Genomic DNA, 72,089 nt, shown 5'->3' with positions numbered 1-72,089 from the left:
AAGTACAACAGCGTGTATTCTCATCCCTGAAAACATGTAAAAAGTGGGACTGTAAACTCACATTCGATAAAGCTCGAATTAAAAAGTAGACAAATAACTTGTGCGATTTAGTACCGAGAAGTGCAACCTAAGTATACGTATTTAGGTTGGTCAACATATATGTCTTTTATATTAGTGGTTTCATAGAGTAAGTTGTCTTATTGCTCGACTCCACGCGTTTTAAAGTAAAAGTCAACTAAATCATGCAAGTCAAACAAAGTCAACTAAAGTCAAACCAAAAGTCAAACATGGTCAAAGTAGTCAACTAAAGTCAACATTAGTAGGTTCATGCCAAAAGTTGGTCAACATGTCAAACCTAAGTCAAACAACACATTTTAGATCATAAATGGTCAAGTATACGACCACAGATTATCGTTATGCATAACATTCATGTACATGTTGCAAACAATGCATAATATCTCCTAGTACATAATTCATGTCAACATGGAAAACTCCAGATCACAAGTAGACTCAAAATCAATTCTAAAAAGTCCGGGCATGGTCTCATACGATGTCTACAAGTCAGAAATCAGAAGGGGTACATTTATGGTTTGCCAAATCAGTTTCTGACTGCGCACTGATCTCGTATTGGCTATAACCGGAGCTAGTGTAACGACCCTGGATTTTCCAACGTTTATTTATTAATAATTGTTATTATTAATACGTATGATTAAACGAATGTATGTTATTACATTTACATGTTGCCATGATTGCCCGAACTTGACTTTAATTGCCCGAAACGTCTTTGTGACACACGAAACTTACACGAAACTTACACGAATAATATTTTCACATATTATTTGCATTCATGATTAATTTTATTAATCATTTTAATTAACTAAAGTTATTAGTTAGTTACTTGGGCTTTAATTGGATTTATTTGTTAATATTTGGAACTTGGGCTTGGTTTTAGTTAATGGACTCATGAATAAAGACTCATAAGCCCACCCTACATCTACATGGACTAACTAGCCCACTCTTTCACATGTAAGTATTACTTAACTAGTTAGTTAAAGGATTGGAATCTAGTTTTCATGTAATCCCCATGTAATCACCTCTTTTACCCAACTTTTGTAAGACTTTTCATACTTGTAACCATTAAACAACACCCTCCCCTTTGTGGATGCTGCTGGCCGTGACTTGGGGAGGTGCACAAAGGGATTCAAATCTTTTTTTTTACTTACTACTTCACTCACATTCTGTCATTCACTACACACACTTACTTGCATACATTTTTCTCTCTTCCCTCTCTCATTTTTCTCTCTATCTTGTAAGAGTTTTGAACAACTTGTTCTTCTTTTCTTTCTTGATGAAAACCGAATTCAAACACCCCACAATCATCATCATCTTTTGTTATTTGTAGTTTGATTACTTGTTGTTAGTTTGTTACATGTAATTGTTAGTTATTCTTTACTAGTTACAAGATCAAACTTACTAGTTTGATTCTTTATAATATCTTGTATTTATCAAGAACACAAGAACATAAACTTACTAGTTTATGATTCTACTTTTATTGTTTCAAAGTTTGTAAGTTCATAGTTGTTAAATTCATACTTGAAGCTCATGAAGTAAACTTTAAAGTTTACTTTCTAAAGATCAAACTTTGGTTTGAATCTTTAAAGTATGAACAACCATGAATAATTTACTTGTTTACTTAGTTTACTTCTTCTTGCACTTTACTTTCATGTAATTAGTTTAAATGGTCAAGTACTACAAGTTAGTCTTGATCTCATATCTCTTGGAACTAAAAGTTAACTTAAAAGTCCAAGAACATATAAATAAGTTTTCTTTAAAAATAACTTTGTATACTTATGCTTGATCTAGACTTTTGGGTCTTGGATCTTCAAGATCTAACTAAAGAACTATGTTCTACATCTTAAGATCTTTATTAGTTAGTTTACTTTCAAGTTTGTAACTTGTTATTAGCTTTAAAGTTCATATAGGTGTTAGATCTAAGACTTTGATGTAACTTTGGTTCATCAAACTTCATACAACTCTTAAGTGAGTTGTGCTTCATGTCTTAGACTTGCACTAGGGTTATGATAGTCAAGACTTGGTTAAGATGATGTAGATACATCAATGAGTTGTACACTTGAAGCTATATGCATTAAGGACGAGAACCATGATGAACATCAAGCACCAAGACTACCGGAACTCACTTAAACTTACTGTTTCTGTCCAAAACCTAATGACCTGCTGTTTCTGTAATAGATAAGTAGACCTGGGCTGTTCTAACCATGATTTTTAGATAGAACTTTTCGAGTAGATAACTTTTCATATAGGACTCGTCTTAATCCGAGTTACGGTTTAGGATTTATGGCCCTCCGATCGTCACTATGTCCTTTAACGTTGTGCAGAAATTTCTGACCTACTCGCACTTAGACCGTCGCCACGGTCAAACCAAGACGAGTTTGCTTCTGTAAATTTTACCACACTTAAGGGACTCATAGACGGAGCCATGGACACTGGTCTCACCTTAATTCAGTAAGGGTAGAGGCCGTGGTGACTGACTGAAGTCAGCTTTTGTTTTAAACTACTTTCATGAACGAAACCTACTTTACACCTTTTGTTAAATGATGAATGATGATGACCCTTAAGACCTTATTTACATACTTTTAAACCTATTAAGACGATTTACTGACTTAGTACTATTTGCCTTAGGTTGAGGACCTTCGGACCGATTACTTGCACACCTTTTCCGAACCGACTTTACGACTACATTATCATTGTGAGTTATAGCATTCCCTTTTTACTTTAACTTATTTTGGGAACTGAGAATACATGCGGATTTTATGTTTTACATACTAGGCACGAGTACTTAAACTTATATATGTGTGGGTTATATAACGGCAGAAACATTCCCTTTAGCTCGGTAACGTTTAGTCATTGGTTTTTGAACCGGTGAACGCGAATCTTAGATATGGATCCATAGGGTTTGACATCCCCACTCGGGCTAGTCGCGCTAGCATTTAACGAGTGTTTAATACTTCGTAGACATACGCACTTGCCAAGTGTACTTTCAGGGGGTATAAACGTTAAGTTAGTTACCAAGTGCCCACGGTTAACATATACTTTATCATACTGTTTTGAAACGCTCTTTGTAGCACTGAAATCTCGTGGCCTACCTTACTTACTGTTATACTTAAACTATAGCTCACCAACCTTTGTGTTGACATTTTTAAGCATGTTTTTCTCAGGTGCTTGAGGTTAGCTTCCGCTGTGTACTAGTCGTGCTGTAGACACCCGCTGCTTAGAGTTGTCATCGCATGAACTACTTTACCTTGCATTCAAACTTTAGTACTTTTGAACTATGACTTGTAACAACCGTTGTGGCCACATACACTTATTATTTGCTTCTACTTAGTGAAGCATGCTTTTGAAATGTAAAACATTTGATGTCGGTTATGACATCACCTTTTTATCGTGAATGCAACTTCTTTAATTACAGCATATAGTACTTAACCTTATAATGATCCTGTTGTTGATGATTCGTACACGATGGTTTTGTACGGGGCATCACATTTGGTATCAGAGCATTGGTTGTAGGGAATTAGGTTGCATTAGTGAGTCTAAGACCGACCCGAGTAGGATTCACTAATAGGACGAATCTACAACTTGCTAGTTTACTTGTTTCTGCTGAACTTACTGCATGCTGCTGCTTACTTTTACTGCTATATGCTGTATGCTACTACATGATTTCACTACTGCATGATATTACTTGCTTTCGAATGCATGCTACTTCTGTATGATTCGTTATTATTGCCATGCTACTTATTGTTATACATGATTTAAACTGTTGGCCTAATACGTGCTTGCTTATGACTTACTGACATGGAAAATTTATTTTTCCTTGTTCAGATGTCGGATGTACCACCTGCTAGCGTTTTGGGCAGTTCAGACTCAGACTCCACCACACCACCTGCTACTGTTGCTGATACACCGGTCCCGTTACCCACTAGTGATCCCAGCGCTTCGTCTTCCGGAGCGAGTAGTAGTGCGCCGCACCTGTGACCACTTCTGACCCTACGGAGATTCCAGCTCCGTCTGCTCCCGGACCCTCGGGGTCACAGCCCCGTATCGGTGGGATTGAGATTCCCGCGGAGTTCTAGGAAGGGCCATTTCATAACCATATGCGCACGCCTTGCCGACGCACTCCCGACGGACGTTTAGTGCCGATTCCGCCAGGCAGACACAGACAGATGTTGGCCGCCTTCGGACTGCCAGTTGAGCCACCCGTGTCGCCACCACATGATTCAGACGACGGGTCTTCCACTGATGCTCCATCAGACGACACCTCTTCGGATGACTCTAGTGACGACGAGGACCCTGCCGATATACCTATACATGCACCCTCCACCCCGCCGAAGAAGCGGTACCGTCCTGACGGCACCGTCATTCTAGGGGTGAATGGAGGTCGTGCTTTCACTGACGCATTTGGTCGGCGTCGTAGGGTTACTGCTCATAAACGGCTTGTGCCGTACCCTGCCGACCCACTCATACGTAAGGCACTTCGTTACGTGCTGACTATTTCTGGAGCCGGGACATCTGCACCCCGCTTCGTGTGGTCTGCACCACCCGCTCCACCAGCACCATCCGCTCCACCAGCACCACCTGCACCACCAGCACCGCCTGCCCCACCAACACCCACTGTCGAGGAATTGACAAGGGAGGTGGGAATCCTCCGAGCTCGGGTTACTGAGCTCGAGGAGCAGTTGGCTCAGGTTTTAGACATCCTACACCCACCTTCACCGTAGGACTTTTGTATTAGATTTCATAATGTAATCTAGTTGTAGCTTCTTGTATTATTTATGTATTGTAAGAAGTTATGCGGATGTATGAAACTTATTATTTATTAATGGAACTTTACGTTATTTAATTCTTGCACGATGTTCTATTTGCAGTACTGTACGATGATTCTGTGGTATTTGTACCTAGATGCGTTATTTAATAACATGTGATGTTTTAATTCCATGTTGGTTACTATATACTATATTATTACTATTTGCATACTGGATTTTGACTTGAGTCAAAATGTTTGTTTAGAATACCATGGCCAACGGAAGAACCACACCTACCGCAGCCCAGATTGAGGACATGATCAACGAACGGGTCGCTGCAGCCCTAGCAGAAAGAAATCTCCAAGCTCCACCGCCACCACCACCACCAGTTATCCCACCCGTTCGAAATGGGTGTACTTACAAGGAATTCCAGAGCTGCAAACCGCATAACTTCAGCGGCACCGAGGGACCGGTTGGTCTCACCAGATGGTTCGAGAAACTTGAATCAGTATTCTGAGTTAGCAACTGTTCGTAGGACAACAAGACCAAGTTTGCTTCGTGCACGCTATCTGACGGCGCGCTAACGTGGTGGAACACGTTAGCTCAAGTGAAAGGCATTGATGAGGCGTATGCTACGCCATGGGAGGAATTTTAAGGCTGCTATGATTGATGAGTATTGTCTGAGAACCGAAATCCAGAAGATGGAAATCGAATTTATGTAGTTAAAGGCCTTTGGGAACGACCTTGATGGTTACAACAAGAGATTTTTGGAACTAGCTCTTATGTGTCCGACAATGGTCACCCCGGAATTCAAGCGTATGGAGAGATACTTCTGGGGACTCCCTAAGTCCATCAAAGGAAACGTCACATCGTCCAAACCACCGAATGTTCCCGAAGCAATGTTCATGGCGCATACCCTCATGAATCAAATTCTTGTTGATGAGCTGGAGAAGGCTAAGTTTGAGGCTGGTAGTAGCGAAAAGAGGAAATGGGACAACAACCACAACAACCACAACAACAACAACCACCACAACAACAGGGGGAGAACTTATGACCATACCCCCGCCAAGAGGCACAACAACGGTGGAAACCCCAACCCCAACAACAACACCAACTCTAACCCGAACTACAAGGGAACCTTACCACAATGCAAGAGGTGTTATAAACACCACACTGGGTATTGCAATGTTGTCTGCGAGAAGTGTCAACGGGCTGGGCATATTGGAAAAGACTGCAAGGTCACCACTTTGAATGGGAAGCCAAACACCAATGGGCCGAAGAAGTGCTACGAATGTGGACAGACGGGCCATTTCAGAAATGCATGCCCCAACAAGCGAAAAGATGGCAGGCCATCCCGTGGTAGAGCTTTTAATGTTAATGCAAGGGATGCACGCGATAACCCCGACTTGGTGATAGGTATATTCAAAATCAACAACCTTTTAGCTTCTGTCTTGTTTGATACTGGTGCGGATAGAAGTTATGTATGTAGACATTTTTACGATAAGATTAATTGGTCATTAGTCCCATTAAAAGAGAGTATGCTTGTCGAGGTCGCCAATGGAAAACTTGAAAAGGTTGACCATATTAGTCGTGGAGCTATTATCAACATAGCCGGTGCAGATTTCGAAATTGATTTGATACCAATCAAACTGGGAAGTTTTGACGTGATCGTCGGTATGGATTGGTTGAGCAAGATAAGGGCCGATATTATCTGCGGAGATAAAGCACTTCGTATACCACACGGAGACGGTGAGCCACTGATCATCTACGGAGAAAGATGTACCTCTAAGTTGAACCTCATTAGTTGCGTGAAAGCGCAAAAGATTATGAAGAAGGGACGTCTTGCTGTCCTAGCACATGTGAAAGCGGTAGAAACTGAGGTGAAGAGCGTGAACGACGTTCGAATTGTGAACGAATTTTCCGATGTCTTCCCAGAGGAATTGCCTGGATTGCCGCCGCAGAGAGCAGTAGAGTTTCAGATTGATTTAGTGCCAGGAGCTGCACCTGTAGCTCGCACACCTTATAGACTCACACCTTCCGAGATGCAAGAATTACAAAGTCAACTACAAGAACTACTTGATCGAGGATTTATCCAACCAAGCTTCTCGCCTTGGGGCGCACCTGTGTTGTTTGTGAAGAAGAAGGATGGATCCTTCCGTATGTGTATCGACTACCGTGAACTCAACAAATTGACTATCAAGAATCGGTATCCTCTTCCACGAATTAACGATCTTTTTGACCAACTACAAGGATCGAGCGTTTACTCAAAGATCGATTTGCGATCCGGATATCACCAGCTGAGGGTGAAGGAAAGTGATGTGATGAAAACTGCATTTAGAACTCGTTATGGTCATTATGAGTTTCTCGTGATGCCATTCGGATTAACCAATGCACCTGCCGTATTCATGAACTTAATGAATCGTGTCTGCAAGCCGTACTTGGATAAATTTGTTATCGTCTTCATAGATGATATCCTCGTCTACTCTAAGAGCGAAGAAGAACATGAGCAACACCTCCGACTAGTGCTCGAGCTCCTGAGACAAGAGCAACTTTACGCCAAATTCTCCAAGTGTGAATTTTGGTTGAAGGAAGTTCAATTTCTGGGTCATGTTATGAGTGACCAGGGTATCAAAGTTGATCCCACCAAGATTGAAGCCATCAGCAAGTGGGAGACCCCCACTACTCTGACGCATATTCGCCAATTCCTAGGTCTCGCCTATTATTATCGAAGGTTCATTGAAGGATTTTCTCTGATTGCCCGTCCTTTGACCGCGCTGACTCACAAGGGCAAGAAGTTCATTTGGGAACCCGCACACGAATCAGCATTTCAAACTTTGAAGAAGAAGTTAACCTCCGCACCTATCCTATCACTTCCCGAAGGCCGTGATGACTTTGTTGTTTATTGTGATGCATCGAAGAGTGGTTTTGGTTGTGTACTGATGCAACGATCAAAGGTTATTGCCTATGTCTCCCGCCAATTGAAGATTCACGAGCGGAACTACACTACTCACGATCTTGAACTTGGAGCCGTTGTCTTTGCGCTCAAATTGTGGAGACATTATTTGTATGGAACTAAGAGCACTATCTTCACCGATCACAAGTGTCTCCAGCACATCTTCGATCAGAAGCAACTGAATATGAGGCAGCATCGATGGATCAAGACGTTCAACGACTACGATTGTGAACTCCGTTATCACCCTGGCAAGGCCAATGTTGTAGCTGACGCTTTAAGCCGAAAGGAGAGGACGGCACCTCTTCGTGTTAGGGCTCTGAACATCACCATCCATTCGAACCTCAACAGTCAGATCCGAGTAGCCCAAGAAGAGGCTCTCAAGGAGGAGAATATATCTCACAAACATTTGAACATACTTGTCTCTCGATTCGAGGTTAGGGAGTCTGGACTCCGATCTTATGCCAGAAGAATTTGGGTACCTTATTATGGGGATCTACGAAACCTGATACTTGATGAAGCACACAAATCGAGATATTCGATTCATCCTGGAGCTGGCAAAATGTACCACGACCTTAAGGAACAGTATTGGTGGCCGAATCTTAAGAAGGACGTTGCGACTTATGTTGGTAAGTGTTTGACTTGCTCGAAGGTTAAAGCCGAGCATCAGAGACCTTCTGGTTTACTTCAATAGCCGGAGATCCCACAATGGAAGTGGGAAAGGATCACAAATGGATTTCATCACCAAGCTACCAAAGACGGTGGGCGGATACGATACTATTTGGGTTATTGTTGACCGCCTTACCAAATTTGCACACTTCCTAGCGATGAAGGAAACTGATACGATGGAAAGACTTGCTCAATTATACATTAAGGAGGTTGTATCACGACACGGTGTACCTTTATCGATCATCTCCGATCGCGATCCCCATTTTGCCTCTAGATTTTGGCGTTCTTTGCAAGAAGCCAAGGGAACTCGTCTTGACATGAGTACTGCTTATCATCCTCAGACAGACGGGAAAAGTGAACGCACGATTCAGACCCTGGAAGACATGTTGCGTGCATGTGTCATTGATTTCAGAAAAGCCTGGGAAAGGCATTTGCCACAAGCCGAATTTTCGTACAACAACAGTTACCACTCGAGCATTAATGCTGCACCTTTTGAAGCATTGTATGGCCGTAAGTGCCGATCTCCTATTTGTTGGGCCGAAGTAGGCGAAAAGCAAATCACCGGACCCGAGGTAGTCCACAAAACCACGGAGAAGATTGCTCAGATTCAAGCTAGACTTAAGACTGCCCGCGATCGCCAAAAGAGTTATGCTGATCTTAAACGTAAAGACTTTGAATTCAACGTTGGTGATCGTGTTATGTTGAAGGTTGCACCTTGGAAAGGTGTGATCCGTTTCGGAAAATGTGGAAAGTTGAACCCACGATACATTGGTCCTTTTGAAATCTTGGAACGTGTTGGACCCGTTGCTTACCGTTTGGACCTACCACCACAATTGAGCTCAGTTCATCCTACCTTCCACGTGTCGAACTTGAAAAAGTGTCTTGCTGCACCTGAACTTATCATACCACTTGAGGAACTTACGATTGACGACAAACTCCACTTTGTGGAAGAACCTGTTGAAATTATGGATCGTGAGATCAAAACTTTGAAACACAACAAGATTTCGATCGTCCGAGTACGATGGAATGCCAAACGAGGACCTGAGTTTACTTGGGAGTGAGAGGATCAAATGATACGGAAGTATCCTCACCTTTTCCCGACTCCTCCATCTACCTTAGCTTAAATTTCGGGACGAAATTTTCTTTAACAGGTGGGTAATGTAACGACCCTGGATTTTCAAACGTTTATTTATTAATAATTGTTATTATTAATACGTGTGATTAAACGAATGTATGTTATTACATTTACATGTTGCCATGATTGCCCGAACTTGACTTTAATTGCCCGAAAAGTCTTTGTGACACACGAAACTTACACGAATAATATTTTCACATATTATTTGCATTCATGATTAATTTTATTAATCATTTTAATTAACTAAAGTTATTAGTTAGTTACTTGGGCTTTAATTGGATTTATTTGTTAATATTTGGAACTTGGGCTTGGTTTAAGTTAATGGACTCATGAATAAAGACTCATAAGCCCACCCTACATCTACATGGACTAACTAGCCCACTCTTTCACATGTAAGTATTACTTAACTAGTTAGTTAAAGGATTGGAATCTAGTTTTCATGTAATCCCCATGTAATCACCTCTTTTACCCAACTTTTGTAAGACTTTTCATACTTGTAACCATTAAACAACACCCTCCCCTTTGTGGATGCTGCTGGCCGTGACTTGGGGAGGTGCACAAAGGGATTCAAATCTTTTTTTTTACTTACTACTTCACTCACATTCTGTCATTCACTACACACACTTACTTGCATACATTTTTCTCTCTTCCCTCTCTCATTTTTCTCTCTATCTTGTAAGTGTTTTGAACAACTTGTTCTTCTTTTCTTTCTTGATGAAAACCGAATTCAAACACCCCACAATCATCATCATCTTTTGTTATTTGTAGTTTGATTACTTGTTGTTAGTTTGTTACATGTAATTGTTAGTTATTCTTTACTAGTTACAAGATCAAACTTACTAGTTTGATTCTTCATAATATCTTGTATTTATCAAGAACACAAGAACATAAACTTACTAGTTTATGATTCTACTTTTATTGTTTCAAAGTTTGTAAGTTCATAGTTGTTAAATTCATACTTGAAGCTCATGAAGTAAACTTTAAAGTTTACTTTCTAAAGATCAAACTTTGGTTTGAATCTTTAAAGTATGAACAACCATGAATAATTTACTTGTTTACTTAGTTTACTTCTTCTTGCACTTTACTTTCATGTAATTAGTTTAAATGGTCAAGTACTACAAGTTAGTCTTGATCTCATATCTCTTGGAACTAAAAGTTAACTTAAAAGTCCAAGAACATATAAATAAGTTTTCTTTAAAAATAACTTTGTATACTTATGCTTGATCTAGACTTTTGGGTCTTGGATCTTCAAGATCTAACTAAAGAACTATGTTCTACATCTTAAGATCTTTATTAGTTAGTTTACTTTCAAGTTTGTAACTTGTTATTAGCTTTAAAGTTCATATAGGTGTTAGATCTAAGACTTTGATATAACTTTGGTTCATCAAACTTCATACAACTCTTAAGTGAGTTGTGCTTCATGTCTTAGACTTGCACTAGGGTTATGATAGTCAAGACTAGGTTAAGATGATGTAGATACATCAATGAGGTGTACACTTGAAGCTATATGCATCAAGGACGAGAACCATGATGAACATCAAGCACCAAGACCACCGGAACTCACTTAAACTTACTGTTTCTGTCCAAAACCTACTGACCTGCTGTTTCGGTAACATACCAGTAGACCTGGGCTGTTCTAACCATGATTTTTAGATAGAAATTTTTGAGTAGATAACTTTTCATATAGGACTCGTCTTAATCCGAGTTACGGTTTAGGATTTATGGCCCTCCGATCGTCACTATGTCCTTTAACGTTGTGCAGAAATTTCTGACCTACTCGTACTTAGACCGTCGCCACGGTCAAACCAAGACGAGTTTGCTTCTGTAAATTTTACCACACTTAAGGGACTCATAGACGGAGCCATGGACACTGGTCTCACCTTAATTCAGTAAGGGTAGAGGCCGTGGTGACTGACTGAAGTCAGCTTTTGTTTTAAACTACTTTCATGAACGAAACCTACTTTACACCTTTTGTTAAATGATGAATGATGATGACCCTTAAGACCTTATTTACATACTTTTAAATCTATTAAGATGATTTAATGACTTAGTACTATTTGCCTTAGGTTGAGGACCTTCAGACCGATTACTTGCACACCTTTTCCGAACCGACTTTACGACTACATTATCATTGTGAGTTATAGCATTCCCTTTTTACTTTAACTTATTTTGGGAACTAAGAATACATGCGGATTTTATGTTTTACATACTAGGCACGAGTACTTAAACTTATATATGTGTGGGTTATATAACGGCAGAAACATTCCCTTTAGCTCGGTAACGTTTAGTCATTGGTTTTTAAACCGGTGAACGCGAATCTTAGATATGGATCCATAGGGTTTGACATTCCCACTCGGGCTAGTCGCGCTTGCATTTAACGAGTGTTTAATACTTCGTAGACATACGCACTTGCCAAGTGTACTTTCAGGGGGTATAAACGTTAAGTTAGTTACCAAGTGCCCACGGTTAACATATACTTTATCATACTGTTTTGAAACGCTCTTTGTAGCACTTAAATCTCGTGGCCTACCTTACTTACTGTTATACTTAAACTATAGCTCACCAACCTTTGTGTTGACGTTTTTAAGCATTTTTTTCTCAGGTGCTTGAGGTCAGCTTCCGCTGTGTACTAGTTGTGCTGTAGACACCCGCTGCTTAGAGTTGTCATCACATGAACTACTTTACCTTGCATTCAAACTTTAGTACTTTTGAACTATGACTTGTAACGACCGTTGTGGTCACATACACTTATTATTTGCTTCTACTTAGTGAAGCATGCTTTTGAAATGTAAAACATTTGATGTCGGTTATGACATCACCTTTTTATCGTGAATGCAACTTCTTTAATTACAGCATATAGTACTTAACCTTGTAATGATCCTGTTGTTGATGATTCGTACACGATGGTTTTGTACGGGGCATCACAGCTAGGGACATGAAATTCATGCAAGGTCAGTGTCCATGGTTCAAGGACAAGCAAAATATCATATATTCTAAAATGAGTAACTTTGGTTTAGCCAATTGGTACAGTTTATTCAATCAATTTGGATGTTCTGTTTCAGCCCATTTCAGAAATTACCAAAACTATGGCCCTAATGTGCACAATGCATAAGGTTTTAGAGGTTTCAACAAACTAAACATATATCACATAACATATAAAGATTCATATTCCAGAAGCATTCATGTTAATTCACAAAACACAAACCACAGAGTACAAATCAGAGAACAAGTGGCAGATTCGATCCTAGTTTAGCTTGTCACATTCGCATGCAATTATCTGAAGATCTAGATACAATTAGACCATGATATCTACATGAAAAGTGAAGTAATTGTTTTTTAAATTTCAGATATGAAAAGCTCTAATCTCAGAAATCAATAAATTTTAGCATACAAGTCAATTTTCATGCATGTGCTGGAAAAATCTATGTTTTCATTCGATTAAGCATATCACGAGTTTTACTCAAGCAAATGACATGATATCCTAGTGTAACTTGAATATTTTTGAATTATATATCCAATGTTAATCAACACATAAGCCAATTCGTGACCCATCAATACCAGTTTTCTGATCAAGCATAAAAACACAACGATAATTCAAACGGTCATAACTTAAGCATACGAAAACGAAATCAAGCGAATCCAAAGCCTAAAATCAATAGTTTTTTGAAACCAATCTATCTAGATACATATAATTAACAGTAATTAAACCAATTTTATCAGAATCATCACAAAGCAATTCGACTTTTAATCAAAACAATCAATACGAACGATCTAACGATTAAACAAGCATACAACCACAACGAATCGAGCAATTGACCAACATAAACTATGAAACCTTATGAAATTCAGATTTTTAGAGTTAGGGTTTATGCAAATATACCTTAGATCAACAATCAAAGCACACCAATACGTAGAGGATGATGCGAATTGCAAGTTTCGTGTTCAATGTTTGTCATAACCCGACCTTAACCATAAGGACGAATACAATAACATATGATTTCATCGCGAGGTATTGACCTCTATATGCGACGTTTTTCAAAAACTGCATTTGTTTTTACAATACAAACCATAACTTTTATTACAAATACAAGATTTAAACAACATAATATTGATTATCGTTTAGCGATAATCTTAGCCTTACAAACTTTACATGTGATGATAACAACACGATTTCCAACGTATTTTACATTACAAATTCTCCGATATGCAGTTTTATTTTTGACACAAATATGCATACTCAAGATCTTGCTTAAATTCAACATGTTGCAGTGGAAGCTTTTAGTTATCACCTGAGAATAAACATGCTTAAAATGTCAACATAAAGTTGGTGAGATATAGGTTTAATGCCGGCAGCGTTATAAATATAGACCACAAGATTTCATATATAAACGTTTTAATAAAAATATTCTAAGTTGTTGAGCACTTGATAACCATACTTAACATTTAATCAACGTCGCATATTCCCTTTATTATGAAATCTTACTACACCGTACCAAGTGTAGTCACCGAAACGAAGTACTGTGCAACTGTTGAATACTGGTCGTCCAGTCCGGTTGGGGTTGTCAGGTCCGATAGATCTATCAACAGGATTCGCGTTTACAATACCGCATGTAAATAGTAGTTACCAAGTTACAGGGAAGTATGCCAGTGGTAAAACTCAACGTAGAATATATATTTTTAATCACTTGTGTCCATAACGTAAATCATAAAATGTATGTATTCTCATCCCGAAATATTTAGAGTTTAAAAGTGGGACTATATACTCATTTTTGCCTTGAAGGTATTTAACACAACTTGGTCTCCGATAGATATCACGAACCTAACCATATATATAATATATCAACATATTTTCTTTTTAAGTAATCGTTATATATATATATATATATATATATATATATATATATATATATATATATATATATATATATATACTTTTAATAATTTTAATATTTTCTTAGTCCGTAGTTAGCAGTCCGATGTTAGTGGTCCACAATTAGTTGCTCAATAAAATAAATAAAGACCCCATCGTATTCGTGTTGATCAGAATTAATCTCGACCCATGGTACCATGTTGTCAAATGACGTGTTGCGTACATAAAGTACCGTGTTGTCAAATGACGTGTTGCGTACAATCATGAGGTCTTATGGTTAATCTTCTCGTGTTGTTTACGAGTGGTCCTGAAATATATAAAATCAAATCATAAGTAATTATATATAAAATATCATATTAATTAGAAAAGATATGATTAATTTACTTTTTCTCCAAATATTTTCGTAGCTAAACTAGCTTCGGATACCCAATCTTGTTTTAGTCGTAGTTTCTTCATTACAACTCCGTTTTTGTTGGTTTAACTTGCCACTTCCTTGGATCGAGTCAAAATTTAAGAATATGAACTGAAAATACCTTAGTTTGTATTCGAAATCACAGGTTATAGGTCAAACTTTGGTGAAACTTATGAAAGTGATCATTTTCCATCATAAAAACAATATTTAACGATCATTTTTCTAAAAATACTTACACTTTGAGATAAACCATGAAATTTTTATGTGTTAACATATTCATAAGAAATATCATTTTTCCAGAACATGAACTTCCAATTCAAAGTTCAAGATGGTTTTTAATTATCCAACCCAAAACAGCCCCCGGTTGCACTCCAACGACGTAGATTCAGTTTTTAAGGTGTTCTTTGTAAAACCAAGTTATATCTTGTTAAGTTAGCATATCATTATGATATATTACAGGTATTGAAGTGTTTTAAAAATTAAGTTAGAAGGATCTATTTAATTTGCAAACAAGTTTAAAATCATTCAAACTATGTTCTTGTTGTTAAAATTTTACAACATAAAATAAGATAGCTATATAAATATGAATCGAATAAGGTTATGAATAAGGTTACTACCTCAAGTTACTTGGACAAAGTTACTGTAAAAGATAAGAAAAATCCTAGAACCAAAAGAGTGGTGGAGTTGGATCAAAAGGCTGGAAGTAAACTTGTATAGTTGGAAGGATTATTGAAGTGTTCTTGTAAGGAATTTCTTATGATGATTAAGTGTTGTTTTTGAAGCTAGATCTTCATGGTTATTTGCTGAGATGATTAAGGGGTTTAAGGCTTATGAGAGTGTGTGTGTTATCTAGGAAATGGAGGTAGAAAATTGAGCTAAAAATGAGGTACATGGTGGCCATATAAAATGTGTAAATGGGGAGACATGGACAAAAATTCTAGTTTGTTATTTTGTAAAATTTGTCATACTAACTTACAAAATTAGTTACCTCTCCTTGAGGGCATGAACAAGAGCTGATTAGGTGTTGATTAGATGTGTATATACCAATATTAAATACGTATAGAAGCTGGGTATGATACGGGTACATATACCCTTGATATACGTATAGAAATCTTGAGAAAACGGAACGAGAATTAAAATATAACTATCTTTTGTAAATATACTTATATTGTTTTATGTATAAAAGCCCTTTAAAAGTGATTAAATACATATCTATATGATACATGTATAAGCATTATAAGTTATATGTATTTATGTCAAAGAACGTTACGTATAGTTATCGTTTTGAAAACTTAAGTTAGTAGTTTCAAAATATACTTATAACTCATTGTTATTAGTATACAATGAGATGTTAAACTATCCTTAGATCATGTTAAATATATATAAATACATATATATACACAAACGTATAATTATCGTATGTTATATAGTTCGTGATATCATCGGTCAAATTGGACGGTCAAACGTTGTGTAAAACTCTTTTCAAAAATATAAGTCTCAACAATTTAGATTGCTTATCATGTTGGTAAGGTTTAATTTATGTAAATATTAATCTTATAAGTATAGAACGATCGGAAAAATCTGGGTCATTACAGTACCTACCCGTTAAATAAATTTCGTCCCGTAATTTTAAAATTGTACCTATTTTGCGTTGTCGGGAAATAAATGTGGGTACTTTTGTTTCATCTGATCCTCTCAATCCCACATAAACTCGGGACCCCTTCGAGCATTCCAACGAACCTTAACGATTGGTATGTTGCTCTGCTTGAGTCGTTTAACTTCACGGTCCATGACTTCGACTGGTTCTTCTATGAATTGTAGTTTCTCGTCAACTTGGATTTCTTCAAGAGGAATGGTGAGATCTTCATTTGCAAGACATTTCTTAAGGTTTGAGATGTGAAATGTATTATGTACTCCGGCAAGTTGTTGTGGTAACTCGAGTCGATAAGCTACCGGTCTGATGCGTTCGATGATCTTGAACGGGCCTACATACCTTGGGTTTAGTTTACCCCTTTTACCAAAACGTATTACACCTTTCCAAGGTGACACCTTTAGCATAGCCATGTCACCGATCTGAAACTCTAATGGTTTCCTTCGGACATCGGCGTAGCTCTTTTGGCGACTACGGGCCGTCCTCAATCTCTCCTTGATTTATACTATCTTCTCAGTCATTTCGTGTACGATCTCGGGACCAGTTAATTGTCGATCTCCTACTTCATTCTAACAGATAGGGGATCTACACTTCCTTCCATATAATGCTTCGAATGGTGCAGCTTTAATGCTCGCATGGTAACTATTATTATACGAGAATTCTGCTAATGGTAGATATTTATCCCATCCGTTTCCAAAATCAATCACACATGCCTTGAGCATGTCTTCAAGAGTCTGAATTGTTCTTTCACTCTGCCCGTCAGTTTGCGGATGATATGCGGTGCTCATATCCAAACGAGTTCCCAGGGCCTCCTGTAGTGATTGCCAAAACTTTGATGTAAATCTACTATCACGATCGGATATAATGGAAATAGGTATTCCATGCCTTGAAACAATTTCCTTTATGTATAATCATAATAGTTTCACCATTCAATCCGTTTCCTTTATAGGCAAGAAATGTGCAGATTTGGTAAGACGATCAACTATTACCCAAATGGTGTCATAACCCCAGGCAGTCTTAGGTAACTTCGTGATGAAATCCATGGTAATACCGTCCCATTTCCATTCTGGGATTTCTGGTTATTGAAGTAACCCTGACGGCTTCTGATGTTCTGCTTTAACTTTGGAACAAGTTAAACATTCCCCAACATATGTTGCCACGTCTATCTTTAAATTAGGCCACCAATAATGCGTCTTAAGATCTTGATACATCTTTCTAACTCCAGGATGTATCGAGTATCTTGTCTTATGTGCCTCGTTCAATATCAACTTCCTTAATCCACTCAACTTTGGTACCCAAATACGGTTTGCAAAATATCGAATTCCGTCTTCCCGTATAACGAGTTGTTTCCCATACTTCTTCATTATTTCATTTCCTATGTTTTCTTTAGTAAGAGCTTATCGTTGAGCCTCTTTGATTTGTGAGTTGAGATTCATGCGAATTTTTATGTTCATTGCTCGTACTCGAATTGGTTCCCGTTCCTTTCTGCTTAGAGCGTCAGCCACCACGTTCGCTTTCCCGGGATGATAGCAAATTTCACAATCATAGTCATTTATCAGCTCGACCCACTTACGTTGCCTCATGTTCAGCTGTTTCTGATCAAAAATATGTTGAAGGATTTTATGATCAGTAAACACGGTGCATTTAACCCCATATAAATAGTGTCTCCATATCTTCAATGCAAACACTACTGCTCCCAATTCTAAATCATGTGTCGTATAATTCCACTCGTGAATCTTCAATTGTCAGGATGCGTATGCTATAACTTTCTTCCGTTGCATAAGGACGCAACCAAAACCTTGTCGCGAAGCGTCACAATATATCTCAAAATCATCGTTCCCTTCAGGTAACGATAAAATAGGTGATGTAGTCAACTTCTTCTTCAGTAATTGAAATGCACTCTCCTGCTCAGAAGTCCATTCGTACTTCTTCCCTTTTTGCGTTAACGCTGTTAATGGTTTAGCTATTCGATAAAAATCTTGAATAAACCTTCTATAATAACCGGCTAAACCCAAAAATTGGCGTATCTGCGTTGGTGTCTTAGGAGTCTCCCATTTTTCAATGGCCTCAATTTTAGCTGGATCAACCTGAATTCCTTTGCTACTAACAACATGACCAAGAAATTGCACTTCTTCCAACCAAAATGCACACTTAGAAAATTTGGCGTATAACTGTTCCTTCCTTAACAATTCTAATACCAACCTTAAATGCTGCTCATGCTCTTGCTCACTCTTGGAATAGATAAGAATATCGTCAATGAAAACGATAACAAACTTATCTAGATACGGACTACAAACTCGATTCATGAGGTCCATGAATACAGCTGGCGCATTTGTCAACCCAAACGACATGACTAAAAATTCGTAATGACCGTAGCGTGTCCGGAAAGCAGTTTTCGGAATGTCTTCTTCTTTGACACGTAGTTGATGATAGCCCGATCTTAAGTCGATTTTCGAGTACACACATGATCCTTGCAGTTGATCAAATAAGTCATCAATTCTCGGTAGTGGATACCGATTCTTGATAGTTAACTTATTTAATTCACGATAATCTATACACATCCTAAAAGATCCATCCTTCTTTTTAACAAATAAAATTGGAGCTCCCCACGGTGAAGTACTTGGTCGTATGAATCCTCGGTCCAGTAATTCTTTTAACTGACTCTAAAGTTCTTTTAACTCGGACGGTGCAAGTCTATATGGAGCATGAGCAACCGGTGCAGCTCCTGGTACAAGATCTATTTGAAATTCTACAGACCTGAAAGGAGGTAGTCCCGGTAATTCTTCCGAAAATACATCGGGAAAGTCTCTTACTACATTTACATCGTTAATATTCTTCTCCTTTTCTTCAACTTTCTTTACATGTGCTAGGATGGCATAACATCCCTTTTCTAAACACTTTCGAGCTTTCAAACAGCTAATGAGATTTAGGTTTGGGTTACCTTTATCTCCGTAAATCATTATCATTGATTTATCCTTTCGAGGAATACGAATTGCCTTTTCAGCACACACCACTTCGACTCCTACTTTGGACATCCAGTCCATGCCGATAATTACGTCAAAACTTCCTAATTCCTTGGGTATCAAATCAATCATAAATGTTTCTCCGGCTAAATTTATTTTACAATCACGGCAAATTTTATCGGCTTTAATTAGTTTACCATTAGCTAACTCAATCATGTACTTAGCATCTAGAGGTAATGATGAACAATTCAATTTAGCGTAAAAGTCTCTACACACATAACTTCTATCGGCACCAGTATCAAATATAATAGATGCTGATAAGTTATTAATGATAAACGTACCCGTAACTAGCTCCGGGTCTTCATACGCCTCTCTAGCATTAATAATAAATGCTCTTCCACGTGCATATCCGTTATTCTTCTCTAGATTCGGGCACTGGCTATTATAATGACCATGTTTCCCACACCCATAGCAAGTAACAGTGGCCAAGGCAGTTCTATTTGCATTGGTGGCAGGAGTCTTTGTGCCATTGGTATTTGTAACAGGAATCCTACAATCTTCAGCAAGATGACCCCTTCGATTACAATTATCGCACACCACATTACAATAACCAGAGTGATGTTTGTGGCATCTGTTACATAAAGGATTTCGTCCCTTATAACCTGAGCTTGAACCACTACCCACACCTTGCGTGGTTTCTTGTTTCTTGTTGGATTGTTGATTACCTTCCCACTTTCTTTTGTTTTCTGATGTCTTGACATCGGTGTTCTTATCCAGAATAATCTGATCCATCAACTCGTTTGCCATGGTGATGGCTTCGTGAATAATCTTGGGTTTCGATGCTGTAACATTTGCTTTGACATTTTTAGGCAAACCATCTTTGTACAGTTCTATCTTCCGTTCTTCGTTTGGTACCAATTCGGGACATAGCAAAGCTAATTCCATGAATCGCTGATTGTAGTTGGTGAGTTCAGTACCAACAACTTTCAGGCTTCGTAATTCAGTTTCCAACTTCCTAACCTCGTTCCTTGGACAATACTCGTTGATTAGCATTGTTTTGAATTCTTCCCAGGGAGTATCATAAGCTACATCTCCTCCCCCGGCCTTCACATAGTTTTTCCACCACGTGAGTGCACTATCTTGTAAGGTGCACGATGCATACTTGGTCATGTCCTTCTCAATACAACCACTGATTTTAAACACAGACTCAATCTTTTCGATCCACCGGGTTAAACCGATCGGTCCTTCTGTTTCACTGAATGATGAGGGCTTGCAACCTTGAAAAGTTTTGTAAGTACATCCCACACGAGGATTTGGGTTAACTGCAGCACCTCTCGTAGCCTCGACCCATAACATTCTGTCGTCCACTCGCTGATTGATGAGTTCCTCGATTTCTTGTTCCGTCATTCGGTTCAATCGCGCCATAATCTTCAATAAGAATGAAAAAAATAATTATTCTCATGGAATATTATAGATGTAGTGTGTATTTACAGTACATCGTAGCTTATTAATAATATGAACCAGTTATTATTATAAAAGCCTTTTCTTTATTTTAGCATTTTATAATTATATCTAGGGTAGTACCTACCCGTTAAAGTTCATACTTAATAGCTTAGTACGAAAATCAATTACTACCATCCAAATAATACTCAACCATGGAAAATTATTGCATTTCACACTTCACTATTTTACATATGCTTATCTTACATTAAACATTAAACAAACCACACTAGTAATATTATACAAAACGTTATATGATCCCATGGTTTAAAACAACAGCGCATCATTTAACCTAAAACATTAGTGTTCAAAGAAATCGCTTAAAGGTTATCTTGACTGTCTCCCTGCGTTTTGGCTGAGGGGCTGAAGAACTGGATGCCGGGATAGAACTAATAGGAATAGCGGGAATAGGGGTGGAAGTGTCTGGTGGAGTTGGTGCCACAACATCCTTACTAAGCTCGGGATTTGGATTTTCCAATTCAGTAGCCTTTCGTTTCTTTCCTCTTTCGAACTTGTCTTTCGTAATTTCCTGTATTTCTTCCTCCTCAGGATCACTTTCCGGTTCCTCTTCAATTGATTCATCCGAAAATTGTGAGTCTTCCCTAAAGGTGTTTTTTTCATCATCGGATAGGTTAATGAATGGAACACCATCTGAAGATTCTGATTCGGAGTCGCTGAATATGATAACAAGTTCTAAGCCAGACATCTATCACATAACAACTAGCACGTTAGTACCACATAATATTTACATATTAATTTTTAACCAACAAGGATAAGCAATAGTTTTCTAAATCAAACACGGTCAAAGTCCAGACTCACTAATGCATCTTAACAAACTCGATAAGACACACTAATGCAAATTTTCTGGTTCTCTAAGACCAACGCTCTGATACCACATGTCATAACCCGACCTTAACCATAAGGACGAATACAATAACATATGATTTCATCACGAGGTATTGACCTCTATATGCGACGTTTTTCAAAAACTGCATTTGTTTTTACAATACAAACCATAACTTTTATTACAAATACAAGATTTAATCAACATAATATTGATTATCGTTTACCGATAATCTTAGCCTTACAAACTTTACATGTGATGATAACAACACGATTTCCAACGTATTTTACATTACAAATTCTCCGATATGCAGTTTTATTTTTGACACAAATATGCATACTCAAGATCTTGCTTAAATTCAACATGTTGCAGCGGAAGCTTTTAGTTATCACCTGAGAATAAACATGCTTAAAACGTTAACATAAAGTTGGTGAGATATAGGTTTAATGCCGGCAGTGTTATAAATATAGACCACAAGATTTCATATATAAACGTTTTAATAAAAATATTCTAAGTTGTTGAGCACTTGATAACCATACTTAACATTTAATCAACTTCGCATATTCCATTTATTATGAAATCTTACTACACCGTACCAAGTGTAGTCACTGAAACGAAGTACTGTGCAACCGTTGAATACTGGTTGTCCAGTCCGGTTGGGGTTGTCAGGCCCGATAGATCTAACAACAGAATTCGCGTTTACAATACCGCATGTAAATAGTAGTTACCAAGTTACAGGGAAGTATGCCAGTGGTACAACTCAACGTAGAATATATATTTTTAATCACTTGTGTCCATAACGTAAATCATAAAATGCATGTATTCTCATCCCGAAATATTTAGAGTTTAAAAGTGGGACTATATACTCACTTTTGCCTTGAAGGTATTTAACACAACTTGGTCTCCGATAGATATCACGAACCTAACCATATATATAATATATCAACATATTTTCTTTTTAAGTAATCATTACATATATATATATATATATATATATATATATATATATATATATATATATATATATATATATATATATATATATATATATATATATATATATATATATATATATATATACTTTTAATACTTTTAATATTTTCTTAGTCCGTAGTTAGCAGTCCGATGTTAGTGGTCCAAAATTAGTTGCTCAATAAAATAAATAAAGACCCCATCGTATTCGTGTTGATCAGAATTAATCTCGACCCATGGTACCATGTTGTCAAATGACGTGTTGCGTACATAAAGTACCGTGTTGTCAAATGACGTGTTGCGTACAATCATGAGGTCTTATGATTAATCTTCTCGTGTTGTTTACGAGTGGTCCTGAAATATATAAAATCAAATCATAAGTAATTATATATAAAATATCATATTAATTAGAAAAGATATGATTAATTTACTTTTTCTCCAAATATTTTCGAAGCTAAACTAGCTTCGGATACCCAATCTTGTTTTAGTCGTAGTTTCTTCATTACAACTCCGTTTTTGTTAGTTCAACTTGCCACTTCCTTGGATCGAGTCAAATTTTAAGAATATGAACTGAAAATACCTTAGTTTGTATTCGAAATCACAGGTTATAGGTCAAACTTTGGTGAAACTTATGAAAGTGATCATTTTCCATCATAAAAACAACATCTAATGATCATTTTTCTAAAAATACTTACACTTTGAGTTAAACCATGAAATTTTTATGTGTTAACATATTCATAAGAAATATCATTTTTCCAGAACATGAACTTCCAATTCAAAGTTCAAGATGGTTTTTAATTATCCAACCCAAAACAGCCCCCGGTTGCACTCCAACGACGTAGATTCAGTTTTTAAGGTGTTCTTTGTAAAATCAAGTTATATCTTGTTAAGTTAGCATATCATTATGATATATTACAGGTCTTGAAGTGTTTTAAAAATTAAGTTAGAAGGATCTATTTAATTTGCAAACAATTTGAAATCATTCAAACTATGTTCTTGTTAAAATTTTACAACATAAAATAAGATAGCTATATAAATATGAATCGAATAAGGTTATGAATAAGGTTACTACCTCAAGTTACTTGGACAAAGTTACTGTAAAAGATAAGAAAAATCCTAGAACCAAAAGAGTGGTGGAGTTGGATCAAAAGGTTGGAAGTAAACTTGTATAGTTGGAAGGATTATTGAAGTGTTCTTGTAAGGAATTTCTTATGATGATTAAGTGTTGTTTTCGAAGCTAGATCTTCATGGTTATTTGCTGAGATGATTAAGGGGTTTAAGCCTTATGAGAGTGTGTGTGTTTAGCTAGGAAATGGAGGTAGAAAATTGAACTAAAAATGAGGTACATGGTGGCCATATAAAACGTGTAAATGGGGAGACATGGACAAAAATTCTAGTTTGTTATTTTGTAAAATTTGTCATACTAACTTACAAAAGTAGTTACCTCTCCTTGAGGGCATGAACAAGAGCTGATTAGGTGTTGATTAGATGTGTATATACCAATAGTAAATACGTATAAAAGCTGGGTATGATACGGGTACATATACCCTTGATATACGTATAGAAATCTTGAGAAAACGGAACGATAATTAAAATATAACTATCTTTTGTAAATATACTTATATTGTTTTATGTATAAAAGCCCTTTAAAAGTGATTAAATACATATCTATATGATACATGTATAAGCATTATAAGTTATATGTATTTATGTCAAAGAAAGTTACATATAGTTATCGTTTTGAAAACTTAAGTTAGTAGTTTCAAAATATACTTATAACTCATTGTTATTAGTATACAATGAGATGTTAAACTATCCTTAGATCATGTTAAATATATATAAATACATATATATACACAAACGTATAATTATCGTATGTTATATAGTTCGTGATATCATCGGTCAAATTGGACGGTCAAACGTTGTGTAAAACTCTTTTCAAAAACATAAGTCTCAACAATTTAGATTGCTTATCATGTTGGTAAGGTTTAATTTATGTAAATATTAATCTTATAAGTATAGAACGATCGGAAAAATCCGGGTCATTATAATGTTCAAGCTAAAAAGCAAAAAATTGATGTGGTTGTGTGTGGGGTGATGATCGACGAGCAACAGAGGAAGGAGAAGAGAAAACACGGCTGTGTTTTTGCTAAGTGATTAGGTTATGAGCTTTTAGTGGTCTTTTATTTAAATTAGTTAGGGCCTAAATACACTTAATGGGTCATTTAACAATCCAAACAAGTCCATCAAGGGGAGGGGGGATGGGGTTCGGCCGAATGGCCCATGGGGTGAGTCCCCGGGCTCGTTTTTGCAAAAACGCGTACTCATGGCTCGTTTCAAGTGCCGTTTAGACGTACCGAAGGCCCGGAACGCTAAACCGATCTTTAAAACGCAACCAAACGTTTAATTCATTAAAAACCCAATAAATTAATATTTTTAAAAAGTTAATAATTATATAAATAATTATTAAAATAAACCCGAGCGTTTCGTTGCTCAAAAAGTAGTTATCCAAACCGTATCGTTTTTATTGTATTTCTTTATCCGAAATAAATTTTCAAATTAATATTAACCCATATTAATTATCATAACTCTCCAAGGATCAAGTACGTATTTAATACATATAAATACATAGAAAGTCAAGTAATCGCCGTTAAATAAACTAACAGAAAGTTAACGGAAGTGACGGAAAAAGCAGGGTTGTTACATTACCCACCTGTTATTGTAAATTTCGTCCCAAGATTTTAGTGAACGTCCGGTGAAGTAGTTTCCTCCGAAAACAGTTGCGGGTACTTTTGTCTCATTTGATCTTCATGCTCCCACGTGAATTCTGGTCCTCTTCTCGTGTTCCACTGAACCTTAACGATAGGAATTCTGCTTTGCTTTAACTGTTTGACCTCACAGCCCAAGACTTCGACAGGTTCTTCAATGAAATGAAGTTTGTCATCGATACGCAGTTCCTCTAAAGGAATAATCAAATTCTCGTCAGCTAAGCACTTTTTCAAGTTGGATACGTGAAAAGTATCGTGTATACCACTGAGTGCTTGTGGAAGTTTCAATCTGTAAGCCACTGGTCCAACCCTTTCAGTTATCTCAAACGATCCAACATATCTAGGACTCAACTTACCTCGTTTCCCGAATCGTATAACACCCTTCCAAGGTGATACTTTAATCATGACTTTATTGCCAACTTGAAATTCCAAATCCTTCCGTCTAACATCGGCGTAACTCTTTTGATGACTTCGATCCGTTCTCAATCGTTCTTCAATCTGTGGGACTTTCTCTGTTGTCTCCTGAATAATCTCAGGACCTGTCAACTAACTATCTCCCAATTCGCTCCAACACATGGGAGATCTACACTTCCTTCTGTACAACGCTTCGAAAGGTGCAGCTTTAATGCTCGTATGGTAGCTGTTATTGTATGAGAACTCAGCTAGTGGTAAGTACTTATCCCATTCATTTTCGAAATCAATGACACATGATCGCAACATTTCCTCTAAAGTTTGAATAGTCCGTTCGCTTTGTCCATCTGTCTGGGGGTGATATGTTGTACTCATATCCAAACGAGTCCCCATTGCTTGCTGTAGTGACTGCCAAAATCTGGAAGCGAATCTACTGTCGCGATCGGATATAATGGATATAGGTACTCCATGCCTAGAGAAGACTTCCTTAATTTAGACTTGAGCCAACTTCTCCATCTTATCAGTCTCTCTTATTGGTAAGAAGTATGTAGACTTAGTGAGACGATCCACAATAACCCAAATAGTATCGTAACCTCCCACCGTTCTCGGCAGTTTCGTGATGAAATCCATTGTAATACCTTCCCATTTCTACTGGAGAATCTCTAGTTGAGTTAATAACCTTGATGGCTTCTGATGCTCAGCCTTGACCTTAGCGCAAGTCAAGCACTTCCCGACATAGGTAGTAATGTGATCTTTCAAATTTGGCCACCAATAAAACGCCTTCAAATCTTGGTACATTTTATTTGATCCCGAATGAATGAGTACCTTGACTTGTGTGCTTCCTCCAACACTATTTCTCTCAATTAACCAAACTTTGGTACCCAGATTAGATTAGCAAAGTATCGTGTTCCGTCCTCCTTGATGTCAAATTTCTTATCCATCCCTTTGATAAATTCAACATCGATGTTCTCTTGCTTCACGGCCTCTCGTTGTGCCTCGCGGATCTGTGATGTGAGATTCGTACAGACAACTATGTTAAGCGCTTTAACCCTGAGGGGTTTCTCTCGCTCTTTTCTGCTTAAAGCATCCACCACAACATTCGCTTTGCCCGGATGGTATTGAAGTTCGCAGTTATAATCGTTAAGTAATTCCATCCAACGTCGTTGTCTCATGTTGAGCTGTTTCTGATCAAATATGTGTTGTAGGCTCTTATGTGTAGTGACCCGAACTTTTCCATGTTTATATATATTAAATGAGATTGATATTTACATGATTAAATGTTTCTAACATGATAAGCAATCAAACTTGTTAAGACTTGATTATTTGAAATGAGTTTCATACAGACAATTGACCACCCAAGTTGACCGGCGATTCACGAACGTTAAAAACTTGTAAAAACTACATGATGTTATATAAATGGATATATATATATATATATATGGTTAACATGAGATTATGATAAGTAAGTATCTCCATAAATATGTTAACAATGAGTTATATACAAACAAATGAGATTATTGATTTAAGAAACTCGAAAAGGATATATATAACGATTATCGTTATATAAACGTCTTACTAAATACATATGTATCATATTAAGATATTGTTACACTATATTTAACATGATAAAATGATAATTAAGTAAATCATTAAGTGTGTTAACAATGAACTACATATGTAAAAACAAGACTACTAAATTAAGGATTTCGAAAAGAGACATATATGTAACGATTATCGTTGTAATAGTATTTTAACAAATATATATGATGTTAAGATATATTTACACACCATGTTATTATGATAACATAACAATTTAACATCTTATGTAAGTATTATAACAATGGATTAATTACATTTAACAAGATCGTTAACTTAAAGGTTTCAAAACAACACTTACATGTAACGACTAACGGTGACTTAACAACTCAGTTAAAATGTATATACATGTAGTGTACTAATATGTATTAGTACACTTTTGAAAGACTTCAAGACACACATCAAAATACTTCTACTTAGCAAAAATGCTCACAATTACATTCTCATTCATTTTCATCAACAATTCTACTCGTATGTACCCGTATTCGTACTCGTACAATACACAGCTTCTAGATGTATTTACTATTGGTATATACACCTTTAATCATTCATTCTTAGCAGCCATATTAGAGTCAAAAACATATGGAACCATTATTTAACAACTTGTACGACTAATCAGCTAAAAACAAACTTAAGGATTTTTTTTTCTTTATAACAAGTAATATCGTTTTTATGATTTCACCCAATTTTTCCATTCCATTTTCTCATACTTACACTCCAAATTCTCGCTCAAAATACTCCTAACATCATACTTGATTATCTCCAATCATTTTCACCATCTTTTAGCTTCAATTACAAGCTTTAATCATCATAAAAACAACCATTCAAGAATACTTCAAGAAATCTTTCAAACTTGCTAGCTTACTTCCAATCTTGCAAATCCATTTCAAGTGATCATCCAATCTCAAGAAATCTTTCTTATTTACAGTAAGATATCTTTCTAATTCAAGGTAGTACTCATACTCAAACTTTAATTCAATTTCTATAACTATAACAATCTTATTTCGAGTGAAAATCTTACTTGAACTTGTTTTCGTGTCATGATTCTACTTCAAGAACTTTCAAGCCATCCAAGGATCCTTTAAAGCTAGATCTATTTTTCTCTTTTCCAGTAGGTTTATCCACAAAACTTGAGGTAGTAATGATGTTCATAACATCATTTGATTCATACATATAAAGCTATCTTATTCGAAGATTTAAACTTGTAATCACTAGAACATAGTTTAGTTAATTCTAAACTTGTTCGCAAACAAAGTTAATCCTTCTAACTTGACTTTTAAAATCAACTAAACACATGTTCTATATCTATATGATATGATAACTTAATGATTTAAAACCTGGAAACACGAATAACACCGTAAAACCGGACATACGCCGTCGTAGTGAAACCGGGGGCTGTTTTGGGTTAGAAAAATAAAAACTATCTTAATCTCTGAATTAGAAGTTTGTTTTCTGAAAAAATGATATTACATATGAACATGATACTATATCCAAAAATCATGGTTAAACACAAAGTGGAAGTATGTTTTTCAAAATGGTCATCAAGATGTCGTTCTTTCGACGGAAATGACTACCTCTTTAAAAAATGACTTGTGACCTGTATTTCCGACTATAAAATTATACTTTTTCTATTTAGTTTCATAAATTTCAGTACATTATGAAACTATAGCAACTTGAATCACTCAAAACGGATTTGAAACGAAAAAATGACGGGTAAAACAAAATTAGATAAATTTGCTAGTTTTAGCTACGGAAATTTTGTAACAGATCTAGACTAAACATATCCTAACTAATTTATATTGTATTATACATATTATGTAATCTTGGGATACCATAGACACCTATGCAATGTTTTGACATATCATATCGACCCATCTATATATATATTTCGGAACAACCATAGACACTCTATATGCAGTAATGTTTGAGTTAGCTATACAGGGTTGAGGTTGATTCTAAAATATTATATATACTTTGAGTTGTGATCTAGCCTGAGACTTGTATACACTGGTTCGTGGATTGATTCGAGATAATATATATTGATTTATTTCAGCACATCTAACTGTGGACAACTAGTTGTAGGTTACTAACGAGGATTGCTAACTTAACAAACTTAAATCATAAAAATGTAATAAAAAATGTTGTGAATATATTTAAATCATACTTTGATATATATGTACGTATTTGTTATAGGTTCGTGAATCGACCAGTGGCCAAGTCTTATTTCTAACAAAGGAAAAATCAGTGAAAGTGAGTTATAGTCCCACTTTTAAAATCTATTATTTTTGGGATGAGAATACATGCAGTTTTATAAATGTTTTACAAAATAGACATAAATGATCAAAATTACATTCTATGTGGAATTATCGAACCGAATATGCCCCTTTTTAGCTTGGTAGCCTAAGAATTGGTGTTTATTATAATTGCCACTAATTGACGCGAATCCTAAAGATAGATCTATTTGGCCCAACAAGCCTCATCCGAGTTACGGATGCTTTAGTACTTCGATTTATCATGTCCGATGAGAGTCCCGGAATGAAGGGGATATTATATATGCATCCTGTTAAGGTCGGTTACCAGGTGTTCATCATATGAATGATTTTTATGCAGATTGCATGTTGTTTATGAGAAATGGAAATATGAAATCTTGTGGTCTATTATTACGATTTGAGAAATATATAGGTTAAACCTATAACTCACCAACATTTTTGTTGACGTTTAAAGCATGTTTATTCTCAGGTGATTATTAAGAGCTTCCACTGTTGTATGCTAATTTATGGACAAGAGTTGGAGTCAGCATGCTTGTATAATATTGTTTAAAAACTGCATTCGAAGACTTAAATTGATGTGTAATATTATAGTAAACCATTATGTAACAATCGTGTGAAAACGCTATATTTTAGATTATCATTATTTGATAATCGTCGTAATATTTTTAAGCCTTTATCAATAAAATAAAGGTTATGGTTTATTTTAAAATCGAATGCAGTCTTTAAAAAACGTCTCATATAGATGTCAAAACCTCGCAACGAAATCAATTAATATGGAACGTTTATAAATCGATATGAACGGGACATTTCAGTTGGTATCCGAGCGTTGGTCTTACAGAACCAGAAATTTACATTAGTGTGTCTTATCGAGTATGTAGGATGCATTAGTGAGTCTGGACTTCGACCGTATATTTTTCTTTAAAAACGATTGCTTAATACTTTTTGTTGGAAACTATATATATTTAACATGTAAATATTATGTGATATATTAATCTCTTAACGTGTTTGATAATGTGTGATAGATGTCTACCTATAGGTCAAATACCATCGACTCACCTAATAATAATGAAGAGTCAAATATATTTTGGAAAGATTCACAAATTCCCGAAGAGGAACCGGAAGAAGAGGAACTGGAATAAGAGGAACCGGAAGAGGAGGAACCGGAAGAAGAGGAACCGGAAGAAGAGGTTCCGGAGGGGGAAATTTTAGGAACCACTGAAAAACAGAAAAATAAAAGAAAACCCTCAACTAATGGACCAAAATTAATAATGGTCAATGGTGTTTCCGCTGACGAAGCAAAATATTAGGAAGATTACCAATTTTCCGATGAATCGGATCCCAATGAGGATTCCGATGATGTTATAGAAATTACCTCGACCCAATTTGAAAAAGCAAAAGAAAATAATAAGGGAAAGGGCATCAAAATAGAGAAACCTGATTCCAACCCCGATGAACCTTATATGTATCGTCTACACCCGTATTTCTTAAATTGTAACAATAACCCGGGAACCTCAAAGCCACCAGGTTTTTCTAAACCATTTATGAAAACAACGGCTCGTATTAGAGGAACATCATATATCCCTAGAAAATTAGCAAAACGAAACAGGTCCGAAGAGGAAGAAACCAGTGAGTCGGAATAAAGAGTTGTAATCATTAATTGTAAAATATGTAAAATAAGTGTGCTTGTACTTTTCTTGTTGTATGTGAAAATTGCTTGTATTATTATCTTTTACGAATCTAATTCTCGTCTATTTTACAGTATAAAAACACAATGGACGTTAAGGATAGACAACCAAAAATTTTAGAAGACCTACCCGGGGACATGATTGATGAAATCTTGTCTAAAGTCGGTTAGAATTCGTCGGCACAATTATTTACGGCAAAAGTAGTTTGTAGAACATTTGAAGAACGTTCCAGGCATGCCTTAGTTTATAAAAGGATTTCATTTCAAAGATGGGGTATATCACATTATGGACACCGTAAGTTACGCCTGGTTTTCTTTAAAGCGTTAAATGCGGGAAACCCAAATTCAATTTTACTCTACGGGTTAAAAACCTATTTTGACTCAACATATCCCAACATAGGACTTCGAACTTTAGAATGAGCTGCTAACATGCAACATAAAGAAGCATGTTATGCTTACAGGTTAGTGATGTTCGCTTCTCACCAAAGTGAGAAAAAGAACATCGAATTTCAACTTTTAAATAAAACCTTCCCACAAGTGACGGATTCAGTAGTTGGGATAAGAAACAAGGTTTTTAGATTGTTACGGGACTGTTGGGCATTACGAAACCCTCGTCCCTTTGACGACGTTACAACATGTTGTCTTGTCAACGGCTACAACAGTTATGTTCCACAAGACCAAGGATGGGAAGTAGTCTTAGTAAAACCAGAATGCATGACTTGTTTCTGGACGTATGAATTACGTGTCTTTATTGCCTTTGTTGAACGACTTGCGTATTAACTAGAATTGTCTTCGCAACTGCTTTGTATCAAAGTTTTTATGTGCTATATTTCATGCTATATGTAATATAGCGGTATTGTAAGTTTGCAAAATATTGTATATAAGTTTAATGTGAAATATTATTGTAATCAGTTTTTCATATAGAATTGTATTAGTTGAATTGTATATTAGCTACTAAGTATGAACTTAACGGGTAGGTACTACTCGAATTAAAACTATAAACCGCTAATATGAAGAAAAAGCTTTTATAAATAAGTTCATATTATGCTACGAAATACTATTGACTACTCTTAATATTCTATATGATTAACTTAATTCTTTTGGCTATTTTTGAAGGAAATGACACCGATTACTCGTCAGAACTTGAACATGAGTGAGGAAGACTTCCATGTTTTCCTTGCTGTGAACATAGCTGTGGGGCAAGCTGCAATGCAAAATAATAACAATAACTCCGGTTCTAGCAGTGGAACAAATTCCACAAGAACTCGTGTAGGATGCTCCTACAAAGAATTCACTGCCTGCAAACCTTTGGAATTCGATGGAACCGAGGGTCCAATCGGATTGAAACGGTGGAACGAAAAGGTTGAATCAATGTTTTCCATAAGTAAATGTACTGAAGAAGACAAAGTAAAGTACGCTACGTATACCTTTACAGGTACTGCGTTAACATGGTGGAACACCTATCTCGAGCAGGTGGGACAAGATGCTGCTTACGCACTACCGTGGTCAGCATTCAAGCACTTGATGAATGAGCAGTATCGTCCCAGAAACGAGGTCAATAAGCTTAAGGTAGAGCTTAGAGGATTACGAACGCAAAGTTTCGACATCACCACGTACGAACGACGATTCACAGAGTTGAGCCTATTGTGTCTAAGAGCGTTCGAAGATGAAGAGGAGAAGATTGACGCATTTGTAAAAGGGTTACCAGAAAGGATTCAAGAAGATGTGAGTTCACACGATCCCGCCTCCATACAAAAGGCAAGTCGAATGGCTCACAAACTCATAAATCAGATTGAGGGAAGGATTAAAGAACAGGCGGTCGAAGAGGCTAACACGAAACAACTCAAGAGAAAGTGGGAGGAAAACAGTAACAAGAGTTACCAATACAACAACAACAACAATCACAACCACAATCGCAACAACTATCCCAACAACCGCAACATCAATCACAACAACAACAATCGCAATCCCAACAACAACTACAACAAGCGTCCCAACAACAATAACTTCACCATGAAATGTCCCGTTCATATTGATTATAAACGTTCCATATTAATTAATTTCGTTGCGAGGTTTTGACCTCTATATGAGACGTTTTTCAAAGACTGCATTCATTTTTAAAACAACCATAACCTTTATTTTATCAATAAAGGTTTCAAAAGCATTACGTAGATTATCAAATAATGATAATCTAAAATATACTGTTTACACACGACCATTTCATAATGGTTTACAATAGAAATATATTACATCGACATATGTTTCTTGAATGCAGTTTTTACATAATATCATACAAACATGGACTCCAAATCTTGTCCTTATTTTAGTATGCAACAGCGGAAGCTCTTAATATTCACCTGAGAATAAACATGCTTTAAACGTCAACAAAAATGTTGGTGAGTTATAGGTTTAACCTATATATATCAAATCGTAACAATAGACCACAAGATTTCATATTTCAATATACATCCCATATATAGAGATAAAAATCATTCATATGGTGAACACCTGGTAACCTACATTAACAAGATGCATATATAAGAATATCCCCATCATTCCGGGACACCCTTCGGATATGATATAAATTTCGAAGTACTAAAGCATCTGGTACTTTGGATGGGGTTTGTTAGGCCCAATAGATTTATCTTTAGGATTCGCGTCAATTAGGGTGTCTGTTCCCTAATTCTTAGATTACCAGACTTAATAAAAAGGGGCATATTCGATTTTGATAATTCAACCATAGAATGTAGTTTTACGTACTTGTGTCTATTTTGTAAATCATTTATAAAACCTGCATGTATTCTCATCCCAAAAATATTAGATTTTAAAAGTGGGACTATAACTCACTTTCACAGATTTTTACTTCGTCGGGAAGTAAGACTTGGCCACTGGTCGATTCACGAACCTATAACAAATATGTACATATATATCAAAGTATATTCAAAATATATTTACAACACTTTTAATAAATTTTGATGTTTTAAGTTTATTAAGTCAGCTGTCCTCGTTAGTAACCTACAACTAGTTGTCCAACGTTAGATGTACAGAAAAAAATTGATATATATTATCTTGAATCAATCCACGACCCAGTGTATACACGTCTCAGGCTAGATCACAACTCAAAGTATATATATTTTTGGAATTAACCTCAACCCTGTATAGCTAACTCCCACATTACTGCATATAGACTGTCTATAGTTGTTCCAAATAATATATACACATGGGTCGATATGATATGTCAAAACATTTGCATACGTGTCTATGGTATCCCAAGATTACATAATATATTAGAATACATGTATAATACAATATAAGTTAGCTAGGATATGATTAATATAGATTTGTTACCAATTTTCATGTTGCTACAACAAGAAAAATTATCCAATCTTGTTTTACCCATAACTTCTTCATTTTAAATCCGTTTTGAGTTAATCAAATTGCTATGGTTTCATATTGAACTCTATTTTATGAATCTAAATAGAAAAAGTATATGTTTATAGTTAGAAATATAAGTTACAAGTCATTTTTGTAAAGGTAGTCATTTCAGTCAAAAGAACGACGTCTAGATGACCATTTTAGAAAACATACTTCCACTTTGAGTTTAACCATGATTTTTGGATATAGTTTCATGTTCATAAGAAAAATCATTTTCCCAGAAGAACAAATTTTAAATCAAAGTTTATCATAGTTTTTAATTAACTAACCCAAAACAGCCCGCGGTGTTACTACGACGGCGTATGTCCGGTTTTACAGTGTTCTTCGTGTTTCCAGGTTTAAATCATTAAGTTAGAATATCATATAGATATAGAAAATGTGTTTAGTTTATTTTAAAAGTCAAGTTAGAAGGATTAACTTTTGTTTGCGAACAAGTTTAGAATTAACTAAACTATGTTCTAGTGATTACAAGTTTAAACCTTCGAATAAGATAGCTTTATCTGTATGAATTGAATGATGTTATGAACATCATTACTACCTCAAATTTTCTGGATAAAGCTATTGGAAATGAGAAAAATGGATCTAGCTTCAAAGGATCCTTGGATGGCTTGAAAGTTCTTGAAGCGGAATCATGACACGAAAACAAGTTCAAGTAAGATTTCCACTCGAAATAAGATTGTTATATTTATAGAAATTGAATCAAAGTTTGAATATAAGTATTACCTTTTATTAAAAAGATATCTTACTGTAAATAATAAAGATTTCTTGAGGTTGGATGATCACTCTACAAGATTGGAAGTAAGCTAGCAAACTTGGAAGTATTCTTGATTTTATGAAACTAGAACTTGTAGAATTTATGAAGAACACTTAGAACTTGAAGATAGAACTTGAGAGAGATTAATTAGATGAAGAAAATTGAAGAATGAAAGTGTTTGTAGGTGTTTTTGGTCGTTGGTATATGGATTAGATATAAAGAATGTGTAATTTTGTTTAAATGTAAATAAGTCATGAATGATTACTCATATTTTTGTAATTTTATGAGATATTTCATGCTAGTTGCCAAATGATGGTTCCCACATGTGTTAGGTGACTCACATGGGCGGCTAAGAGCTGATCATTGGAGTGTATATACCAATAGTACATACATCTAAAAGCTGTGCATTGTACGAGTATGAATACGGGTGCATACGAGTAGAATTGTTGATGAAACTGAACGAGGATGTAATTGTAAGCATTTTTGTTAAGTAGAAGTATTTTGATAAGTGTCTTGAAGTCTTTCAAAAGTGTATGAATACATATTAAAACACTACATGTATATACATTTTAACTGAGTCGTTAAGTCATCGTTAGTCGTTACATGTAAGTGTTGTTTTGAAACCTTTAGGTTAACGATCTTGTTAAATGTTGTTAACCCATTGTTTATTAAATCAAATGAGATGTTAAATTATTACATTATCATGATATCATGATGTATTAATATATCTTAATATGATATATATACATTAAATGTCGTTACAACGATAATCGTTACATATATGTCTCGTTTCAAAATCATTAAGTTAGTAGTCTTGTTTTTACATATATAGTTCATTGCTAATATACTTAATGATATGTTTACTTATCATAATATCATGTTAACTATATATATATCCATATATATGTCATCATATAGTTTTTACAAGTTTTAACGTTCGTGAATCGCCGGTCAACTTGGGTGGTCAATTGTCTATATGAAACCTATTTCAATTAATCAAGTCTTAACAAGTTTGATTGCTTAACATGTTGGAAACACTTAATCATGTAAATAACAATTTCATTTAATATATATATAAACATGGAAAAGTTCGGGTCACTACACACCAAACGCCCCAACAACAATAACAACCACATCAATCCCAATAGCAATCTCAATAACAACAATGACAACAACAATTAGAAAATTCCATGTTATAGGTGTGAAGGATATCATCCGGGTAAATTTTGTGAAGTAGTACGTACCAAATGTAATAGGAAAGGTCATGCTGCAACGAAGTGTGAAGCATTCGGACCAGTGACTAAAAGAACAAATACTGCCCACATTATTTGTTTCGGATGCGGAAAGAAGGGCCACTACAAAACTACGTGCCCAAACCAGGGAAATAATAATGGGCAAATCCGTGGGAGAGTTTTTAACATTAATGCGAAAGAAGCGCAGGAAGACCCGGAGCTTGTTACGGGTACGTTTCTTATCGATGAAAAACCTGCTTATGTTTTATTTGATTCGGGTGCGGATAGAAGCTATATGAGTAGAGATTTTTGTGCTAAATTGAGTGGTCCATTGACATCTATGAATAATAAATTTTTACTCGAATTAGCAAACGGTAAATTAATTTCGGCAGATAAAATATGTCGGAATCGAGAAATTAAACTGGTTAGCGAAACGTTTAAGATTGATTTGATACCAGTAGAGTTAGGGAGTTTTGATGTAATAATTGGCATGGACTGGTTGAAAAAGGAGAGAGCAGAGATCGTATGTTACAAAAATGCAATTCGCATTGTACGAGAAGAAGGAAAACCCTTAATGGTGTACGGAGAAAAGAGCAACGCGAAGCTAAACCTTATTAGTAACTTGAAGGCGCAAAAGCTAATAAGAAAAGGTTGCTATGCCATTCTAGCACACGTCGAGAAAATACAAACCGAAGAGAAGAACATCAATGATGTTCCCGTCGTAAAAGAATTTTCCGATGTATTTCCGAAAGAATTACCGGGACTACCTCCACACCGATCTGTGGAATTTCAAATAGTTCTTGTACCAGGAGCTGCACCAATAGCTTATGCTCCATACAGACTCGCACCCAGTGAAATGAAAGAACTCCAAAGCCAACTACAAGAACTTTTAGAACGTGGTTTCATACGACCATGTACATCACCATGGGGAGCTCCTGTTTTGTTTGTTAAAAAGAAGGATGGTACATTCAGGTTATGTATCGACTACCGAGAGTTGAACAAACTTACCATCAAGAACCGTTATCCACTATCGAGAATCTGATCAACTACAAGGCTCGTCAGTTTATTCGAAGATTGATTTACGTTCTGGGTATCATCAAATGCGGGTGAAGGAGGATGATATTCTGAAGAGTGCTTTCAGAACGCGTTACGGTCATTACGAGTTTATGGTTATGCCGTTTGGGTTGACTAACGCACCAGCTGTGTTCATGGACCTCATGAACCGAGTGTGTGGACCATACCTTGACAAGTTTGTCATTGTTTTCATCGATGACATACTTATTTACTCAAAGAATGATCAAGAGCACGAAGAACAATTGAGAAAAGTGCTAGAGTTGTTGAGGAAAGAAAAAATGTACGCTAAATTTTCAAAGTGTGCATTTTGGTTGGAAGAAGTTCAATTCCTCGGTCACATAGTGAACAAAGAAGGTATTCAGGTGGATCCGGCGAAGATTGAAACTGTTGAAAAATGGGAAACCCCGAAAACTCCAAAACATATACGCCAATTTTTAGGACTAGCTGGTTACTAGCAAAACCCTTGACTGCATTAACGCATAAAAGGAAGAAATTCGAATGGAAGGATGAGCAGGAGAAAGCGTTTTAATTGTTGAAGAAAAAGTTAACTACAACACCTATATTGTCATTGCCTGAAGGGAATGATGATTTTGTGATATATTGTGATGCCTCAAAGCAAGGTCTCGGTTGTGTATTAATGCAACGAATGAAGGTAATTGCTTATGCGTCTAGACAATTGAAGATTCATGAGCAGAATTATACGACACATGATTTGGAATTAGGGGCGGTTGTTTTTGCATTAAAGACTTGGAGACACTATTTATATGGGGTCAAAAGTATTATATATACCGACCACAAAAGTCTTCAACACATATCTAATCAGAAACAACTAAACATGAGGCAACGTAGATGGATTGAGTTATTGAATGATTACGATTTCGAGATTCGTTACCACCCGGGGAAGGCGAATGTGGTAGCCGACGCTTTGAGTAGAAAGGACAGAGAACCTATACAGGTAAAAGCTATGAATATAATTATTCGTACTAACCTTACTACTCAAATAAAGGAGGCGCAACAGGGAGTTGTAAAAGAAGGGAATTTGAAAAATGAAATACCCAAAGGGTCGGAGAAACACCTTAATATTCGGGAAGACGGAACTCGATATAGAGCTGAAAGAATTTGGGTACCAAGGTTTGGAGATGTGAGAGAAAAGATACTTAAGGAAGCACATAAAACCAGATATTCAATACATCCCAGAGCGGGAAAGATGTACAAAGATCTCAAGAAATACTTTTGGTGGTCGGGTATGAAATCCGATATTGCTAAATACGTAGGAGAATGTTTGACGTGTTCTAAGGTCAAAGCTGAACATCAGAAACCATCAGGTCTACTTTAGCAACCTGAAATCCCGGAATGGAAATGGGAAAATATTACCATGGATTTCATTACTAAATTGCCAAGGACTGCAAGTGGTTATGATACTATTTGGGTAATAGTCGATCGTCTCACCAAGTCAGCACACTTTCTGCCAATGAGAGAAGATGATAAAATGGAGAAGTTAGCACGACTATACTTGAAGGAAGTTGTCTCCGGACATGGAATACCAGTCTCTATTATCTCTGATAGGGATAGCAGATTTGTTTCAAGATTCTGGCAGACGTTGCAACAAGCATTAGGGACTCGTCTAGACATGAGTACTGCCTATCATCCACAAACTGATGGGCAGAGTGAAAGGACGATACAAATGCTTGAAGACATACTACGAGCATGTGTTATTGATTTTGGAAACAGTTGGGATCGACATCTACCATTAGCAGAGTTTTCCTACAACAACAGTTACCATTCGTGTATTGAGATGGCGCCGTTTGAAGCACTCTATGGTAGAAAGTGCAGGTCTCCAAATTGTTAGAGTGAAGTGGGGGATAGACAGATTACGGGTCCGGAGATAATTCAAGAAACTACTGAGAAGATCATTCAAATTCAACAACGGTTGAAAACCACCCAAAGTCGACAAAAGAGTTACGCGGACATTAAAAGAAACGACATAGAATTTGAAGTTGGAAAGATGGTCATGCTTAAGGTTTCACCTTGGAAAGGCGTTGTTCGATTTGGTAAACGGGGGAAATTAAACCCAAGGTACATTGGACCATTCAAGATTATTGATCGTGTCGGATCGGTAGCTTACCGACTTGAGTTACCACAACAACTCGCGGCTGTACATAACACTTTCCACGTCTCGAATTTGAAGAAATGTTTTACTAAAAAAGATCTCACTATTCCGGTAGGCGAAATTCAAATCAATGAAAAACTTCAATTCATCGAAGAACCCGTCGAAATAATGGATCGTGAGGTTAAAAGACTTAAGCAAAATAAAATACCAATCGTTAAGGTGCAATGGAATGCTCGTAGAGGACCCGAGTTCACCTGGGAATGTAAAGATCAGATGAAGAAGAAATACCCGCATCTATTTCCAGAAGATTCGTCAACACCTTCAACAGCTTAAAATTTCGGGACGAAATTTATTTAACGGGTAGGTACTGTAGTGACCCGAACTTTTCCATGTTTATATATATTAAATGAGATTGATATTTACATGATTAAATGTTTCCAACATGATAAGCAATCAAACTTGTTAAGACTTGATTATTTGAAATGAGTTTCATATAGACAATTGACCACCCAAGTTGACCGGCGATTCACGAACGTTAAAAACTTGTAAAAACTACATGATGTTATATAAATGGATATATATATATATGGTTAACATGAGATTATGATAAGTAAGTATCTCCATAAATATGTTAACAATGAGTTATATACAAACAAATGAGATTATTGATTTAAGAAACTCGAAAAGGATATATATAACGATTATCGTTATATAAACGTCTTACTAAATACATATGTATCATATTAAGATATTGTTACACTATATTTAACATGATAAAATGATAATTAAGTAAATCAATAAGTGTGTTAACAATGAACTACATATGTAAAAACAAGACTACTAAATTAAGGATTTCGAAAAGAGACATATATGTAACGATTATCGTTGTAATAGTATTTTAACAAATATATATGATGTTAAGATATATTTACACACAATGTTATTATGATAACATAACAATTTAACATCTTATTTAAGTATTATAACAATGGATTAATTACATTTAACAAGATCGTTAACTTAAAGGTTTCAAAACAACACTTACATGTAACGACTAACAGTGACTTAACAACTCAGTTAAAATGTATATACATGTAGTGTACTAATATGTATTAGTACACTTTTGAAAGACTTCAAGACACACATCAAAATACTTCTACTTAGCAAAAATGCTCACAATTACATTCTCATTCATTTTCATCAACAATTCTACTCGTATGTACCCGTATTCGTACTCGTACAATACACAGCTTCTAGATGTATTTACTATTGGTATATACACCTTTAATCATTCATTCTTAGCAGCCATCTTAGAGTCAAAAACATGTGGAACCATTATTTAACAACTTGTATGACTAATGAGCTAAAAACAAACTTAAGGATTTTTTTTTCTTTATAACAAGTAATCCCGTTTTTATGATTTCACCCAATTTTTCCATTCCATTTTCTCATACTTACACTCCAAATTCTATTTAAAAATACTCCTAACATCATACTTGATCATCTCCAAGCATTTTCACCATCTTTTAGCTTCAATTACAAGCTTTAATCGTCATAAAAACAACCATTCAAGAACACTTTAAGAAATCTTTCAAACTTGCTAGCTTACTTCCAATCTTGCAAATCCATTTCAAGTGATCATCCAATCTCAAGAAATCTTTCTTATTTACAGTAAGATATCTTTCTAATTTAAGGTAATACTCATACTCAAACTTTGATTCAATTTCTATAACTATAACAATCTTATTTCGAGTGGAAATCTTACTTGAACTTGTTTTCGTGTCATGATTCTACTTCAAGAACTTTCAAGCCATCCAAGGATCCTTTGAAGCTAGATCTATTTTTCTCTTCTCCAGTAGGTTTATCCACGAAACTTGAGGTAGTAATGATGTTCATAACATCATTCGATTCATACATATAAAGCTATCTTATTCGAAGATTTAAACTTGTAATCACTAGAACATAGTTTAGTTAATTCTAAACTTGTTCGCAAACAAAGTTAATCCTTCTAACTTGAATTTTAAAATCAACAAAACACATGTTCTATATCTATATGATATGCTAACTTAATGATTTAAAAATTGGAAACACAAAGAACACCGTAAAACCGGACATACGCCGTCGTAGTAAAACCGGGGGCTGTTTTGGGTTAGAAAAATAAAAACTATCTTAATCTTTGAATTGGAAGTTTGTTTTCTGGAAAAATGATATTACATATGAACATAATACTATATCCAAAAATCATAGTTAAACACAAAGTGGAAGTATGTTTTTCAAAATGGTCATCAAGATGTCGTTCTTTCGACGGAAATGACTACCTCTTTAAAAAATGACTTGTAACCTGTATTTCCTACTATAAACTTATACTTTTTCTATTTAGTTTCATAAATTTCAGTTCATTATGAAACCATAGCAACTTGAATCACTCAAAACAGATTTGAAACGAAGAAATGACGGGTAAAACAAAATTGGACAAATTTGCTAGTTTTAGCTACGAAAATTTTGTAACAAATCTAGACTAAACATATCCTAACTAATTTATATTGTATTATACATATTATGTAATCTTGGGATACCATAGACACGTATGCAATGTTTTGACATATCATATCGACCCATCTATATATATATATTTCGGAACAACCATAAACACTCTATATGCAGTAATGTTTGAGTTAGCTATACAGGGTTGAGGTTGATTCCAAAATATTATATTTACTTTGAGTTGTGATCTAGCCTGAGACTTGTATACACTGGGTCGTGGATTAATTTGAGATAATATATATTGATATATTTCAGCACATCTAACTGTGGACAACTAGTTGTAGGTTACTAACGAGGACTGCTAACTTAACAAACTTAAATCATAAAAACGTAATAAAAAATGTTGTGAATATATTTAAATCATACTTTGATATATATGTACATATTTGTTATAGGTTCGTGAATCGACTAGTGGCCAAGTCTTATTTCCAACAAAGGAAAAATCTGTGAAATTGAGTTATAGTTACACTTTTAAAATCTATTATTTTTGGGATGAGAATACATGCAGTTTTATAAATGTTTTACAAAATAGACACAAGTGATCAAAATTACATTCTATGTTGAATTATCGAACCGAATATGCCCCCTTTTAGCTTGGTAGCGTAAGAATTGGTGTTTATTATAATTGCCACCAATTGACGCGAATCCTAAAGATAGATCTATTTGGCCCAACAAGCCTCATCCGAGTTACGGATGCTTTAGTACTTCGATTTATCATATCCGATGAGAGTCCCGGAATGATGGAGATATTTTATATACATCCTGTTAAGGTCGGTTACCAGGTGTTCATTATATGAATGATTTTTATGCAGATTGCATGTTGTTTATGAGAAATGGAAATATGAAATCTTGTGGTCTATTATTACGATTTAATAAATATATACGTTAAACCTATAACTCATGTAACATCCCAACCCGTAATACAAACGATCACGCGGAAATATCAATTAATTTTTTTTTGCTGGAACAGCATATGGCGCGGCGCGTTTTATTAATGCGAAAATGTTTGACCACTTCCCGACATATTTAGACAAAACGCTTTTAACCATACATTAATATATGTAGAACTAACACGTTCCATTAATAAAATTAGTTTTACGAAGACCGGGCCCACATCGGCCGTTTTACGACTTTCGTACGAAAATACAAGTTTTCAACCAAATGATTTGTAATACAAAATAAAGGCCGAGCATGGCAATTGGGGATACGCTACCCAATCCTAATCAATCTAAAAGCAAGCCTTCTAAAGCAACTACGCAAGTCCACTAGTCCCCGCTTACCCGAGCCTCCGCATCCATGCAATCTAAAAAAAAATCAACAACGAGAGGGTAAGCTAACGCTTAGTGAGTGAGAATATACTACATACATATATATGCATAAAATGGACACGCCACACAATATCAAATAACACATACCGGATCATCCGAGCATATAGCAAACAAAACTAAGCTTACCGTACAATTGCGATACCACTAGCTACAACATCAATGTAAGTTCACTCACAACGTTATGAACAACACTACCAAGCTACACCCGAAGGGCTATCTACAACATATCAATATCAAAACATAAGATAATATAATATCCCCGAACCTACAACCCAAAGTTAACCACTTAACCTTAACCATAAGATGACCGTATAAACCGAGTCACCATGAATCCGCTCGAACCGAAATTCACAACTTACGAGAAGACGACCGTATAGGCCGAGTCATCATGAATCCACACTAACCGAGGTTCATTACCCTAAACAATAAGATGACCGCCAAACCGAGCCATCATGAACCTATATGTGAAGTGATCTCTATAACCGAGAACCGCTTCACCCAACCCGCACCCATCCTACACATACATATGCACATAGGATATTAACACTCACCTTGAAGTCTTGATGGATGCCAAAACAAAGTCCGCAATCGCCGATGGAATGTACCTATTCCATTTATTACATAACAAGTAACACAATTAGGGTGGATATACAAATCAACCCAAATTGACAACTAGTGCAATTTCGACCCAAATGCACTTCCAAGCACAAACCGCGCCCAAACTAACCAATAATCACTAACATAAGTGAGAATGGTCCTAATATGTCAATTAAACCCAATCATAGGTGTTAAACACCTATTTTGCCCAAAATGACACTTAAACCCTAATTTTGACCCAAAGGAGTCAACATCGCGCCATTAGCGAGTTTTGACACCAAAACATATTTAACTCGGTTTTATACTTCAACTTAATCTATTTTAAGTTTATAAACCTTATTAAATCGACAATTTGGGTCATAATCATCACCAAACCCTAATTTTGACTCAAGTCAAAATTAGTCAACCCAAATTCACCTAAAGTGATTCCAACACTTCCATAATCACTAAACCTAGTGATTAAACTCAAGATTAAAGCCTAATCAAGGCCAAATCGTCAACCAATCCAAAACCCGCCAAGTGATAAGAATAACTAGTCACCATAAACCCATTTCATCATCTAAGAGGGTTTCACTACAAATCAAACTCAAACCCTAACTTGAATATCAAATCTAACAAATGTAATTCGGAGTTAGAACTTACCATTACTACCAAAACATTGCTAGGAGCGAGATGAACAACTTCAAATCCCGAGCTTTGGCGAGAATTCGACTCATTCTTCTCCAAATCAAGCTCTCTCACTCTAGAACTCTTCCTCTCTCTCTAGATGCGGATGAGAGTGTTTGTGTGGGTGAGAAATGAGCTCCAATGGAGTTCCAGATCAGTTTTGGTGACCCTAAACCGACCCTAAATGAAAAGACCAAAGTACCCCTCATTTAAACCTTTTAAAAAGGCTGAAAATTGCATCAGACGGGTTCGGCGCGCCGCGCCAAAAGGTGGAGCGCCGCTCCAACATACAGGTCAGTTTTCAGAAACTTGTTTTGGCCATAACTTTTTGACCGTAGCTCCGTTTTTGATGAATCAAATATCGTTAGAAACGTAATAAGATTTCCTTTCCAATAGTAAGGCTTTGAAACATCAACACAAACTTTATTTGGGGTTGAAAAGATACGTACACACCTTGTCACTTCAGACAAAGTCCAGTTTCCTTCGGCGTTCGAGCAAGCAACACGTACACTTCATACACGCATCGTACACCATAAATACATTATGTACAATAAATATTTGGGTCTTACAACTCACCAACATTTTTGTCGACGTTTAAAGCATGTTTATTCTCAGGTGATTATTAAGAGCTTCCGCTGTAGCATGCTAATTTATGGACAAGAGTTGGAGTCAGCATGCTTGTATAATATTGTTTAAAAACTGCATTCGAAGACTTAAATTGATGTGTAATATTATTGTAAACCATTATATAATAATCGTGTGAAAACGCTATATTTTAGATTATCATTATTTGATAATCGTAGTAATATTTTTAAACCTTTATCAATAAAATAAAGGTTATGGTTTGTTTTAAAATCGAATGCAGTCTTTGAAAAACGTCTCATATAGAGGTCAAAACCTCGCAACGAAATCAATTAATATGGAACGTTTATAAATCGATATGAACGGGACATTTCAGTTGGTATCCGAGCGTTGGTCTTACAGAACCAGAAATTTACATTAGTGTGTCTTATCGAGTATGTAGGATGCATTAGTGAGTCTGGACTTCGACCGTATATTTTTCTTTAAAAACGATTGCTTAACACTTTTTGTTGGAAACTATATATATTTAACATGTAAATATTATGTGATATATTAATCTCTTAACGTGTTTGATAATGTGTGATAGATGTCTACCTCTAGTACAAATCTCATCGACTCACCTAATAATAATGAAGAGTCGAATATATTTTGGGAAGATTCACAAATTCCCGAAGAGGAACCGGAAGAAGAGGAACCAGAAGAGGAGGAACCGGAAGAAGAGGTTCCGGAGGGGGAAATTTTAAGAACCACTGAAAAACAGAAAAATAAATGAAAACCCTCAACTAATGGACCAAAATTAATAATGGTCAATGGTTTTTCCTCCGAGGAAGCAAAATATTGGGAAGATTACCAATTTTTCGATGAATCGGATCCCGATGAGGATTCCGATGATGTTATAGAAATTATCTCGACCCAATTTGAAAAAGCAAAAGAAAATAATAAGGGAAAGGGCATCAAAATAGAGAAACCTGATTCCAACCCCGATGAACTTTATATGTATCGTCAACACCCGTATTTCTTAAGTTGTAACAATAACCCGGGAACCTCTAAGCCACCAGGTTTTTCTAAACCATTTGTGACAACAACAGCTCGTATTAGAGGAACATCATATATCCCTAGAAAATTAGCAAAACGAAACAGGTCCGAAGAGGAAGAAACTAGTGAGTCGGAATAAAGAATTGTAATCATGAGGTGTAAAATATGTAAAATAAGTGTGCTTGTACTTTTCTTGTTGTATGTGAAATTTTTTTGTATTATTATCTTTTACGAATCTAATTCTCGTCTGTTTTACAGTATAAAAACACAATGGACGTTAAGGATAGACAACCAAAAATTTTAGAAGACCTACCCGGGGACATGATTGATGAAATCTTGTCTAAAGTCGGTCAGAATTCGTCGGCACAATTATTTACGGCAAAAGTAGTTTGTAGAACATTTGAAGAACGTTCCAGGCATGCCTTAGTTTATAAAAGGATTTCATTTGAAAGATGGGGTATATCATATTGGGGACACCGTAAGTTACACCGTGTTTTCTTTAAAGCGTTAAATGCGGGAAACCCAAATGCAATTTTACGCTACGGGTTAAAAAACTATTTTGACTCAACATATCCCAACATAGGACTTCGAACTTTAGAAAGAGCTGCTAACATGCAACATAAAGAAGCATGTTATGCTTACGGGTTAGTGATGTTCACTTCTCACCAAAGTGAGAAAAAGAACATCGTATTTCAACTTTTAAATAAAATCTTCCCACAAGTGACGGATTCAGTAGTTGGGGTAAGAAACAAGGTTTTTAGATTGTTACGGGGCTGTTGGGCATTACGAAACCTTCGTCCCTTTGACGACGTTACAACATGTTGTCTTGTCAATGGCCACAACGGTTATGTTCCACAAGACCAAGGATGGGAAGTAGTCTTAGTAAAACCAGAATGCATGACTTATTTTTGGACGTATATGTATATATATATATATATATATATATATATATATATATATATATATATATATATATATATATATATAAATTACGTGTCTTTATTGCCTTTGTTGAACGACTTGCGTATTAACTAGAATTGTCTTCGCAACTGCTTTGTATCAAAGTTTTTATGTACTATATTTCATGCTATATGTAAAATAGCGGTATTGTAAGTTTGCAAAATATTGTATATAAGTTTGAATGTGAAATATTATTGTAATCAGTTTTTCATATAGAATTGTAGTAGTTGAATTGTATATTAGCTACTAAGTATGAACTTAACGGGTAGGTACTACCCGAATTAAAACTATAAAACGCTAATATGATAAAAAAGCTTTTATAAATAAGTTCATATTATGCTACGAAATACTATTGACTACTCTTAATATTTTATATGATTAACTTAATTCTTTTGGCTATTTTTGAAGGAAATGGCACAGACTACTCGTCAGAACTTGAACATGAGCGAGGAAGACTTCCGTGTTTTCCTTGTTGCGAACATAGCTGCGGTGCAAGCCGCAATGCAAAATAACAACAATAACTCTGGTTCTAGCAGTGGAACAAATTCCACAAGAACTCGTGTAGGATGCTCCTACAAAGAATTCACTGCCGGCAAACCTTTGCAATTCGATGGAACCGAGGGTCCAATCAGATTGAAACGGTGGACCGAAAAGGTTGAATCGGTGTTTGCCATAAGTAAATGTACTGAAGAAGACAAAGTAAAGTACGTTACGTATACCTTCACAGGTACTGCGTTAACATGGTGGAACACCTATCTCGAGCAGGTGGGACAAGATGCTGCTTACGCACTACCGTGGTCAGCATTCAAGCATTTGATGAACGAGCAGTATCGTCCCAGAAACGAGGTCAATAAGCTTAAGGTAGAGCTTAGAGGATTACGAACACAAAGTTTCGACATCACCACGTATGAACGACGATTCACAGAGTTGAGCCTATTGTGTCCAACAGCGTTCGAAGATGAAGAGGAAAAGAATGACGCATTTGTAAAAGGGTTACCAGAAAGGATTCAAGAAGATGTGAGTTCACACGAGCCCGCCTCTATACAAAAGGCAAGTCGAATGGCTCACAAACTCATAAATCAGATTGAGGGAAGGATTAAAGAACAGGCGGCCGAAGAGGCCAACACGAAAAAAGTCAAGAGAAAGTGGGAGGAAAACAGTGACAAGAGTTACCAATACAACAACAACAACAATCACAACCACAATCTCAACAACTATCCCAACAACCGCAACATCAATCGTAACAATAACAATCACAATCCCAACAACAACTACAACAAGCTTCCCAACAACAATAACTTCACCAAACGCCCCAACAACAATAACAACCACATCAATCCCAATAGCAATCTCAATAACAACAATGACAACAACAATCAGAAAATTCCATGTTATAGGTGTGAAGGATATTATCCGGGTAAATTTTATGAAGTAGTATGTACCAAATGTAATAGGAAGGGTCATGCTGCAACGAAGTGTGAAGAATTCGGACCAGTGATTAAAAGAACAAATACTGCCCACATTATTTGTTTCAGATGCGGAAAGAAGGGCCACTACAAAACTACGTGCCCAAACCAGGGAAATAATAATGGGCAAAGCCGTGGGAGAGTTTTTAACATTAATACGGAAGAAGCGTAGGAAGACCTAGAGCTTGTTACGGGTACGTTTCTTATCGATGAAAAACCTGCTTATGTTTTATTTGATTCGGGTGCGGATAGAAGCTATATGAGTAGAGATTTTTGTGCTAAATTGACTGGTCCATTGACGTCTATGAATAAAAATTTTTTACTCGAATTAACAAAAGGTAAATTAATTTCAGCAGATAAAATATGTCGGAATCGGGAAATTAAACTAATTAGCGAAACGTTTAAGATTGATTTGATACCAGTAGAGTTAGGGAGTTTTGTTGTGATAATTGGCATGGACTGGTTGAAAAAGGAGAGAGCAGAGATCGTATGTTACAAAAATGCAAATCGCATTGTACGAGAAGAAGGAAAACCCTTAATGGTGTACGGAGAAAAGAGCAACACGAAGCTAAACCTTATTAGTAACTTGAAGGCGCAAAAGCTAATAAGAAAAGGTTGCTATGTTATGAATTCATTTGACCTTCGACCATTCCCGACGATTTACGAACAACTATTTGTAAATTGATATGTATGTGTATGTATATATAAATAATAACTGAAAATATAATTTAAAATATTATATGAATTAATTAATTATGTAAATAAAATAATATATGATATTATTATTAAAATGACATTTTTATGACCTGAACTGGTGGCCCGTGATGAATCAAACCTTTTAATTATCCATCAATTATTTAAGAGCTCATGAATAGAAAATCATAAATGAAACAGAGTAATTATGTTTTAAACGTAAGATTTGGTGAATACAATAAAACTTTGTCTTAATTGATGTAATTGTTGTGGGCTTTAATTAGTTACGCTATGTTTGAGTTAATAATTATTGTTAACTGTTATAAAGTATTTATTTTATTTAATGTTAGCTATAAGTTTATACGGAGTAATTAATTATAGTTGTTTAATGATTGAATTAGTATTATTATATTTTTATTATTTTATTATCATTAATATTATTACAAAAATTATCATTAAGATTATTATAATTATTATCAATATAATTATTATTATTTTTATCATTATTATCATTATCATTAATATTATTATTATTATTATTATTATTATTATTATTATTATTAATATTAACAATAACAATATTATTGTTATTGTATTTATTTAGTATTAATATTAAATATAATATATAAAAATAAATAATTTAACTAAATCGGTGACATATCCCTATCTACTGTATATATCTGCTTTATTTTTTCTTTTTCTTCCCTGTTCGTTTCATCCCCTACCCGTGCTTCCCGGTCGACCATGATCAATACAATCCAACCTTCAATCAATTATTGTTACTGCATACGATCAATCACTTACATATTATATATCCTCCACTGCTATTCGTGAAATCCAACAGAAATTAAAGAAACAAACCCAAAACTCTATCCGCGACATGTTTTAATCCACAATCCATTTTCGAATCAAACCCCAAAATCTAATAACGCCGATTTGTTATGAATCATCTAATGAAGCTCTCTGTAAATTTTCATGCTCTGATTTATCAAATCGAATGTTAATTTGATAGTCAATGATTTATGGCTAAAAGTCAAACCGAAATTCTTCGTTCAAATTGGGATACTGGAGGTTGTTTCAAGTTCAATTGATATTCTACGAGTATTATATTAGTGATTTGAAGCAGGTCATGTGAAGAAATCAAAAGCTAAAACTCTTTAGATTTTGATTTTCGATTTTGAGTCCAATAATATGAAACGGTTCCGGTTCTTTGCTTGAATTTTCCTTTTGTGGCTGTATGAATCTAAGTGCTTCACATATGACATTTATCACTGCCCAAGAGATATGTTTCAATGTATTTTATACATCAAATGCTCGATTCACGCTTTTGGGTCATCCCTGTTCAGGCATTGTTTTTCTTTTCTCCTTCTGTGTGATTAAACCAGACTGATACCCAATAATATTTGGAAACTGCTAATCGATTTAAAACAAGATGATTGATTACTCTTGCTGTTGCTATGCTATCCTTCTTGCTGCTGCTATGCTATCTTTCTGTTTCATTTTGAACCATCAAACCGCCATTTTTATTAAGATTATTGTCACTGTTTTGTGCTTCTGTTGCTGCGTCAATTTCTGTTTTCATTCTGGTGATAACAAAGATTGAAATGTCCCGTTCATATTGATTATAAACGTTCCATATTAATTGATTTCATTGCGAGGTTTTTACCTCTATATGAGACATTTTTCAAAGACTGCATTCGATTTTTAAAACAACCATAACCTTTATTTTATCGAAAAAGGTTTAAAATATTACGACGATTATCAAATAATAATAATCAAAATATAGCGTTCACACACGACCATTACATAATGGTTTACAATAATATTACACAACAATATATGTCTTCGAATGCAGTTTTCAAACTATATTATACAAGCATGGACTCCAAATTTTGTCCTTAATTTAGTATGCAACAGCGGAAGCTCTTAACAATTACCTGAGAATAAACATGTTTAAAACGTCAACAAAAATGTTGGTGAGTTATAGGTTTAACCTATATATTTATCAATCGTAATAATAGACCACAAGATTTCATATTTCCATTTTTCGTAAACATCATCCCATACATAGAGATTAAAATCATTCATATGGTGAACACCTGGTAACCGACATTAACAAGATGCATATAAGAATATCCCCATCATTCCGAGACATCCATCGGACATGATATAAAAACTCGAAGTACTAAAGCATCCGCTACAACGGATGGGGTTTGTTGGGCCCAATAGATATATCTTTAGGATTGGCGTCAATTAGTAGACTGGTTTACTAATTCTTAGGATACCAAGAAAAAAGGGGCATATTCGGCTTCGATCATTCAACCATAGAAAGTAGTTTCATCTACTTGTGTCTATTTTGTAAAACATTTATAAAGCTGCATGTATTCTCATCCCAAAAATATTAGATTTTAAAAGTGGGACTATAACTCACTTTCACAGATTTTTACTTCGTCGGGAAGTAAGACTTGGCCACGGGTTGATTCACGAACCTATAACAAATATGTACATATATATCAAAGTATGATCAAAATATATTTACAACATTTTTATTGCGTTTTAATGATTTAAGTTTGTTAAGTCAGCAGTCCTCGTTAGTAACCTACAACTAGTTGTCAACAGTTAGATGTACAGAAATAAAGCAATATATATTATCTCGAATCAATCCACAACCCAGTGTCTACAAGTCTCAGACTCGATCACAACTCAAAGTATATATATTTTTGGAATCAACCTCAACCTTGTATAGCTAACTCCAGCATTACTGCATATAGAGTGTTTATGGTTGTTCCAAATAATATATATAGATGGGTCGATATGATATGTCAAAACATTGTATTCTTGTCTATGGTATCCCAACATTACATAATATATGTTAGAATACATGTATAATACAATATAAGTTAGTTAAGTTATGATTTGTATAGATTTGTTACAATTTTCACGTAGCTACAACAAGCAAAATTATCCAATCTTGTTTTACCCATAACTTCTTCGTTTTAAATCCGGTTTGAGTGATTCAAGTTGCTATGGTTTCATATTGAACTTAATTTTATGAATCTAAACAGAAAAAGTATAAGTTTATAGTCGGAAATACAGGATACAAGTCATTTTTGTAAAGGAAGTCATTTCAGTCGAAAGAACGACGTCTAGATGACCATTTTGGAAAACATAATTCCACTTTGAGTTTAACCATGATTTTTAGATATAGTTTCATGTTCATAAGCAAAAATCATTTTCCCAGAAGAATACCTTTTAAATCAAAGTTTATCATAGTTTTTAACTATCCAAACCAAAACAGCCCCCGGTTTTACTACGACGGCGTATATCCGGTTTTACGGTGTTCTTCGTGTTTCCAGGTTTTAAATAATTAAGTTAACATATCATATAGATATAGAACATGTGTTTAGTTAATTTTAAAAGTTAATTTAGAAGGATTAACTTTGTTTGCGAACAAGTTTATAATATACTAAACTATGTTCTAGTGATTACAAGTTTAAATCTTCGAATAAGATAGTTATATATATATAAATCGAATGATGTTATGAACATCATTACTACCTCAATTTTAGTAGGTAAACCTACTGGAAGTGATAAGAAATGATCTAGCTTCAAATCATCTTGGATGGCTTGAAAGTTCTTGAAGTAGGATCATGACACAAAAACAAGTTCAAGTAAGATTTTTACTCGAATTAAGATAGCTTATAGTTATAGAAATCGAATCAAAGTTTGAATATGAATATTACCTTGAATAAGAAAGATAACCTACTATAAATTACAAAGGTTTCTTGATCTTAGATGATTACTTGGAATGGATTAGAAAGCTTGGAAGTAAACTAGTAAACTTGAAAGGATTTTTGAAGTGTTCTTCCTATGATGATTATAGCTTGATTCTTGAAGTAATTTTTGATGAAGATGATGATTAGTTACTGGAAAAATTCGTTCATAAGTGTGTGTAGGTGTTGAGAGAGAATTAGAAAGAGAATTGGAAGTGAAATGGAGTGGGTGGTGAGTGGTGAAGGGTGAGTAGGTTTAAAAGAAGTTCTTGTTTTGTTTCCTTTTTCATAAGTCATGCTAGTTGCCAAATGATGGTTCCCACATGTGTTGGTGACTCACAAGGGTTGCTAAGAGCTGATCATTGGAGTGTATATATCAATAGTAAATACATCTAGAAGCTGTGTATTGTACGAGTACGAATACGGGTGCATACGAGTAGAATTGTTGATGAAAACGAATGAGATTGTAATTGTGACCAACTTTGATAAGTATGAGTGTTTTGATATGTGACTTGAAGTCTTCCAAAAGTGTATTAATACATCTTAATACACTACATGTATATACATTTTAACTGAGTCGTTAAGTCATCGTTAGTCGTTACATGTAAGTGTTGTTTTTGAAACCTTTAAGGTAACGATCTTATTTAATGTAGTTAACCCATTGTTTATTATATTTAGTGAGATGTTAAATTATCATATTATCATGATAACATGGTGTATGAATATATCTTAATACGATATATATATTAAAATGTCGTTACAACGATAATCGTTATATATATAACTCGTTTTGAAATCCTTAAGTTAGTAGTCTTGTTTTACATATGTAGTTCATTGTTAACATACTTAATGATATAAATAATTATCATTTTATCATGTTAAATATAGTGTAACAATATCTTAATATGATACATATGTACTTGGTAAGACGTTGTCATAACGATAATCGTTATATATATCGTTTCGAGTTTCTTAATTCAATAGTCTCATTTTATGTATATAACTCAAAATTAATATACCTAGTGAAATACTTACCTATCATAAAATCATGTTAACTATATATATATATATATATATATATATATATATATATATATATATATATATATATATATATATATATATATATATATATATATATATATATATATATATATATATACACTATCATAAAATCATGTTAACTATATATATATATATATATATATATATATATATATATATATATATATATATATATATATATATATATATATATGTCCATATAAATATCAATATATAGTTTCTACAAGTTTTAATGTTCGTGAATTGCCGGTCAACTTGGGTGGTCGATTGTCTACATGAAACTCATTTCAAATAATCAAGTCTTAACAAGTTTGATTGCTTAACATGTTGAAAACATTTAATCTTGTAAATATACTAATTTCATTATATATATATATATATATATATATATATATATATATATATATATATATATATATATATATATATATATATATATATATATATAACATGGAAAAGTTCGGGTCACTACAGTACCTACCCGTTAAATAAATTTCGTCCCAAAATTTTAAGCTATTGAAGGTGTTGACGAATCTTCTGGAAATAGGTATGGGTATTTCAGCTTCATTTGATCTTCACGCTCCCAGTTGAACTCGGGTCCCCTACGAGCATTCCATCGAACATTGACGATTGGTATCTTGTTTTGCTTGAGCCTTTTAACCTCACGATCCATTATCTCGACAGGTTCTTCAATGAATTGTAGTTTTTCATTGATTTTAATTTCGTCTAAAGGAATGGTGAGATCTTCTTTAGCTAAGCACTTCTTCAGATTCGAAATGTGAAAGGTATTATGTACATTGGCGAGTTGTTGAGGTAATTCAAGTCGGTAGGCTACTGGTCCGACACGATCAAAATCTTGAATGGTCCAATGTATCTTGGATTTAATTTCCCCCGTTTACCAAATCGAACAACGCCTTTCCAAGGCGAAACCTTAAGCATGACCATCTCTCCAATTTCAAATTCTATATCTTTCCTTTTAAGGTCCGCGTAGCTCTTTTGTCGACTCTGAGCGGTTTTCAACCGTTGTTGAATTTGGATGATTTTCTCTGTAGTTTCTTGGATTATCTCTGGACCCGTAATCTGTCTATCCCCCAGTTCATTCCAACAAATTAGATATTTGCACTTTCTACCATAAAGTGCTTCGAACGGTGCCATTTCGATAATCGAGTGGTAACTGTTGTTGTAGGAAAATTCTGCTAATGGTAGATGTCGATCCCAGCCGTTTCCAAAATCAATAACACATGCTCGTAGCATGTCTTCAAGAGTCTGTATCATCCTTTCGCTCTGCCCATCGGTTTGTGGATGATAGGCAGTACTCATGTCTAGACGAGTTCCCAATGCTTGTTGTAATGTCTGCCAAAACTTTGAAACAAATTTGTCATCTCTATCAGAGATAATAGAGATTGGTATTCCATGTCTAGAGACAACTTCCTTCAAGTATAATCTCGCCAACTTCTCCATTTTATCATCTTCTCTCATTGGCAGAAAGTGTGCTGACTTGGTGATACGATCGACTATTACCCAAATAGTATCATAACCACTTGCAGCCCTTGGCAATTTAGTAATAAAATCCATGGTAATGTTTTTCCATTTCCATTCTGGGATTTCAGGTTATTGAAGTAGACCTAATGGTTTTTGATGTTCCGCTTTGACCTTAGAACACATCAAACATTCTCCCACATATCTAGCAATATCGGCTTTCATACCCGGCCACCAAAAGTGCTTCTTGAGATCTTTGTACATCTTTCCCGCTCCGGGATGTATTGAGTATCTGGTTTTATGTGCTTCCTTAAGTACCATTTATCTCACATCTCCAAACTTTGGTACACAAATTCTTTCAGCTCTATACCTGGTTCCGTCTTCCCGAATATTAAGATGTTTCTCTGATCCTTTGGGTATTTCATTCTTCAAATTTTCCTCTTTTAAAACTCCCTGTTGCGCCTCTTTTATTTGAGTAGTAAGGTTAGTATGAATAATTATATTCATAGCTTTTACTCGTATAGGTTCTCTATCCTTTCTGCTCAAGACGTCGGCTACCACATTTGCCTTCCCCGGGTGGTAATGAATCTCAAAGTCGTAATCATTCAATAGTTCATTCCACCTACGTTGCCTCATGTTCAGTTATTTCTGATTAAATATATGTTGGAGACTTTTGTGGTCGGTATATATAATACTTTTGACCCCATGTAGGTAGTACCTCCAAGTCTTTAATGCAAAAACAACAACGCCCAATTCCAAATCGTGAGTCGTATATTTTTGCTCGTGAATCTTCAATTGTCTAGACGCATAAGAAATTACCTTCATTCTTTACATTAATACACAGCCGAGACCTTGCTTTGAGGCGTCACAATATATCACAAAATCAGCATTCCCTTCAGGCAATGACAATATAGGTGCCGTAGTTAACTTTTTCTTCAACAATTGAAACGCTTTCTCCTGCTCATCCTTCCATTCAAATTTCTTCCCTTTATGCGTTAATACAGTCAAATGTTTTGCTATTTTGGAAAAATCTTGGATGAGCCTTCTGTAGTAACCTGCCAGTCCCAAAAATTGGCGTATATGCTTCGGAGTTTTTGGGGTTTCCCACTTTTCAATGGTTTCAATCTTTGCTGGATCCACCTGAATACCTTCTTTGTTCACTATGTATCCGAGGAATTGAAATTCTTCCAACCAAAATGCACACTTTGAAAACTTAGCGTACAATTTTTCTTTCCTCAACAAATCTAGCACTTTTCTTAAATGTTCTTCGTGTTCTTGATCATTCTTTGAGTAAATAAGTATGTCATCGATGAAAACAATGACAAACTTGTCAATGTATGGTTCACACACTTGGTTCATAAGGTCCATGAATACAGCTGGTACTTTAGTTAAACCAAACGACATAACCATACACTCGTAATGATTGTAACGCATCCTAAAAGCAGTTTTTGGAATATCATCCTCATTCACCCGCATTTGATGATATCCAGAACGTAAATCAATCTTCGAGTACACTGACAAACCTTGCAACTGATCAAATAAATCGTCGATTCTCGGTAGTGGATAACGGTTCTTGATGGTAAGTTTGTTCAACTCTCTATAGTTGATACATAATCTAAATGTTCCATCTTTCTTTTTGACAAACAAAACAGGAGCTCCCCATGGTGATGTGCTTGGTCGAATGAAACCACGCTTTAAAGTTCTTGTAATTGGCTCTGAAATTCCTTCATTTCACTGGGTGTGAGTCTGTATGGAGCACGAGCTATTGGTACAGCTCCCGGTACAAGGTCTATTTGAAATTCAACAGATCGGTGTGGAGGTAGTCCCGGTAATTCTTTCAGATGTACATCGGGAAATTCTTTTGCGACGAGAATATCATTGATGTTCTTTTCTTCAGAATTGAATTTCTCGACGTGTGCTAGCACAGCATAGCAACCTTTTCTTATTAGTTTTTGTGCCTTCAGGTTACTAATAAGATTTAACTTCGCGTTGCTCTTTTCTCCGTACACCATTAAGGGTTTCCTTTTTCTCGTATAATGCGAATTGTATTTTTGTAACAAACGATCTCTGCTTTCACTTCTTTCAACCAGTTCATACCGATTATCACATCAAAACTCCCTAACTCTACTGGTATCAAGTCAATCTTAAATGTTTCGCTAACCAGTTTAATTTCTCGATTCCGACATATATTATCTGCTGTAATTAATTTACCATTTGCTAATTCGAGTAAAAGTTTATTATCCAAGGGCGTCGGTGGGCAACTTAGTTTAGCACAAAAATCTCTACTCATATAGCTTCTATCCGCACCCGAATCAAATAAAACATAAGCAGATTTATTGTCAATAAGAAACGTACCCGTAACAAGCTTCGGGTCTTCCTGCGCTTCTGTCGTATTAATATTGAAAACTCTTCCGCGGCCCTGCCCATTAGTATTCCCCTGATTCGGGCAATTTCTACTAAAGTGGCCCGGTTTTCCACATCCAAAACAAACTATGGCGGTGTTATTTATTCCGACATTATTTGTTCTTTTAGTTCTGTTATACATTGGTCCGTAGATCTCGCACTTCGTCGCGCTATGACCATTTCTTTTACACCTGTTGTAAAATGTCGTGCAGAACCCCGGGTGATGCTCTTCACACCTTTGGCATGGCTGTTTTTGGTTTTTGTTACCATTGTTGTTATTGGGATTATTGTTGGGATTGTTGTTGTTGTTGTTGTTATTGTTATTGTGACGGTTATTATAGTTGTTGTTGGGATGTTTGTTGAAGTTGTTGTTGCGATTGATGTTGCAGTTGTTTGGATAGTTATTGCGATTGTGGTTGTGATTGTTGTTGTTGTACTGGTGACTCTTGTCACTGGTTTCTTCCCACTTTCTCTTGACTTGTTTCATGTTAGCCTCTTCGGCCGCCTGCTCTTTAATCCTTCCTTCGATCTGATTCACTAGTTTGTGAGCCATTCGACTTGCCTTTTATTTGGAGGCGGGCTCGTGTGAACTCACATCTTCTTGAATCCTTTCCGGTAACCCTTTTACAAATGCGTCGATCTTCTCTTCTTCGTCTTCGAACGTTCTGGGACACAATAGGCACAACTCTATGAATCGTCGTTCGTACGTGGTGATATCAAAACCTTGCATTCGTAATCCTCTAAGCTCTACCTTGAGCTTATTTACCTCATTTCTGGGATGATACTGCTCGTTCATCAATTGCTTGAATGCTGGATACGGTAATGCGTAAGCAGCATCTTGTCCTACCTGCTCGAGATAGGTATTCCACCATGTTAACGCAGTACCTGTGAAGGTATGCGTAGCGTACTTTGTCTTCTTCAGTACATTTACTTATGGCAAACACCGATTCAACTTTCTCAGTCCACCGTTTAAATCCGATTGGACCCTCAGTTCCATCAAATTTCAAAGGTTTGTAGGGAGTGAATTCTTTGTAGGAGCATCCTACACGATTTCTTGTGGAATTAGTTCCACTACTAGAACCAGAGTTATTGTTGTTATTTTGAATTGCGGCTTGTACTGCAGCTATGTTTGCAGCTCGGAAAATACGGAAGTCTTCCTCACTCATGTTCAAGTTCTGACGAGTCGTCGGTGCCATTTCCTTCAAAAATAGCCAAAAGAATTGAGTTAATCATATAGAATTTAAGAGTAGTCAATAGTATTTCGTAGCATAATATGAACTTATTTATAACAGCTTTTTCTTTATATTAGCATTTTATAGTTTTAATTCGGGTAGTACCTACCCGTTAAGTTCACACTTAGTAGCTACTATACATTTCAACTACTACGCTTCTATATGAAAAACTTATTACAATAATATTTCGCGTTCAAACTTTTATACAATATTTTACAAACTTACAATACCACTATTATACATATAGGATGAAATATAGCACATAATAACTTTGCTACTCGGCAGCTATAAAGGCAATTCTAGTTAATACGCAAGTCGTTCAGCAAAAGAAATAAAGACACGTAATTCATAAGTCCAGAAACAAGTCATGCATTCGGGTTTTACTAGTATTATTTCCCATCCTTGATCTTGTGGAAAATAATCGTTGTGACCGTTGACTAGGCAGCATGTTGTAATGACGTCAAAAGGACGAGGGTTACGTAACGCCCAACAGCCCCGTAACAATATAAAAACCTTGTTTCTCACCTCAACTACCGAGTCCGTCACTTGTGGGAAGGTTTTATTTAAAAGTTGCAACCCAATGTTCTTTTTCTCAATTTGATGAGAAGCGAACATTATTAACCTGTAAGCATAACATGCTTCTTTATGTTGCATGTTAGAAGCTCTTTCTAAAGAACGGAGTCCTATGTTGGGATATGTTGAGTCAAAATAGGTTCGTAACCCGTAGCGGAAAATTGCATCTAGGTTTCCTGCACTAAATGCCTTAAAGAAAACTTGGCGTAACTTAAAGTCTCCCCAATGTGATATGCCCCATCTTTCAAAGGAAAGCCTTTTATAAACTAAGGCATGCCTGGAATGTCTTTCAAATGTTCGACAAACTAATTTTGCCTTAAATAATTGTGCTGATGAATTCTGCCCGACTCTAGACAAGATTTCATCAATCATATCCCCTGGTAGGTCTTCTAAAATTTTTGGTTGTCTATCCTTAACTTCCATTTTTGTTTTTATACTGTAAAATAAACAAGGATTAGATTCGTAAAAGATAATTATCAAATAATACAGGCAATTTTTACATATATCTTAAAAGTACAAGCACACAAAAATACATATATTACACAGCATGATTATAACTCTTTATTCCGACTCACTCGTTTCTTCTTCTTCTTCAGACTTAGTTCATTTGGCTAATTTCCTAGGGATACATGGTGATCCTCTAATACGAGCCGTCATTTTCACAAATTGTTTAGAAAAACCTGGTGGCCTAGATGTTCCCGGATTATTGTTAAAATCTAAGAAATACGTGTGTTACGATACATATAAAGTTCATCGGGGTCGGAATCAGGTTTCTCTATTTTGATGCCCTTTCCCTTATTATTCTCTTTTGCCTTATTAAATTGAGTTGGGGTAATTTCTATAACATCATCAAAATCCTCGTCGGGACCCGATTCATCAGAAAATTGGTAATTTTCCCAACATTTTGCTTCCTTGGCGGAAACACCATTGACCATTTTTAACTTTGGTCCATTGGTTGAGGATTTTATTTTATTTAATCGTTTTACTGTAGGTTTTAAAATTTCATCCTCCGAAACCACTTCTTCTTCCGGTTCCTCTTCTTCCAGTTCCTCCTCTTTCGGTTCCTTCTCTTCCGGTTCTTCCTCTTCCGGTTCTTCCTCGGGAATTTGTGAATCTTCTCAAAATATATTCGACTCTTCATTATTATTAGGTGAGTCGATGGGATTTGTACTAGAGGTAGACATCTATCACACAATATCAAACACATTAAGAGATTAATATATTACATAATTTTTACATGTTAATAATATATAGTTTCTAACAAAAAAATGTTAAGCAATCATTTTTAAAGAAAACACGGTTGAAGTCCAGACTCACTAATGCATCCAAATAAACTCGGTAAGACACACTAATGCAATTTTTTGGTTCTCTAAGACCAACGCTCGGATACCAACTGAAATGTCCCGTTCATATTGATTATAAACGTTCCATATTAATTGATTTCATTGCGAGGTTTTGACCTCTATATGAGACGTTTTTCAAAGACTGCATTCAATTTTTAAAATAACCATAACCTTTATTTTATCGATAAAGGTTTAAAATATTACGACGATTATCAAATAATGATAATCAAAATATAGCGTTCACACACGACCATTACATAATGGTTTACAATAATATTACACAACAATATATGTCTTCGAATGCTGTTTTCAAACAATATTATACAAGCATGGACTCCAAATCTTGTCCTTAATTTAGTATGCAACAGCGGAAGCTCTTAACAATTACCTGAGAATAAACATGCTTAAAACGTCAACAAAAATGTTGGTGAGTTATAGGTTTAACCTATATATTTATCAATCGTAATAATAGACCACAAGATTTCATATTTCCATTTTTCGTAAACATCATCCCATACATAGTTATAAAAATCATTCATATGGTGAACACCTGGTAATCGACATTAACAAGATGCATATAAGAATATCCCCATCATTTCGGGACATCCATCGGACATGATATAAAAACTCGAAGTACTAAGACATCCACTACAACGGATGGGGTTTGTTGGTCCCAATAGATCTATCTTTAGAATTCGCGTCAATTAGTAGACTGGTTTACTAATTCTTAGGTTACCAAGCAAAAAGGGGCATATTCGGCTTCGATCATTCAACCATAGAAAGTAGTTTCATGTACTTGTGTCTATTTTGTAAAACAGTTATAAATCTGCATGTATTCTCATCCCAAAAATATTAGATTTTAAATGTGGGACTATAACTCACTTTCACAGATTTTTACTTCGTCAGGAAGTAAGACTTGGCCACGGGTTGATTCACGAACCTATAACAAATATGTACATATATATCAAAGTATGATCAAAATATATTTACAACATTTTTATTGCATTTTAATGATTTGAGTTTGTTAAGTCAGCAGTCCTTGTTAGTAACCTACAACTAGTTGTCCACAGTTAGATGTACAGAAATAAAGCAATATATATTATCTCGAATCAATCTACGACCCAGTGTCTACAAGTCTCAGAGTCGATCACAACTCAAAGTATATATATTTTTGGAATCAATCTCAACCCTGTATACCTAACTCCGGCATTACTGCATATAGAGTGTCTATGGTTGTTCCAAATAATATATATAGATGAGTCGATATGATATGTCAAAACATTGTATTCGTGTCTATGGTATCCCAAGATTACATAATATATGTTAGAATACATGTATAATATAATATAAGTTAGTTAAGTTATGATTTGTATAGATTTGTTACAATTTTCACGTAGCTACAACAAGCAAAATTATCCAATCTTGTTTTACCCATAACTTCTTCGTTTAAATCCATTTTGAGTGATTCAAGTTGCTATGGTTTCATATTGAACTTAATTTTATGAATCTAAACAGAAAAATTATAAGTTTATAGTCGAAAATACAGGTTATAAGTCATTTTTGTAAAGGTAGTCATTTCAGTCGAAAGAACGACGTCTAGATGACCATTTTGGAAAACATACTTCCACTTTGAGTTTAACCATGATTTTTGGATATAGTTTCATGTTCATAAGAAAAATTATTTTCCTAGAAGAATAGATTTTAAATCAAAGTTTATCATAGTTTTTAACAATCCAAACCAAAACAGCCCTCGGTTTTACTACGACGGCGTATATCCGGTTTTACGGTGTTCTTCGTGTTTCCAGGTTTTAAATTATTAAGTTAGCATATTATATAGATATAGAACATGTATTTAGTTGATTTTAAAAGTTAAGTTAGAAGGATTAACTTTGTTTGCAAACAAGTTTAGAATATACTAAACTATGTTCTAGTGATTACAAGTTTAAATCTTCGAATAAGATAGTTATATATATATGAATCGAATGATGTTATGAACATCATTACGACCTAAATTCTAGTAGGTAAACCTACTAGAAGTGACAAGAAATTATCTAGCTTCAAAGGATCTTGGATGGCTTGAAAGTTCTTGAAGTAGGATCATGACACAAAAACAAGTTCAAGTAAGATTTTTACTCGAATTAAGATAGTTTATAGTTATAGAAATCGAACCAAAGTTTGAATATAAATATTACCTTGAATAAGAAAGATAACCTACTATAAAAAACAAAGGTTCCTTGATCTTAGATGATTACTTGGAATGGATTAGAAGGCTTGGAAGGAAACTAGTAAACTTGAAAGGATTTTTGAAGTGTTCTTGAAGTGTTCTTCCTATGATGATTATAGCTTGATTCTTGAAGTAATTTTTGATGAAGATGATGATTAGTTACTGGAAAAATTCATTCATAAGTGTGTGTAGGTGTTGAGAGAGAATTCGAAAGAGAATTGGAAGTGAAATGGAGTGGGTGGTGAGTGGTGAAGGGTGAGTGGGGTTAAAAGGAGTTCTTATTTTGTTTCTTCGCTCATAAGTCATGCTAGTTGCCAAATGATAGTTCCCACATGTGTTGGTGACTCACAAGGGCTGCTAAGAACTGATCATTGGAGTGTATATACCAATAGTAAATACATCTAGAAGCTTTGTATTGTACGAGTACGAATACGGGTGCATACGAGTAGAATTGTTGATGAAAACGAATGAGAGTGTAATTGTAACCAACTTTGATAAGTATGAGTGTTTTGATATGTGTCTTGAAGTCTTCCAAAAGTGTATTAATACATCTTAATACACTACATGTATATACATTTTAACTGAGTCGTTAAGTCATCGTTAGTCGTTACATGTAAGTGTTATTTTTGAAACCTTTAACATAACGATCTTATTTAATGTAGTTAACCCATTGTTTATTATATTTAGTGAGATGTTAAATTATCATATTATCATGATAACATGGTGTATGAATATATCTTAATACGAAATATATATTAAAATGTCGTTACAACGATAATCGTTATATATATAACTCGTTTTGAAATCCTTAAGTTAGTAGTCTTGTTTTACATATGTAGTTCATTATTAACATACTTAATGATATAAATAATTATCATTTTATCATGTTAAATATAGTGAAACAATATCTTAATATGATACATATGTACTTGGTAAGACGTTGTCATAACGATAATCGTTATATATATCGTTTCGAGTTTCTTAATTCAATAGTCTCATTTTATGTATATAACTCATTTTTAATATACCTAGTGAGATACTTACCTATCATAAAATCATGTTAACTATATATATATGTCCATATATATATCAGCATATAGCTTTTACAAGTTTTAACGTTCGTGAATCGCCGGTCAACTTGGATGGTCGATTGTCTACATGAAACTCATTTCAAATAATCAAGTCTTAATAAGTTTGATTGCTTAACATGTTGAAAACATTTAATCATGTAAATATACCAATTTCATTATATATATATATAAACATGGAAAAGTTCGGGTCACTACAAAGATGACATGTTAGATACGATGTTATTAGAGTTGGTGATGGAAATGATTTTAGATTGATGGTAACAATGATAATTAGATGATGAGTAGAATTATGATTATGATTATAATTATGATTATAATTATGATTATGATTATGATATGATGATGATGGATGATAGTCGTGAATAATATGATGATGATGATGCGTGTATATTATTTTCTGTTTACTCCTGCTTGTTGTTAACGAGGATTACAAATGATAAAGATGATGAAGAGGTTAGGGCGATGGTGTTTATGATCATGAAAAGGTAGGATGATAATGTTAAAGACTATCGTGATGTTTTCCTGTTGATTATCTGTTCGAAGAATCGACCACAAAATTTCCCTTTGTTGCTGCTTTGTTTCTTTTCTTTGTCACAATCCAAGATCAAACCAAACACAGCCTCATAAACTGATTGGGCTTAGTGATTCGTCTTTTGGGCCTGTCTTTCTTATTGGATTATATTGTTGGGCTACAACTTCTGTTGGGCTTTTAATTTGGCTGCTGCTATCCCGTTTTATTTGCAGCTGTTCAGTCTCTTCAATACACACGTGCACCCGTTTTTCTTCGATCATTTACTCCTATGGTACTAACTAAAACTTTAGTTCGAATATATACTTTATATATACTATAACTATAATTATTATTACTAACAGGTATTAGCTACAAACATGTTAATATAGACAAACTTATTTGATCAATAAAATATCTTGATTTGATTTACAAATAACGTCTTGGGTAAAATAGATAGAATCGTAAAATATGTGCATATGTTATGGTTATAAGTATGATTATCAAGAAGACTTATGAATAAGATTATAATTTAAGAATAAAGTATGAAGAATAGAGCTTACGATATAAATTATGATATAAAAGATGGTTATGATTATTAAGGTTAATAAAAATAATGTAGAACAATGATAATGTTATAGAACGATGATGATTTGATGATGAATATGATTGATGGTATAATTTTGATTGTTGATATTATTATTATTATTATTAAAAGTATTTTTTATTAAAATTATCATTTTATTATTATTATTATTATTATTATTATTATTATTATTATTATTATTATTATTATTATTATTATTATTATTATTATTATTATTATTATTATTATCATTATAATTATTATTATCATTGTTATTAATATATTATTATTACTACAAATAAAATGACTATTATTATTATCAAAAATTATTCTTTTCATGATTAGATATAATTATTATAATTTTTATTATTATTATCATTATCATTATTAATATGATTATTATAATTATTACAAAATGATACAATTCTTAATATTATGTTACCAAATAAATATTAAATACATAAAAATATATTTACTACATATAATATAATTATATTTATATTACATAAGTATTAAAGATATTTTAATATTTTAATTAACTGATATATTATTATAAATAATACTAATATCATATAAAAATAATTACTTATATATAGGATATATATATATATATATATATATATATATATATATAACATCTGAAATAACAAATACATTACTATATTAAATAAGTAACATATTATATAATTAATATATATAAACTGGTTTGATTACTATTACATGCTAATTATATATTTTAATATATATAACTGAATATAGGTACGTGAATTCGAGACCAACCCTGCGCTTGTTCAGTGCTGTCATTTGCATTAATGCTACGAAATACAGTATTGTGAGTTTCATTACTCCCTTTTTATATATATTTTTGGGACTGAGAATACATGCGCTGATTTTATTAATGTTTTACGAAATAGACACAAGTGATCAAAAACTACATTCTATGGCTGGATTATGAATATTGAAAATCACCCCTTTTTAGCTTGGTAACCTAATAATTAGGAAACGGGTATGGCCCCTAATTGACGCAAATCCTAAAGATAGATCTATGGACCTCGACAAGTCCCATCCGGGGTACGGATGCTTTAGTACTTCGAGATTATTATTATTATACAGACGAGAGGTTCTGTTTGGGGATATTCTATGCATTAAAGTTAAGTCGGTTATCAAGCGTTCACCATATGAATGATTTTTAATTCACGGGTTACGCGTGTTATTTTGTACTCGGGTTACGTGTACAATTAAATATATGAAATCTTGTGGTCTATTAAAATGATGGAAATGAATGATTATGATAAACTAATGAACTCACCAACCTTTTGGTTGACACTTTAAAACATGTTTATTCTCAGGTATGTTATGAAAGAAATCTTCCGCTGTGCATTTTCTCATTCTAGAGATATTACTTGGAGTCGATCATCGCAATGGGACCAGATGTTGGTGACTTCGTCCAGATGGATTAGGACGGGGTATGACATGTGGTATCAGAGCTGGTTTAAGCTGTGTCGTCGGCTTAATCGTAGAGGAGGTTCTCACAGTGTTACCTATGACGAAGCATTGGCTCTTACTCCTCGCGGTCTGAATATGGTTGGCTTTGCCGAGAGGAAGGGCTATAAAATCAGTGTCTGAGGTACGCTCAGTGGTCACCAGGCGGTTAGCTGGGAAGTCACTGAGTGGGATGCGTCCCCATTGTGACTATAGGTGGTATCAGAGCGGTGGTCTTAGCGAACCAGGTCTGCATTAGTGTGTCTAACTGATAGTCGTTAGGATGCACTAGTGAGTCTGGACTTCGACCTTAACTGCATGTCAAAAGTTTTGCTTATCATTTCGTGTTGAAAATTACTTGCTTATCATCCTTAAAGTCTAGACACATCTTACTTCCTCTATTGCATAGATAGTGTATAGATAAATTCGTATCTTAGCGTATCTGTTACTGTAAACCTTGCCTGACATATTCCGTAGATTCCTCCGTAACTTATAGGATTTTAGTATTTTATATGCATATGTAAATTATGTATTGCAGGGTACTAAGCTGCATTCTATAATCTATTTCTTATCAAAAATCCTTCATCTGATCGTACGAGATGAATCCCTCAACCAGTTTGAGTCCCTCAGATTCCGATAGCTATTCCGATAGTTATTCCGACAGCTATTCCGACATGGATATTCACCTAAGCTCCAAAAGCGGTGTAAATGAATTGGATCAACCAACTAGTCATCTTCAATTCTGGATGAATTGGGAATGGGTTTATAGTCGACTTAACCGATGGAGACGAGAAGAAGGCAATCCTTTCCACCCACCAACCTGCACTCTTGGCGATGAACCTGAAACACTTACCGGCGAATCTGTAGTGACCCGAACTTTTCCATGTTTATACATATATTAAATGAAGTTGATATTTACATGATTAAGTGTTTCCAACATGTTAAGCAATCAAACTTGTTAAGACTTGATTAATTGAAATAGGTTTTATATAGACAATTGACCACCCAAGTTGACCGGCGATTCACGAACGTTAAAACTTGTAAAAACTATATGATGACATACATATGGATATATATATATATATATATATATATATATATATATATATATATATATATATATATATATATATATATATGATGACATACATATGGATATATATATATATATATATATATATATATATATATATATATATATATATATATATATATATATATATATAGTTATCATGATATTATGATAAGTATGTACCTCATTAAGTATTTTAACAATGAGTTATATACATAAAAATGAGACTATTGAATAAAGAAACTTGAAAACGGTATATATAACGATTATCGTTATAACAACGTCTTACTAATTACATATGAATCATTTTAAGATATTGATACACTATATATAAACATGTTAAATTATAAGTAAACATATCATTAAGTATAATAACAATGAACTACATATGTAAAAACAAGACTACTAACTTAAAGATTTCGAAACGAGACATATATGTAACGATTATAGTTGTAACGACATTTAACTGTATATATATCATATTAAGATATATTAATATATCCTTATATCATGATAATGTAATAATTTAACATCTCATTAGATATAATAAACAATGGGTTAACGACATTTAACAAGATCGTTAACTTAAAGGTTTCAAAACAACATTTACATGTAACGACTAACGATGACTTAACGACTCAGTTAAAATGTATATACATGTAGTGTTTTAATATGTATTCATAAACTTTTGAAAGAATTTAAGACACTTATCCAAGTACTTCTACTTAACAAAAATGCTTACGATTACATCCTCATTCATTTTCATCAATAATTATACTCGTATGCACTTGTATTTGTACTTGTACAATACACAGCTTCTAAATGTATTTACTATTGGTATATACACTCTAATGATCAACTCTTAGCAGCCCATGTGAGTCACCTAACCATGTGGGAACCATTATTTAACATTTAGCATGAATTATGAGCAAGGAAACAAAAACAAGAACTCCTTTTAACCCCACTCACCTTCACCACTCACCACCTACTCCATTTCACTTCCAATTTTCTTCCCAATTCTCTCTCAAAACACACACACTCTTTCATGAACGTCTAAGTTACTATTTTTCCAGTAAAAATCATCAAATACAAGCTTTGGCTATTACCTATAATCATCATAAAAACAATTACTCAAGAACACATCAAGAACACTTTCAAGTTTACAAGTTTACTTCCAAGTTTCCTAATCCATTCCAAGCAATCATCTAAAATTAAGAAACCTTTGTTATTTATAGTAGGTTATCTTTCTAAATCAAGTTAATATTCATATTCAAGCTTTGATTCAATTTCTATAACTATAACTATCTTAATTCGAGTAATAATCTTACTTGAACTTGTTTTTGTGTCATGATTCTATTTCAAGAACTTCCAAGCCATCAAAGATCCTTTGAAGCTCAAGTTATTTTTTTATCATTTCCAGTAGGTTTACCTACTAAAATTGAGGTATTAATGATGTTCATAACATCATTCGATTCATATATGTATAACTATCTTATTCGAAGATTTGAACATGTAATCACTAGAACATAGTTTAGTTAATTCTAAACTTGTTCGCAAACAAAAGTTAATCCTTCTAACTTGACTTTTAAAATCAACTAAACACATGTTCTATATCTATATGATTTGCTCACTTAATGATTTAAAACCTGAAAACACGAAAAACACCGTAAAACTGGTTATACGCCGTCGTAGTAACACCGCGGGTTGTTTTGGGTTAGTTAACTAAAAACTATGATAAACTTTGATTTAAAAGTTGTTCTTCTGGAAAAATTATTTTTCTTATGAACATGAAACTATATCCAAAAATCATGGTTAAACTCAAAGTGGAAGTATGTTTTCCAAAATGGTCATCTAGACGTCGTTCTTTCGACTGAAATGACTACCTTTACAAAAACGACTTGTAAACGGTATTTTCGACTATAAACTTATACTTTTTCTATTTAGATTCATAAACTTAAGTTCAATATGAAACCATAGCAACTTTAATCACTCAAAACGGATTTAAAACGAATAAGTTATGGGTAAAACAAGATTGGATATTTTTGCTTGTTGTAACTACGTGAAAATTGTTAACAAATCTATATTAATCATATCCTAGCTAACTCATATTGTATTATACATGTATTCTAATATATTATGTAATCTTGGGATACCATAGACACGTATGCAAATGTTTTGACATATCGTATCGACCCATGTATATATATTATTTGGAACAACCATAGACACTCTATATGCAGTAATGTTGGAGTTAGTTATACAGGGTTGAGGTTGATTCCAAAAATATATATACTTTGAGTTGTGATCTAGCCTGAGACGTGTATACACTGGGTCGTGGATTGATTCAAGATAATACATATCGATTTATTTCTGTATATCTAACTATGGACAACTAGTTGTAGGTTACTAACGAGGACAGCTGACTTAATAAACTTAAAACAGTAAAACGTATTAAAAATGTTGTAAATATATTTTGAACATACTTTGATATATATGTACAAATTTGTTATAGGTTCGTAAATCGACCAGTAGCCAAGTCTTACTTCTCGACGATGTAAAAATCTGTGAAAGTGAGTTATAGTCCCACTTTTAAAATCTATTATTTTTGGGATGAGAATACATGCAGTTTTATAAATGTTTTACAAAATAGACACAAGTGATCAAAATTACATTCTATGTTGAATTATCGAACCGAATATGCCCCTTTTTAGCTTGGTAGCCTAAGAATTCGATTTATCATGTCCGATGAGAGTCCCGGAATGATGGGGATATTCTATATGCATCCTGTTAAGGTCGGTTACCAGGTGTTCATCATATGAATGATTTTTATGCAGATTGCATGTTGTTTATGAGAAATGGAAATATGAAATCTTGTGGTCTATTATTACGATTTGATAAATATGTAGGTTAAACCTATAACTCACCAACATTTTTGTTGACGTTTAAAGCATGTTTATTCTCAAGTGATTATTAAGAGAGCTTCCGCTGTTGCATGCTAATTTATGGACAAGAGTTGGAGTCAGCATGCTTGTATAATATTGTTTAAAAACTGCATTCGAAGACTTAAATTGATGTGTAATATTATTGTTAACCATTATGTAATAATCGTGTGAAAACGCTATATTTTAGATTATCATTATTTGATAATCGTCATAATATTTTTAAACCTTTATCGATAAAATAAAGGTTATGGTTTATTTTAAAATCGAATGCAGTCTTTGAAAAACGTCTCATATAGAGGTCAAAATCTCGCAACGAAATCAATTAATA

Source organism: Rutidosis leptorrhynchoides, chromosome 2, assembly GCF_046630445.1.
Source record: "Rutidosis leptorrhynchoides isolate AG116_Rl617_1_P2 chromosome 2, CSIRO_AGI_Rlap_v1, whole genome shotgun sequence".
NCBI lineage: Eukaryota > Viridiplantae > Streptophyta > Magnoliopsida > Asterales > Asteraceae > Rutidosis > Rutidosis leptorrhynchoides.
The sequence above is the reverse complement of the archived record's forward strand: the minus strand, read 5'-3'. Positions refer to the sequence as shown.